The sequence below is a fragment of the Nelumbo nucifera genome, chromosome 1, assembly GCF_055504915.1.
Source record: "Nelumbo nucifera cultivar China Antique chromosome 1, China Antique-T2T, whole genome shotgun sequence".
Taxonomy (NCBI): Eukaryota; Viridiplantae; Streptophyta; class Magnoliopsida; order Proteales; family Nelumbonaceae; genus Nelumbo; species Nelumbo nucifera.
In genome coordinates this window covers 67,783,325-67,855,413 of record NC_142649.1, presented here as the reverse complement: position 1 = coordinate 67,855,413, position 72,089 = coordinate 67,783,325, and the positions used below count along the sequence as shown (strand labels likewise).

The 72,089-nt window shown below is 38.5% G+C and overlaps 2 protein-coding genes and 1 pseudogene across 5 annotated transcripts; 2 read left to right on the top strand and 1 right to left on the bottom strand.

The window, feature by feature from the left end:
* Positions 1 to 18,308: 18,308 nt before the first annotated feature.
* LOC104594122 (protein disulfide isomerase-like 2-3) lies at positions 18,309 to 25,110 on the top strand. The gene is made up of 9 exons (XM_010254280.3): positions 18,309 to 18,541; positions 19,424 to 19,582; positions 20,991 to 21,104; positions 22,114 to 22,271; positions 22,654 to 22,753; positions 23,895 to 24,071; positions 24,154 to 24,299; positions 24,526 to 24,672; positions 24,746 to 25,110. Exons 1-9 carry the CDS (start codon positions 18,413 to 18,415, stop codon positions 24,918 to 24,920), a joined length of 1,305 nt encoding a protein of 434 aa, XP_010252582.1. The 5' UTR covers positions 18,309 to 18,412; the 3' UTR covers positions 24,921 to 25,110.
* Positions 25,111 to 25,841: 731 nt separating this feature from the next.
* LOC104594123 (uncharacterized) lies at positions 25,842 to 29,242 on the top strand (annotated as a pseudogene). Its single transcript, XR_016084420.1, has 4 exons — positions 25,842 to 26,697; positions 27,983 to 28,430; positions 28,499 to 28,802; positions 28,911 to 29,242. The product of XR_016084420.1 is annotated as an uncharacterized LOC104594123 (transcript).
* A 4,770-nt stretch (positions 29,243 to 34,012) lies between these two features.
* ATZW10 (centromere/kinetochore protein, putative (ZW10)) lies at positions 34,013 to 64,169 on the bottom strand. 3 transcript variants are annotated; one of them, XM_010254281.3, is made up of 14 exons: positions 63,441 to 64,169; positions 63,196 to 63,333; positions 62,768 to 62,941; positions 58,117 to 58,278; positions 39,113 to 39,346; positions 38,890 to 39,039; positions 37,762 to 37,854; positions 37,530 to 37,625; positions 35,831 to 35,959; positions 35,661 to 35,738; positions 35,426 to 35,584; positions 35,181 to 35,334; positions 34,583 to 34,665; positions 34,013 to 34,415 (listed from the first exon to the last, which is right to left on the bottom strand). In XM_010254281.3, the coding sequence occupies exons 1-14, from the start codon at positions 63,990 to 63,992 to the stop codon at positions 34,332 to 34,334; spliced, it is 2,286 nt and encodes a 761-aa protein (XP_010252583.1). In that variant the 5' UTR covers positions 63,993 to 64,169; the 3' UTR covers positions 34,013 to 34,331. The 3 variants fall into 3 exon arrangements, with proteins under 3 accessions (XP_010252583.1, XP_019052742.1, XP_088758070.1); XM_019197197.2 differs by lacking the exon at positions 37,530 to 37,625; XM_088901944.1 differs by lacking the exons at positions 34,013 to 34,415; positions 34,583 to 34,665 and adding an exon at positions 34,756 to 34,832.
* Positions 64,170 to 72,089: the final 7,920 nt, after the last annotated feature.

Below are 72,089 nucleotides of genomic sequence, written 5' to 3'. Positions count from 1 at the left end.
ACGCCGAAGGCACACTTGCTGGAATTGAGCTTCATGTTTAATATTTGCAAGGTGTTGAAGGTCTCGGCCAGGTCCGTGGTATGCTGGTCAGCTTTTTGGCTCTTTACCACCATATCATCCATGTAGGCTTCGATGTTCCTTCCCATCTGGTGCTTGAAGAGCTTGTTGATGAGGTGCTGGTAGGTGGCCCTGGCGTCTTGAGGCCGAAGGGCATCCTTGTAACAGTAGTGTCGTGCTCAGTGATGAACGATGTCTTCTCCTCGTCCTCGGGGTGCATCTTGATCTGATTGTATCTGGAGAAGGCATCCATGAAACTAAGTAGCTTGTACCCTGCGGTGGCATCAACGATGTGGTATATCCTCGGCAAAGGAAAATTGTCCTTGATGCCATATCGGTTGAGATTTCTCAGATGAAGCCAGTGTCGAGTAGCTTATCAACTTCCTCTCCTATAGCCTTCCAACTAGAGGTGTAAATCGTGTCGAGCCGCCTGCAACACGGCACGAAGCATGGCCAGCCAGGCCCGTAGCGGGCCGTGCTCAGCCCGCCCGAGAATATAGTCGTTGCCCCCCCCCCCCCCCCCTCAAAGGGGCTCAACAGCTAGTTTCAACTTTTTGGGGGTTTTTTTACAAAAATACCCCCCAACAACTATTAATAGCTATATTGGTATTTGTGTATTTTGCTTATGAAGGGTTGAAAAATGGCATAAATGCCCCCACAACATCTATATAATAACTAGTTTAGGGGCCATTTTGGTAAGTAAATTTATAATGACCAAAATACCCCTCCCAACAACTAAATAACAGATAATTTTTTGGGTAGTTTCGACAATTGAATTATGTTCAATTCCTATAAATAGCCCTATCCTCCACTATTTTCATCACACCAATTCAACAATTCTCTTAATCTCTTCTCTCTCTATCTCTCATACTCATACATTATCAATTATCTACAATCTGAAAAATTCTGATTAGCTGATTGTCTGGTTCTACATTCTCCAATTCTCAAGTCTCAACTTTATCGAAGTTTCGACTTTCAACAAGAATAAGGCTTGCTCAACCAGCTCAAGTATCTCAATTTGGGAGGCTTAGATGTTAAAAGGCTTCAACCGTTGAAATCAAGTTAGAATTTTGAACCAGCAATCCGGGTAAGTCGAATTAAATTAATTTTTATCTTTTTAGAATTAAAAAAAAAAGGTCAGCTCTTTTAAAAACCAATTCCCCAACATGTTCACCATGGATGACATTCAACTGCATCACGATAGTGTTAGCACTAATGCAATTGATGTCGATGGAAGTGGAACTTTCACCCCCGGTAGTAGTGATACTAGGGGAAAAAGGAGGGCTTCTAAGCTGAGTAGCCCAGTTTGGAATGTTTTCAATGTAGAGGATATTGATGGGAAGGGGAAAAGGGTTATTTTCCAAAAATGTAGGAAAAACTTTAGTTATTGTAGCAAGGGTGGTACGGGTCATTTGAGCAAGCATCTGCTCACACATGAGCGAGAGGAAGATGAAGGGAGAGAAACAACCCAAACACAGATTGGGAGGGGGACTAGTTTTGGTACTTTTAGATATTCACAAGAAAAAATGAGACAAAAACTTGCTAAGTATATTGTACATGCAGAATAACCATTTGTATTAGCTGAAGATCCAAAGCTAGAAAAATGGTTGTGTAGTTCTATAAACCCACAATATAGAAAAGTTTCTTGGAATACTATAAGAACTGATGCTTTAAAAATTTTTATTCATATAAACAAAATTTATTTTCTTTGTTAGCAAATCTTAATTCTAAAGTTGCAATTACTTCAGATGTTTGGACATCCAAATATAATATTAGTTATATTTGTGTTACTGGTCCTTTCATTGATGAAAATTGGATTTTGAATAAAAGAATTTTAAGTTTTACTATGCTTTAATGGCCACATAGTGGCCCAGTTACGGGATCTGCTCCTCACAAATGGGCGCCTCACAGGCACATCCACCGTGCATTGGGAACATCTCCTGTGAATAATAACAAATAAGTATGGGAGATGTTCCCAATGTATGATAGGATGTGTGTGTGAGGCGCCAGGTGTGAGGAGCAGACCGGTCTCAGTGGCCCAGCTATTGCTGCAAATATTTTAAATACTTTGCATGCTTATGGAATAGAAAACAAATATTTTAAAATCTCAATTAAAACCATGCTTAAATGGTAAATTATTTCATATAAGATGTGCATGTCACATCTTAAATTTATGTATTCAAGATGCCTTGAATATTATTTCTACTTATATCTCAAAAATTAGAAATTGTATTATATATATAAAAAGTTCAGGGGCAAGAAAACAAGAATTTAAATATTTATGCCAAAATTATGGTTTAAAATATAAACACTTTATATTAGATGTAAAGCATAGGTGGAATTCTACCTATGCTATGTTAGAAAGTTATATATCTCATAAACAAATTCTTTCTGATTTTTATAATTTAAAAATGCCTAATGATATGATATTTGAGGAAGATTGGGAAATGGCCTATATAAGAGATTTTTTAAAACATTTTTATGATGCAACAAATGAATTATCTAGAATTTATTATCCAACTAGTTGTAATTTACCATATAAATTAATGGTAATTAGTGATTGTTTTGCTAAATATAGAAATAATCCACAATTTCAATGTATTGTTGAAATTATGGAAAATAAATTTAAAAAATATTGGGAGAACATTTCTCCCCTAGGATTAGGAAAGATGGTTTAGATATTTTACTTAAAATATATTGTGCAAATTTGAATATTGATATATGAAATAAAAAAGAAGAAATTGATAATTTATTATTTGAAATGTACAGTTTCTATGAATCTGAAGTTGTAGGAAATATACCAATTGTTGTTTCAAAGACCCCCCCCCACTTTATTTATTCCGAAAAGCTCAGGAATGAATATGTACGGAATAGAGAGATTCCAGCCGCCCAAGTAAAGAACTGTTACAAATAATGAAGAAACTAGTAGATTTAGATAGGAAGCAACATAAAATAAACCAAATTTTATACCTGAATATTCGGTTTGATAACCTGCTACTAATTCTTCCTCTGCTTCTGGTAAATCAAAAGGTAATCTCTCACATTCTGCTAGGGAAGAAATTAGAAAAACGACAAACCCGATAGGCTGCCGCCACAAATTCCAACAACTTGTTCATCATCTTCTTCTTCTACTTCTGACCTTGAGCCTAGTAGTAGAAGAGAAAAACTTTTTTATTTAATAAGTAGAAGGCAGAAATCTGCTAGTTCTACAACAAGTTCATTTACTGAACTTAATATTTATTTACAAGCAATTTTTTCTAATTTAGGTGAAGTATCAAATAATTTTGATATTTTAGCCTGTGGAGTGAACACTCAAAAAATGATCCGGTTCTCGCCACCATGGCACGTGATCTACTAACCCCTCCGATGTCAATAGTTCCATCGAGTCTTGTTTTAGTGCAAGTACTAGGGTGTTGAATGACAAAAGAAGCTGCATGATCGATGAGAGCATAGAGATGTGCACCTACTTCAACGAATGGCTAGATGCAGAAGATAGATTACAAGACAAGAGAGGGCATGATACAACACCGGACATTTCACCCGAAGCAGATGATGAAAGTCATGAATGATGATTCATGAATTTGACTACTTGTATAGAATTTTTTATTTTTTCAAATTATTGTAATTTTTAAATTTTATTTAATTTATTTGATATATTCTTTTAATTTTTTAACAATGTAATTTTGTATTTTCTATTTGTAACCATATTGTATTTTTATATTTTATTAATTTATTCCATTTTTATATTTCATTCATCCAAGTATGCAATGATCCAATCATTGTATTTGTAATTCACTAATTTGTACCATTTAAATTTAAATGAAATAAAAATCCTATTTTTCATCCAATTTGTTATTCCATCATTCTTATTTCAATTTGGTTAAGTATTTTTTTTTCATTTATGTGTTAAATAACTTAGATTTCTCATTTCTTAATTTTTTAAATAGTTCCCAATTCCCAAAGTTCATAGGAAAGTCAAATAATTTAGTTTTACAATTTCACTTAGAAAAGAAATCAAAATTTTCAAAAAAAAAACAAAAAAAATGAAAAAGAAAAACAATGCAGCCCAGTTCGTTCAAGGCCCAAGGCCTACCTTGTGGCCCAGCCTGGCACGGCCTGCAGCTTGGCCTAGCTCATGCCCGCTTGGGCCTAGGCCACGGCACGGCCTATGGTAGCCTGTGAGTCGCCCCCGGCATGGCCCACTTTACACCTCTACTTCCAACGCTCTGGTTCAAAGTTCCTCTTTCTTTACCGAACTGGCCTAGAGCTCGGGTCCACGCTCAACCAGTTCGGATAGGTTCCTTGGGGAAAGGTTGGACCCAACGCGGATTGTCTTTTCAGGTTTGGCCTCATCTAGGGGAACCAAGACGAGATCCTCGGCTTGCTGGCTCCTCCCTGAGGTCAAGACCCTCGAGTAGTAGTGATTCCTTGTTTTGGCGCTTTAATGCTACCACGTAACACTAGCGGGCGACTTGTTGATCCCCCCCGGATGACTCCGACGGCATGCTTGGTGGGGAATTTTTTGAGGGTGAGGTGGTAGGAGGAGATGGCTGCCTTGAGTGCGTGGAGGGTCGACCTCCCGATGATGGCGTTGTAGGGGGAGCTGATCCTCACGACCAGGAACTCGTTCATCCTCATCACCTACTAAGGCTCTATCCCTACCGTGACGGGTAGGGTGATTCTTCCTTCCGGCCTGACCATGTTGCCGGAGAAGCCAACGAGTGAGACGTCGGAGGGCTGAAGGTGCTCGGGCACCAACTTCATCTTCTCAAATGCATCATAGAAGAGGATGTCGACCGAGGAGCCGCTGCCTATTAGAATCCTCTTCACCATGAAATTCGTTACGATGACTGAGATCATGAGTGTGTTGTCATGGAGGACTGTGACCCCCTTCAAGTCCTCGCCTGTGAACGCGAGGGCTTCACCATACCCCCGGCGATGACGTCTATGATGCCAGAAAGTTGCTGGTGCTGCTGCTGGGAGGACGAGGCTCCGGCCTCACCCCCGATGTACTGCTTAAGGTGGCTGCAACGGATGAGAGACTATTTCGTTTTTCAACTCGTAGCAGTCCTCGGTGTTGTGGCCGGTGCCGCGATGGTACTTGTAGTACTTTTTTGGGTTTTCCCTCTTGGGGTTCCTCTTTATCTTCTTGGGCTACTTAATGTATTCCTCACTCCCTACTTGCATGAGGATCTGCGTCCGAGAAGCCCCAGGTTGGTACCTGAGGCAAAGACTCCGACAGTCAAGTTAGTATTAGGAGGGATGTAAGGTGGACGAGGCCTGAGGTGTGAACACTTAGACGAGGCCAAAAGGAGAATAAGAGTTCTCAAATGATTGTTCCTGAGTTCAAGTTCTAGTCCCTTACCTTGAGGGGGTCACCTCCTATTCATACTTGAGATTGCCTAGAGGTAGGTGAGCTTGGATGGTCCAGATGTGGTCCATAATTGTGGAGCGCGGCCATTCGAGGCTGCTAGGTGACTCCACACTATTGGTTCCAGAAAGCTCGCTGAGCTCTATTCCATGCACGCCCTGATTGGGTTCGCTGAAAACCACGTCACCGCCATAGTGTTACGGTTCAGCACAGGCTTAGCCTTGCCTACGCTTGGCAGGCTTACGTTAGGGACATGCCCGTCATTTTCGCCTGTAAGATTTTTGGGAGAACTGATGTCATCTTCAGGCAGACCACCAGAAGCTTAACGTACTCTTTGAGGAGGGGTGGTCGACCTCCTTGGGTGCCTAACCTTGGCACTCCTAGACCTTCATCCCCTTGCGGGGCGGCCCTGGTTAACGGCTAGCATGGCTACCAGGGTTCCTCATGGGCGCACACTTGCTCATGGGGACAGTGTTGGACCGGCACTGCGCTACCGATACTCAAGGGAGGCTTGGCATGCGGGCCTGGCTCAAGCATGTCCCTTCACTTCGCCAGCCCCTTGCCCAAGCTGAGTGAGCTACCCCGTTGCCCTTAGCGCACGGGTGTGTTCCGGCCCAAGCGGTTGCCTATCATCATGGCACACAGGTGCCTGTCATCATCGGCATACAGGAGACCCTTCACATCGGTGCCAAGTCACCTTATCGGCGCATGGTCGCCTTCCATGATGGTTGTCCCCCTTTAGCACGTAAGCGGCGCCTCCCATGGACCGGTCTGAGCCAGGAGAGTGCCCCGGCCATTGGACTTGAGGTCATGATCCAGTGCTACTGACGTTGGTGGAGCCATCCCATCGGGCAACTCCTAGCCTCTAAGCGCAGAAAGGCTTGTCCTGGCCTGCCTTGGCCAGGACGCCGCACGGGTTTCTTCCGCTGTAGAACTACCCCCGTGACAGTTGGTATCAGAGCAAGTTGGCTAATTGCAACAGCAGTTGGTTTTCAGCAGATTAGCCCAGAGCCAGTTGAAGCGGTCATTTCGACAAGCAGCATTTTGTGGGGTGCGGTCCCTAGTCACCTCCACCCAGGATCGAGCAGAATTCAAATCAGGCCTGGCAAGAGGCCATTTCATAGTTGGTGTCCCCATTCCAATGACACTAAAACAGCTTCCCTTGCGGTTGCAGACGCTTTGGTTGTTGTCCTCATGCGGTGGCAGACGCGTGAGCCTTGGTAGGAATGTGGGTACACTACCTGAGCAGATTGTTTATCAGGCCTATCAAGAGGCCATTCAATGTTCGCGTTCCCATTCCAATGACCCTAAAACAGCTTCCCTTGCGGGTGCAGACGCATTGGTTGTTGTCCTCATGCGGGGGCAGACGCGTGGGCCTTGTTAGGAATGCGGTTACGCTAGCCGTTGGAGCATGGCGGCCCTACACCGGCAAAGTTTCAGGTGGACATGCTCAGTTTTCAGGTGGCACACTTGCAGCAGCAGAAGCTCATCTTAAGGCGAGTGCATGTTCGGCAACTCATGGGTAAAAGTTGCCACACTCGCGTTTGAAGCGGTCAGGTCTCCTTGAGGCAGCAGTGGGGCCCCCTCGGAGTGAAGATGTAGCCCGAGTCGGCGTGGCGAAGCGTAGTTTCGAGGGCCCAGAGAGCATAAGCCATGGCTAGGTTTGAGTAACCCGCGCAGGGCGAGGTGAAGTCGGCAGGCCAGCATGGTGAAAGGGTACCCGTGTCATCGCCAACATGAGGAGTAGACCTATCAACGTGTTCGGTAGCATCACAGAAAAGCTACCATGAAGACGGTCGAGCCTTGAGGTAAGATGATACATGGGGCGGACCTCCGCGAAGCACCACACACATTTCTTCGAGGGCCCTTCTTTCACAGTCAACGGCATAGCCATTGCGCGGTTTGAGTAACCTCGACACAAGGGGTGAAGTCCAGGCAGGCCGGCATGGTGAAATGGTTCCGTCCCCATAAATGGACACCAATATAGGCAAGACCCGGGTTGGCCAGGCGAGCCCCGGAACTGGCAAGGAAGTGAATGGCGCGGGACACAGACGCCCATTCACGAGGAAGACCCATTGTCGAGGACGACAATGGATTGAGTGGGGGAGCCTGTTACGGTTCAGCACAGGCTTAGCCTTGCCTACGCTTGGCAGGCTTACGTTAGGGACATGCCCGTCATTTTCGCCTGTAAGATTTTTGGGAGAACTGATGTCATCTTCAGGCAGACCACCAGAAGCTTAACGTACTCTTTGAGGAGGGGTGGTCGACCTCCTTGGGTGCCTAACCTTGGCACTCCTAGACCTTCATCCCCTTGCGGGGCGGCCCTGGTTAACGGCTAGCATGGCTACCAGGGTTCCTCATGGGCGCACACTTGCTCATGGGGACAGTGTTGGACCGGCACTGCGCTACCGATACTCAAGGGAGGCTTGGCATGCGGGCCTGGCTCAAGCATGTCCCTTCACTTCGCCAGCCCCTTGCCCAAGCTGAGTGAGCTACCCCGTTGCCCTTAGCGCACGGGTGTGTTCCGGCCCAAGCGGTTGCCTATCATCATGGCACACAGGTGCCTGTCATCATCGGCATACAGGAGACCCTTCACATCGGTGCCAAGTCACCTTATCGGCGCATGGTCGCCTTCCATGATGGTTGTCCCCCTTTAGCACGTAAGCGGCGCCTCCCATGGACCGGTCTGAGCCAGGAGAGTGCCCCGGCCATTGGACTTGAGGTCATGATCCAGTGCTACTGACGTTGGTGGAGCCATCCCATCGGGCAACTCCTAGCCTCTAAGCGCAGAAAGGCTTGTCCTGGCCTGCCTTGGCCAGGACGCCGCACGGGTTTCTTCCGCTGTAGAACTACCCCCGTGACAATAGGGCAAGTCATTATCTATTCACATTTGTGCCCATGCCATTGGGCCTGGGTTCAGGTTCACATTTGTGCCCATGCCCATGTGCCAATGGGCATGAGAAATGAAGTCTAAGACGAAAAAGTTGATTATCTATTCACAATTGCAGTAATTTGTGTGTCGTATGTTATTATAGGTATCATTCAGTTCACATCTAGGGGTGGAAGCGAATTAAGCTTTTTACCAGCTATTCCAGTTTGGTTTGTAAAAAAGTTGATCCGGTTCAATTTAAACCGAGCTTCAAGTCAAATTTGAGCTCAGTGAAGTTTGGCTCATAAGGTTCGTGAACCATCTTATACACACATATATATATTTTGTATATAAAATAAAAACAATTTTTTATATGTATAATAATAGGTATTATATAATATTTTATTTTTTATACATATGATAGTAAATAATTTTTATTTTTTATAGGAAGCTTGGCTCATAGTTGAGTTCGAATTTGTGAGCTTTTGAGCCAAGTCAAATTAAAGTTCAAGTCTCTAACTTGAATCGAGCTCGAGCCTAACATTGGTTTGGAAAGCTGAACTTGAGTAGCCAAGTATTCGGCTCGGCTCGGCTTGAATCCAACCCTAGTTGCATCAATCTTTGATCTCTCAAAAGTAAAATACCTCTAATAAAAATATTGTGAAAATTTGTGATTTTTTATTGTTATAACATCTTAATGATAGTTGCTTTAAAATTTGACTATTGGGTTCTAATAAATGATGGACATCAATTTTACTCCTAAAGAGGAGAGTGTTTGATAATTATTTAATAAATTGATTAACAAATACTAGAAAATGGTTAAAAATATTAAATATATTAAAACTTATATTATATTATACTTATATATAAAAGTGTGGATGCATTGTGAAACTTTTTTTGGACTAAAATTATCCTCTATTTCTTTGTTTAAGAAAGGGTATAAAAGTTATTTTATTATACTTTTAATGTCAGCTTTAATGACTACTAAAACAATTAATTTGTATATTTAATCCATCTCTAATTGTAAGAGTTGAAAGTGTAATTTCAATTATTATTGTTTACCTCATTGAATCCCCTCTCATTAAATCTTAGACTTAAGGCATTAAATCTTAGGTAGTAAAATTTTTAAAATAGAAATAAATATGGAAAATTACAAAAAAAAATGAAGAAAAATGTAGACACATTTATGATATTTTTACTAATCAAACTAAAAAAATAAGTGTAATAAACAATAATTATTTTTATTGATAATGAAAATGAAATACATCATTTAGAACTAACCAAATATGAAATATAAAAATTAATAATAAATAGTTCAACTTTTGGGTTAAATATGTTAACCTTTAATGTTATAAATAAATAAAAATTAATAAAATGTAAAAATTAAAAAATTAAAAAATTAAAAAATTAAAAAAAGAACATAAATTTTGCAAAAGAAAAAAATCATTCAGGCACACATATAATATCATGTATTTATCATATTAAACAATAAGTAAGTGTGGCATATCAAAATTATTTTTACACAGAAAAATACAAAAAGAATATAGAAAATTGAATATATTTATAATCATATATTTACACTACTATTAAAAATATGAATAAGATTGTGAAACTTTCATTTGACTAAAATCAAGGTTTTGAAAACCAACCAAAAAACGAAACCACTTTGGCTTTCAGTTTCTAGGTCAATGATTCAATTGTCCAATTTGAGCAGGTCAAACCAGTAAGATGTAAAACATAATGTAAACTTTATTTTGACCATTAGATTAGGATTAGGTTAAAGTCCAACGCATATTAGCATTAGGAGTGTGAGACTTTGAGAAGGAGGTGGTTGGTTAAAGCTGATAAATGAGAAAAAAGAAGAAGAAGAAGAAGAAACCACTAGTAGTGGCTATCTCCATGTTCATTATCATCGCCGCTATAGTACATTTTGCCCTCTTTTTACATCTCTTTCAGACCCTAGATCGTTTGCTTCATTAGTGTATCTCAAATTTCTAATATAAGATTGATGTTTAATCTCTTATATCTTGCAACGATTTTTCATTGGAATTGAAGTTTTTTTGTTGTTACAACTTAAAAAGAATCACAAAAATGAGAAAAACTCAAAATCAAAATGGAAAAACTAAAAACCCTCACTAATTTTGACCATTAGGAATAACCGAACAAGATTATGAGATATGAAAGTTTCATTTTTTTTAATTTTTAATTCTATTTTAAAATAAATAAAAAAGTGGAATTAGTTTGAAAGTAACCCGAGAACCATTAATCGGGTTGAACATTTTAATGGTTAAACCATCCGGGTCACTAGTTCTCTAACCATTTCAACAGTTTTTTGTAAAAATAGTAGTTTAGGGCCAAAATAGAATTGGTGACCTAATCAATTCCCAGACCAAACAGTTTGACTATCTGGTCTAGTCCAGTTTTTAAAATAGTAATTGAAATACTTATTTTTGAATTTAATCCCTATTTAATTGTAAGGTTTAAATTGTAAATTGAACTACTATTTTTTACCTCATTTAATTTCCTTTATTTAAATCTTACATTTTTTTATAAATGAACAAAAGAAGGGATTATAGTTGAAAATGTCAACTTTTGGGCCCTAATATAAATAAAAATAATCCTTTTAATATAATTTCCAAAATAGGTTAACTTTTTAATATATATATATATATATATATATATATATATATATATATATATATATATATATATATATATCAAATAAGGGCAAAATCACTATTCATCTTCTTCCTCCTCCAAACCACTTCCGCCCTAGCCCCGTGAACCCCAATTATCACCATCCATCAATGTCGCGGCCGCAGCCACCACCCACCTCCGACAACACGAATCCACTGCCCACCTCCCCCCACCTCCGTCCGCTTTGATGACCAAGAAGATGAAGATCTCCATATCGACCTTCGCCCCAGCCCCGCGACCTTCTTCTTCGTCAGACTATTGAATGGGCGGAGGCGGCCCATTCAACAACAGCAGCCCCGCATTGTTTACATGAGCATTTTCTCATAAAACAATATTTTACATGAGTAGCACCGTTTGATATTAGGGCCCAAAACAATATTTTACATGAACAACAGCAGCCTCACAACCTTCTTCTCCAAATCGACAGGAAACAATATTTTACATGAACAGCAGCAGCCTCACAACCTTCTCCAAATCGACAGGAAACAATATTTTACATGAGCATTGCCGGAGGTGGGTGAGGCGGCGCTGATGGATGGTGATCATTGAGGTTCGTTGGGCTGGAGTAGAAGTGATTTTTCCCTTATTTGATATATTTTTTAAAAAGTTAACCTATTTTAGAAATTATATTAAAATTATTATTTTTATTGATATTATGACCCAAAAGTTGCCCTTGTCAGCTATAATCCAAAAAAAAAAGACTCGCCAAAAAGATAAAACATTATAAAAAGAAGAGTCTAGCCAAGCACATAGGCCTATCAATGACACTTGAAACTTCATTATTTGATCTAATTATCACATATATGGATAAGGTATTTATATAATCAAATTTGAATTTTGCAATATGTATCCAATTAATAATAAAAAACAAAAAATAAAAAAATACATAAAGTTTATAGAAACTTTTAGATATATTATTACTATAACTTTTATCATTTAGAACTGCAACATACAAAGCACATGCAAATTACTATTGTTAATAAACTAATAAATAATTAATATAATGGATGAAAATTTAATAAAATAATAATTAACTATTAATCAACGCCACCATCACCATGAACCATAATACCGTCATTCACATTAATACCATACCTTTTTTTTTTACCACCAAACCTTTATACATAGGCAGTGTTCGGGAGTATGGCCAAGTCATGATATAATGCGTTTCAAACCATGACACACCGAATTCAGGCGTTCGGTTGCCCAAAACCTAATATATCATGGTGTATTTGCACCATGCCCTAATTATCGACCACATCATTTTTATCGTGGTTGTAACCATACCACGGGGTACTATAACCCCAACATCGGTTACGGATCTTTTTGTAGGCTTGTGTTTACTTTTAATTTTGTTTGATCATTATTAGTTTTTTTTTTAAATTTGTTATTAGTATTATTAATTATTTTAATTATTAATTTATTAATTTTATTATTATTAATGTTCTTATTTTTACCAATATTAATTTTTTTTATATTTTTAATTATATTATATTAATTTTTATCACATATTAAGTTAATTCATATTATTGACTTGCATTTTGTTTAAAAACACCAAAAAATATTATTTTTGACCAATGGCATAGATCACCTCACATTGTACATATGATGAGATACACCGAGTCAAAATACAAGGTGTGGCTCAGAATTCTATGTAGGTGTGGTTTGGTTCAATCTACTAAATTTCGACTATGATACAGAACACTTATTCTGCTATGGTTGAAAATACACCACCCAATTTCTCAACCACACCACGGAACACCCTTGTACTCTAGAACTCATTACAATATAAATAAATGTCAGAGCGATAAAAAAGAAAATCAATGCTTATGGTTGAGCTGGAGTTCTTAGGCACAAGAATAAAACAAACAGGAAGCTTCCCGTCAATTAATGTCCAATTGTGTCAAAAAGGACAAAGATTTTTTTATGCTGCCTCCCAAAGGGAAGTTTCCTGGTTCCGTCCCTATTATTATCAGTGTTTTAAGGTTGAATAGGTTTTTCCTTGAGGGTGATTGGTCTGGGTCAATATATCAATGTATGATCTCATTATGATAAAGAAATGTCAAAAGAAATAAAGTAATACAAAAATCAAAATCCAATCAAACATGTGTTAGATAGGTTATTGGTTCAACCATCCGGTTTGAGGGGTCTTAGAGGTTGAGGTAATCTAGATTCTAGAATAGTGATTAGAACTGTAATTGGATTGGATCCAACTACATCCACATTCGATCAAACCTTTGGATAAATTCAATCGGAATCGATATATCAGAACTACATTGGATTTGAATTTAATTTACACCCAATTTTAAGTGCTTAAAATGACAAAAAATAAAAAATAATTATTTTAAGTGCTTAACTCATATGTATAATAAATTGTATTAAAATTTTCGGCTATAAACTTATTATTTATTTATATAAATACTACAGATTGGATGAGGTTAAATCCACATTCAAATGTGCGATAATTGAATCAGGTATCGGATTTTCTGCGCCCATTGAATGTTAATTGTGACCAGATCATTGAGTCACTGGACTAATTGGGTGGGTCAATGAAGGGATGAGAGTCCAATGGGAAGGTGCCATGTTTGTCACATCATAATAAGATAACAATAAAGTTTCATGAATCCAATAATAGATTCTTCCTTACTCTGTCCACTTTCTATTTCCTTAATCCATCAACCTCTCCACTTCTTTAACTATTCTGGGTCCTCTCCCTCTACCCCTGTATACTCCAATTGTAATGTCTAGAGATGTTCATGGGTTGGTTCAGTTTGGTTTTCATTTGTTTGGACAATTGAATCTATCTGGTTGGGTTAGAGAGAGTTGGTCATTTGAAACCAATTTACTATTAATGAATACCGGTCAATTCGGATTGTATTGGTTTGGTCGGTCAGTTCAAATAATTTAAACTTAAAAAATTAGATTTAAATTAAAAAATTACAGCAGCATTATTAAACAATTAAGTTAAGAAATTTACATTTACAATATAAAATATTTTAGATTAGGAAATATGGAAATTTTACCATTTTTTCATATTAAAAAAATAAATTTAAATATAAAATACTATTACATATTTATGGCCTGATCTAGCTAATTTAAAAACAGCCAAACAGAAACCGACCTGACCTAGTGGGATTGGGAAAATTGTAGACCAAAACCAACCAAAAATATTAAAAAATCAATCAACTCAGGTCAAATTAGATCGGATTGGTCTTTAAATGATTTCACTGGTTTGATAAGCAGCCCTAGTATCTTAGATTCTGCAAATAAAATCTTCAAACATCTCATCAATAAAGATGCCACTGCTTGCAACTCCCTAAGGCTTTGTTTGTTTGTAATACAAACGCCAAACCGGGGTATTTATGTACTGTGGTTCATGTTTGTGAATGTTTGTTTGACATGTAAAAAATTAATGATTATTAGATAAAAAATGTATCTTCTGATGTTTTGTACTATGAAAATAGAGTATTACTATACCTATTTTTTGGATACATTTTTGTATTCTTTTGATAATCAACTTTTTAACCAAAGTTAAAGCATTAGAGCATAAGGTAGTTGGAGCCCGCACTTAGCACTGATTTCAAACAAACAAGATGAGTACAAAAACGGATTAAAATCTGAACCGTATTTGCATTCATGAACCAAAAAAAGAATAAATATAGAGTATATATATTTGCATTTACATTCCAACCTAGTTTTTTTCTACATCAACTTTTCTACAGTATGCGAAATTTTGATTCAATCCCAACCCACATCTAATTTCCAATGGTGGGAAGCTCATTCATGCCCAAATAATCAAATCTGATCTAACAGCTGATATACCTTTGCAAAATGCCCTACTTGACAGATATTCCACTTGTGAAACGGCCATAAATTCAATAGATAGTATTGTAGGAATGGCTATTGGCTTGATGAATATTCAAGTTATAGTTATATGACATCCAAAATTCTATGATTTGATGCAAATTCATTGAATCTCATTATTTCTACACGAATGATAAAAAGAGGTAAAAGTAAATTAACAGAAAAATCAATAGACAAGAGAAATCAAAGTATCAAAGTCTCAACGGACGGTAGAGAATGTAGCTTAAATTTTGTAGGAAATAGTCTTAATATACAATTAATTCACAAAGAGCTCTCAAAGTGCAGTTGTAGGAGAGGGCGAGTTTTTGGAGAAGAATACATTCATATTTCTAATGCGGAGATCGCGGTAGAACTTGTGGCTATGACCATATTACCGTCCTCCCAATCTCGTTCTTAGAAATGGTTACTTGACCCGTACCCGTTCCGATTATATTATATAACATAATATATATATATATATATTATATTATATTACATAATATAAAATAGTTTTAATTAAGTTTTAAAATAATAAATTAATAATTATACAAGTAAGAATCATTGGGGCAGGGCGGGGCAAAATTGGGGATCCCCATTCTCCATAGGGATGGGGATAGGGTTAGGATTTTTAGCTTCGTCAAGGTTTGGGGTGAGGAGTTTGAATTTGGGGTTGGGTACGGGGAAAACAAAACCCTGGCCCCGCCCCACCCTATTGCCATTCCTATTTGTTCTTACCATTTCAAGTTCAAGATCAAGGTTTTAAAAATTGGATAAAAGAATCGTTTTGGGGGGCCGATTCTTGAGTCAAACAGTCTAACTATTTGGTTAGAACATGGGGGTTGATGGTTCAACTGCCTGGGTCAATGAATCACTGACCAAATCAGTGGTTTTTAACCCAATAGCGGTTTTAGGGTGAAATGAAACTGATTGCCTGACCAAATCAATTGGAAGCATTATTGCTAGGGCTGTTCATAAGAAGGCTCAAACCGACCAACCCGGACCAACCCAACCTGAGTCGGCTGGGTTTTCATCAGCACGGGTCGGTTTTGGGTTGTGCAAATTCCTAAACCGATGATTCGAGTTGGTTTCGGTTTTCATACAAGAAAACCAAAACCGACCCGAACTGAACCGACTTAGTTCCTAGTTCAAACATGAAGTTCCAAAGCCCATTAAGCTACCACCTAGTTTTTGAATGGTTACAAGAAACTTTGGATTAGTGAATAGTGATTAATGAACAACTTTTGTGATTAACTTTTCATTTAAATTTTATCATAGGAGATGGCTGAAATGATGTTCAATTTATGACTGGTTTTAAAATTAGCAAGATTTTATCACAGGGATGAACTTAGAACCAAAACCGACCCAAACCCTCCCAACTCGACTCAAACTGACCAGGTCGATTTTTCTTAACACTAGGTTGGTTTCGGTTTCTATGTCAGGTAACCCGACCAGGTCGGGTTGGTTGGAAAAACTGCAGTAAATCGACCCAACCCGACCCGTCAACAACCCTAATTATTGCTTATTGGTTACAATCATTAAGGCATTAAGGGTTGTTATAGGAATGATAGTTCCCTGTGCATTCATCATTTTTTTATGTGTATGGTATTTTTGTTGGCACTGTATTTACACACTACCTCATAATTCCTTGAATTTCCCACAAGAATAATTTTCATGCAATGGTCTACTTTCCACAAACAGGATTTAGAAGAAGCAATGGACGAATTTTAAAATATATATAAGTTTGCCTCTATCATCCCAAAGTATGTAGGATAAAATGGGACATGGAGGAGACGTTTTTTTTTATTTTTTTATTTTTTTGGATTTTGGGAGGGGAAAAGTTGGTCAATGGGGTTTTGATTCCCATTGACCAAAAAACCTACATCAATGGGGTTTTGATTCCCATTGACCAAAAAACCTATATTATTTTTTCAGATTTATGTGGGAATGAGGGAACATTTATTTTATTGGGTATCACTTACCATTTCGTAAGTGGGAAGTGAAAAATAATTTTCCCACCTAGGAAAAACTTACCAATACTTAAATGGGACAAAAATGTCTTTATCAATAATGGATTTTTATGTTTAAAATTGTCATTGCCTTATTTACATGAAAAATAAAAGAACATGGGTAAATACACTTACCCTAATAAGTCTTTCCTAAAAAATACTTATCTTAATAAGTGCATCTATCCGGATAAATAACTAACCGAAAAGCGAAAACTCCTCGTTAAACTTGTTGATTTCATTCGACGAGACAAACTTGCCCATTAGATAGGTTCTTTGATTATATCCAACAATCCCTTTCTATTCTTTTGTATTTTTTTCTTTTTAATTTCTATGTTATAATATAATTTTGTAGGTTTAGGATTTATTTTAATAGATATTAATTTTTAAAATTGTTACAGAATAATAACCTATTCAGGATTTTTAAAATTGTTGGCAGGTGATCTGCAGAGTCTGAGCTTGGACCTGGTTATGGCCTGGTTTGAACCTTTAGGCATGGAAATAGGGTTTGCTCCTCCTAGAGTGGGCCTCACAACATATCGTAGCCGAGCATCGTAAATGATAAGCAAATCCGGATTCCTGGGCCTGGGCCTGAGCCTGGGCATTGGGCCGATTAAAGCCTTAAGGCTGTGTTTGGTTTGATTAAGCCTTAAGGCATTGGGCCGATTAAAGGCTTCAAACCAAACACAGTTCGACTTCGACCATCTTCAGTCTTACGTACATTTTACACGGCAATGCCAAAAAGTTTAAAAATAACTTGTAACTGCTTTCTACAGTGCTCTTTTAATCCTCCTAACGTTTATACTCTATTAAATACAAAATTGCCCTTAATCCTTGAGCTATGCTTTTGTGATCTCATTTGCCTCTAGAGGAAAATAAGTCAAGAAAGGAAGGTATTTTATTGGGAAAATTCTCAATTATTACCATGTGCTTAAGAAAGGAGGCAAATTCTTGCTTCGTTAAAGTCACCAAAGTGCCCACTCAAATGTAATCCTAATTTTTTTTAATAGAAGTAAGGATTTGAGACTTAAATTTTTGTCAACGCTTAGATGATTGATAAAGAAAATTAAATGACACTCTAAGGGTATTTGTGTCCTTTTCAAATGTCATTTAAGATGATTAATAGTAGGTACTCAATAGTCATATTTTGAAAATTTAAATACTGAATTATTACATTTTAAAATTGGGGGACCAAAGTAGCATTGGGCACAAAGTAGGTACTAATCCAGAATTTTTCTTATTTTATTTTAGCATCCCAAAAAAATTCACAAAACTTAAAACAAGCTGCTTTAGGTAATTTATAAATTTTAAGGTAGTTGACTGCTTATGAAAACAAAGAAAACCTGTGGCAGCCGACTGTAATTTCCCCTTAAACTAATATTGCAATACGTGTAAGATCCTCATTGGTTAATGCACGTGTCCAGCTCCAGCAGTCCGAACAGAGGAAAAAAATATTACGAACCAGAGTTTGGCAAGAATTATTTTAGGGGTTTCTGGAGGTTTTGGCTCTGATTTTGGCCGCAACTTAGTGTCTGTGTGAGTCCGAGAGAGAGAGAGAGAGAGAGGGAAAGGATGTCTTCCTCATTGCCACTGTTGATCGCTCTTCTGTTATTATTCTTCCAGCTTGGAGCTCGTGTAGATGCGCTTTATGGACCTTCATCTCCTGTAGTTCAATTAAGTCCTTCCAACTTCAAGAACAAGGTAATCGATCTAACATTACCCATTACTTGTTCGTATTTTCAGATCCTATGTCAAAACAAACTTTAGGAAATATTTCAAAAGAAAAAAAGTGCAACAAATTTAAAGGTTTAAACACCCATAGCAGATACAAGAAAAAGTGACTTATTTTTATGTCAAACTTACCATACCCATCCAAGGAAAAACAGTTCATTGAATTTCCATATAATGAGTGATCTGGGTTTTCTTTCAAAATTCTGGTCTTGGGTAATGGATTTTTGTTTTCATTTTGGTAATTTCTCGTGTCTGCTTCACATTTTGTTTTTAGCGATACTGTGAACTTAGAAATAGAAGTTAACTTCTTATATTCAATGATGTATCGTAGCCAGTCTTTAATCTGCGTAAAAAGGAAAATCTTAGTATCATAACATGATATGTTGATACAACTGCAACATTGCTGCTATTTTTTAAAAATTTGCCAAGTTATCAATGGTGGAAATGCTTATTCTGTCCTACAGCATTGTAGTTTTGGTCGCTGGACTTGTAACTCGTAAGCAATAAAAGGGGGTACTATGAAGGTTCCATCTGATTCGGCCGCTAAAGTCAGTGGATTTAGTTCCCACCGACTTGGGATCGTATCCTGCCTTCACCCTCCTCTCTCACCCCAACATTTGCCCAGAAAAAATAAAATGAAATAATAGGGGTACTATTAATTTTGAAATAGTCTTCCAAAGATCATTTTAGAAGAAAACATAATAAATTTTTCATAATCTCAATACCATATGCTGGATTTCCTTCTGTAAGTTAGCTGCTTGGCTAAGGCATCTAGATTGAATGGTGAGAATGAAAAAACTCTTGTATCTATGCAATGGTTTTTTGTAATTGAGTGTTTATAAATGGTGGCAGGTTTTAAACTCAAATGGAGTTGTTCTGGTTGAGTTCTTTGCGCCATGGTGTGGCCACTGTCAAGCTCTGACACCCACATGGGAGAAGGCAGCCACCTTGTTGAAGGGCGTGGCCACTGTAGCAGCTCTTGATGCTGATGCACACAAGTCACTTGCTCAGGTTTGGCATATAGAATTTGATTGGTTATCTTTATTTCAGCTAAATGCGAAGTTTTGCTTTAAAGCATTATGGTAAAAAGATTATGCATCATACTTTTTAACAAAGAAACTGGTATTTGTGGATTAGTTTGAACTATGATGATGATGATGATGACAATCTAGTAATAGAGAAAATCACTATTATGTATATGTATTCTTGTTCTGTTTCTTCATTCCAAATTATAAGAAAAGGAAAAGAGAACTGGTCCCATTAAATTCTGTTTCTTCCCTTTGTGTTCATTAATGCTAGGTTTGGTTTGAAAGGAAAGGTAGGGAAACCTGGTACACTTTTCCCTACCTTTTCTTTCAAGCCAAACACAACCTAAACGAAGTCTGAGATTCAGAAATTGATGGGTTTTTAGGGGACATATTACAATGATTTGAGTGAATTTGAGATCATCTTGTTATTTAGTCTATTTGATAACCCTCTCTTGGGTAGATTCGATATAATAGCTAATCATCTGAAATCTTTTAGCTGGAATTCCAAAATTTGCAGGATTGATTTATAGATCCATAACCTGATCTGATTACTGCCTTAAAGAGGCTGGGTAGAAAGATAAGCGACTGCCTACTTGCCTTTGTTCATGGTACATGGATCTTGTAAATGCTGATAGATAGTTAAATAGATTTATTAATTAACAGATAAACAGAGAATTTTCACCACAAGTTTTATAAGATCTTTGTAGAAACATGTTTTCAGTTGGAGTCACAGGGTCTTTACTTGGCACTTTTAGTATTTTTGGCAATGGCTATGCAAAATCTTAATCACAGGTGCTGCCTTTATTGCAGTATAGGTGCTAAGGGTCTAGAACAGGGAAAGGGTTATCTGGGGGCTGGACTACATTTTGAAGACCAGTTTTATCATTGATAGTACAATACAATTTCATGTATCAATATTTCATGTAATCAGTTGTCCATGTGCCTCTACCACTCATGTTGCACATGATCAGACACTCATTTGGCTGCTCATCTCTAAATAAGTTAGGTTTACTATTTCCAGCTCCTTCCGTTTAGTGTATACCTTAGATGGTCAATGAAGTTGTTGTGATTAGTGCAAATGAACTTTCTTTATAACAGGAGGTTAGGTTCAAATTACCCATGCCATTTTTTTTCTCAAACTAGACAATCAGTGTCCATTGAATGTAAATTCTTTCTATGATTTCTAGAAAGAATTGAGCTAGGGCTATCACATTGCTTCTCATGAGAAGTTTTTATATTATGGAGTATGGAGGTGCTTATTCTGTTTTGCTTTATTCAATCTGGATTTTCCTTTTTTCTTTTTTTCTATACCTCTCTTTTTAATGTATCAATCTGGAGTTTCTCCATTATTGTTTCTGATGTGCTAATGCTCAATCGTGTGTTTTATTTAGGAGCATGGTATACAAGGGTTTCCGACAATAAAGGCTTTTGTACCTGGAAAGCCTCCAGTAGATTACCAAGGAGCAAGGGATGCCAAAGCCATTGCAGAATTTGCACTCAAACAGGTTGACTTATCAATTTGTGGAGTTTGAAATTCTTGTTGTGTGGGTTACTATTTTTCTTTCTGCTGAAGACTTGCTTCCTCTTAGCCCCCTTTTTTGTCATCTCTCTTCATGCAGCAAAATTCCCAAGTTTCAAAGAAGAAAGAGTAAATTTATTTGCACATAGATACTACTAGGAAAAGAATAAGAACAAGGGAAAGAATTTAAATTTTAATGTTATCCTTGTAATAGGGTATATAGCTGACGAGCCAAATTCATTCATATTTACTGTCTTAAACTCATCTAACTTAAAAAAGCGTTGTCCTTGTTACCTGGGGTACCAATCTGCTGCTTCACTTTATTAGGGACTTTATAGTCTGTCAACTTGTACTTGTTAATCCTCAATTCTTTTCATCATTAGTTCGATCTACTTATCTACATCATTTGAGTCTTTCTCTTGTTCTTTTATTACCTTCAACCCGCACCGGTTAACTTCTTGTGGTTTAACTATTCATATTATAATTCTTTTTCCTAGAAAGCAATTGTATGATTTCTAGGGGCTCCTTGTTTTGGTGACCTTAATTTCCACTTATAGTTTGTTATCAGCTCCTCTGCTAATTATTTTATCTTCCTTATGACACACAAACCTGCATTTTTCCTCCTCTTCCAGCACACGACTGTTGAGTCCCCATAAAAGATCGGTATATTTTAGAAGTTCAACTAAATTTGTAAAGATACAAGTATTAATAAGTGAGACTTAGATTCAAAAGATAGATGACAGAGCATGAAATAAGCATATTAATTGGGATATCTGTACCCATATCTATGCTTGGAATCTTAGGAAATGAAGAGTCATCCTGCTTCCCATATTTGTGCCTGTGTGAACTGGGATGAGATGGTACATGCAATTTTTTACAGTGTCTGCGTCTTGCCTTTACCTATTTATTGGGATTCTCTTTTCTTAATTTCCTGTCAATCTGAACAAATGTCAAGGAAAAGTATAATGGCTAACATGCTTTTTAGTCTTCTACAGATTAAGGCTCTTGTGAAGGAACGCTTGAATGAGAAGCCAGCAGGTGGATCAAGTGAGAAATCTGAACCAAGCGCATCAATAGAACTGAACTCTCAAATTTTTGATGATATGGTACTTAAAAGTAAAGATCTTTGGATCGTGGAGTTCTTTGCACCCTGGTAAATATCTCTCACTGTTAATAATTTTGATTGGTCATCTGGTAACCAGGTCATATTTATATATGTTTGATTAGTCATTCCAATGCTTCCAAATGTGAAGCACTGCCTACTCATTCTATCAACTGGTAGTGCGTCAATATAATAAATTCTTGAAGGTGGTAATTCATGTGGTTAAGTTGTTCTACATTAAATAGAAACTAAGTAAAATCAAATGCTTGTTTGCATGAAACTATGGAAACATCAAACTCCATTAATTTAATCATAAAAATTCCATTAATTGAAAACTAAGCTTAATTTAATTGCAATTCCTGAGGTTTTTAAGATTCTAAGGTGTTATGAGCGAACTGTGGTTTCACTTTAATTTTCTTTTTCTCCCTTCCAGGTGTGGACACTGTAAAAAGTTGGCACCTGAGTGGAAGAAAGCTGCAAATAACTTGAAGGGGAAGGTGAAACTGGGCCATGTTAATTGTGATGAAGAAAAGGTAATTTTGAACTCCAATGTACATGTAGGATTTACATTTTTCATGCAAATCTTTCTTTGTAGGCCATCAATCACTTAAAAGTAATTATGATGTTTTATGGTCGGTGTTCACTTTAGAGCTCGAAAGTGGAAGATTATGGTCTATTTGTGGGTTTTTTGCTTTGTTCCTTCCCAAGCTCGCAGTCCATCAAAATGTATGGATTATTGATTTTGTAACTCTCTCTCTCTCTCTCTCTCTCTCTCTCTCTCTCTCTCTCCCTCTCTCTCTCTCTATCTCCTGTCACCATATGAACTTGTGGTTTAGATTCAAGAGGTCCATTGGGATTTGGGTTTGTAAACCAGCAATCCCTGTATTGATTAAAAAAAGCAGCAACCCTCCATAAACTGGAAGGACCTTGGGCAATGGGATTGCCTGAAGAATTAAAACCTATCTTAAAGATATGCATGGTAGACCTTAAATTTTTGTTATTTTGGCCATGTATGACTTTTTAACATGCTTACAAGCTACCTAAGCGAGTCATTTGGTAAAAGCTTGGTTTTCATCTGTACCACAGCTTTCTCCAATTCTTCCAGTCCTATGTTCCATAATTCATGAATAATGTAATAATATGTTAATTTGACTGTTGTCTGTCTAAGCTATGAATTTCTCAATAACCTCGTCACCAATAAAACATACATCACATCATCACATGCACAATTGAATTTACTTGTTCTATGACATCCCTTTGCAAAACAACATTTTCCACTTACAATCATAGGTCTTGTTTACACTGTAATTAAGATACTAAAGTACTAGCATACCTTTGCACTGCATAATTATGTGAACTTCTAAAAATGAACAGCCTGATGACCAAATCTCTACATGGTCTTGGTTCATAAATAGGTATAAATGTTTGAATTATTTTCACTTTTTCTTCTTTTAGAAATGAGGGAATTCTCCTTTCAGCAGTGGATAAAAAAGCCACCTCACACACATCATCATTAAAACTTGAGATTCTCTCAAGTATAGGCAATATTTTTTATCCACAACTGGAAGGGGCATTCTCTTATTAGGGGTAGAAGTTTTTCTGATTTAGTTTCCTGGGTGCTTGATTTAGTGGACTTGTTTGCTTGGATGAATTCTAATGGAGTGAGTTCGTCAGTCTCTGATGAGCAGGTTCAAGGTGCAAGGATTCCCCACCATCCTGGTATTTGGTGCTGACAAGGACATTCCAGTCTCATATGAGGGTGCAAGATCTGCCTCAGCTATTGAATCGTTTGCATTGGAACAGCTGGAAACGAATGTAGCACCCCCTGAAGTGAATGAGCTGACTAGTGCTGTAAGTACTTGTCTTCCACACCAACAGTTTACCAAGTGTAAAATTTACTAAGTGCAAAATCTATTGTTTTCCTGATTTGTAGGATGTAATGGAAGAGAAATGTAGTTCATCTGCCATCTGCTTTGTTGCTTTCCTCCCTGACATTTTGGACTCTAAGGCCGATGGGAGGAACAAGTACCTTGAGCTCCTGCTATCTGTTGCAGAGAAGTTCAAAAGGAATCCTTACAGGCAAGTATTTACCTTGGAGGATTGTCTAGAAGAATTGAGATTCATTTTGCCAATGGGTTCCTTGGAATCTAACATAGATATTAGGGTTTCAATGTCTCTCACATGCTTTAGTCGGGCCAGGATCAAATACTTAAATCATCTAAAAATATTTATGGCTTAGTGGGTCTCAGCGTGGTTTAGAAAGGTTCTGACCTTGAACAGAATTGATATTGGATGTATGCTACAGCTTCGTTTGGGCAGCTGCTGGTAAGCAACCAGAACTTGAAAAGCAGGTTGGTGTTGGTGGGTATGGTTATCCAGCTTTGGTAGCATTGAATGTCAAGAAGCGAGTTTATACCCCCCTCCGGAGTGCATTCGAACTTCAGCAAATCACGTAAGTGCCTTTCATTTTTCATTTGCAGCAGTTGAAGAAGAATAAGAAGTAACACAATCATGTTGGTTTGCAGAGAGTTTGTGAGGGAAGCTGGGTATGGTGGAAAGGGCAATCTGCCTCTAGAGAATTCCCCCGTGATTGTTAAAACAGAACCGTGGGATGGCAAAGATGGAGAAATCCTTGAAGAGGACGAGTTCTCCCTTGAAGAGCTCATGGGAGATGACACTGCACGCAAGGATGAGTTGTAAAACTTTCTGTAGAGGAGAAGCCTGAGAAAGAAAAAGGAAAAGAAACAAAATGGCGGGAGTACTGACAGGAACTGTTTTTTGTGTCATCTAATTAATCTGTACTGTCAGGAGTTGCATCAACATTTTCCTTTATGAAATTGAATTCTTCTGTAGTGAGCATTGGTGGTATTACTGTTTTCCCATAGTCCAATTATCATGTTCTTTCTATATGGCAAAGATCAAGCCCCTCATCCGAACCTCCTCATACTTGGGTATTGAGGTTGGGTCACTAAACAGTATACAGTGAAGCTGTTGGATTGCACGGATGGTATGAACTATGAAGCGCTTCAATAATCTCATATGTGACAAGACTTGAGACGAGTAGAATTGTAGGAAAAAAGAGAAAAAAAAAAATATTTTAAGAATAAGAAATATAATTAAAACTAACCAAATATTAGCAAATCAGGACCCCTTAAAGGAGATTAAATTTCATTTTTTTATTATTTTAATCCATACCTCCTTATTTATAGGAGCAGTCTCATCTTAATCATGGAAGTTGGTATCATATTAATCACCTGTCGCCACGCTGATTGTGGGTGGATGTTGCTAAGAGGTTGATTGTGTTTAGATAAAACAAAGAAATCAAAAACGTAATCATGCTTATACTAATGAACCCAACCCCTAAATCGAGGACCTAAGTTGTCTTCTTTGAAGAGCAGGTAAGCTTAGCTAAGCTCCTTAGAGTCTTGTGGACATTTTGTTCGTAACCAATAAATTAATAAAAAAGAAAGAAAGAAAGAAATGAATGAGTTCATTACAAGCTGACATGTAAGAGAGAGAGAACATCTTTCTAAGTCAGGCCCATTTATTTATTTATTTCTTCCTTACTAGAGTCTGTTTTCAATTTACTTCTCCTGATGTAAATATGCACGTCAAGGTGGAAACAGCTAAGCTGTTCATAAAAAATAAATCACATAAAAGTGGGAACTCAGAAGATACTCGTTGCACCCATTCAGCCAAAGCCGTGCCGAGGAGGCGAGGACTTATCACCCACACCCACCCAGCCGTGACCGAGACGGTGATGGTCGGTCTGGGAGTCAGAGGTCAGAACCTAACAACCATCACTCTCTGCCTCTCTGGAGTGCAACTGTACTTCGGGAACATCTCCCGTGAATAATGATAATTCAAAAGTACGGGAGATATTCCTAATACATGATATGATAGGATGTGCGTATGAGCCGCCCTCTGTGAAGAGCAGATCCGAGAATCATGAGCCAACTGGATGGAATAACGCAACCCTCCATTTAAAAGAAGGAATCACTCTGTTTATGCATTTAAACTAGACTAGAATTCAAGTCTAATCTGTATTGTCCCCTCCTCCAGTGGAGAGGGAAAGAGAGATCCATCAAAATGGGAGATGAAAGAGATGCCCTGTTGAATAGGATCTTCAAAAAGAAAGCCTTTTCTCGTGGCATTTCTAACCCAGCAGATGAGCTGCATGGCTTTAGGTCGATGGATGTTCGTGGATCAGTCTAACAGGTGGACCGCCTGTCTCTCTTGGTCTCTCTTCCTCCTGCTGGCCATGGCTGTTCCCCTTGTATCCCACTTTCTCCTGGCCTGTTCCAGCTGCGACGACAAACATCGACGCCCTTATGATGGGATTGCCCAATTATCTCTTACTTCAGTCGCCGCTGTCTCATTCATCTGTCTCTCTGCCTTTGCTCGCAAGTTCCTCTTCCTCGATAAGCTTTGCGATGAGAGCGAGAAGGTTCGTCAGGGATATACAGAGCAGCTCAACGTAAGCTCCCCTTTTCTTTCTTGTTTTCTTATACACAATCTTCGTTACTAATTACATTCGTTTGGGATTGGCATCCCAACAAGGAAATAAAAAACACAGGTTACTAAAAATATTTGGCTTAATATGTGATATGGGCTTATCCGTTTATCAACCATCTCTTAAGAAAATGCTTAGCCAAAATGATATTGGATCAACTTATCTTCTGTAAAATTAAGATAATCTCCGTTCCCGTTTTTAATGAATTGTTTTTGTCTTTTTTATTCCCGGAGAAGAAAAGACAGATATCCTGCTTTTTCGGATTTGATTTTATAAGAGATTGTTTTTTTAGTCTTCAGATGATTGGGTGAGTGGCTGTTTTCCAATTTGGCTAGGGTTGCTTTTCGCTTTCTCCCTGTTTTTTTTTTTTTTAATTTTTCCTTTTAATTAAAAACAACGAAGTGGTTGAATTTATATGGATCAAATTCCTTGTTGCTTGCTCATCAAAAAAAACTTCCTTTTTTTGTTAAATTTGTACCACAACTGAGATAGATATCAAAACCTTAATGTTCAGAATAATAAAATTGACAGAAAAAAAGAGGAAAAAAAAACATTCTTAGAGAAACAAATCGAAACTGGAATTTGTTCGATTTTCTGCTTCGAAGAAAAGTAGAAAACACTTTCCGCTGAAAGCTTAATCACAACTAAGAGTAAATTAGGAGTTAATGAATAACAGAAGAGATAAAATAAAATAACCAGAGTTTTCTGCGGGCTATGGGCTCATTAGAAATAAAAATAGTCAAATAAAATAAAGAGTTACAGAGAGTTTTCTGCGTGGGCTATGGACTCATTGGAAATACAAATAGTCAAAAACAACTACTGAATTACAGAAGAAATAAAAACAGAGTTTTCTGGGCAACTTTTCTGCTGCCTTGATGTCCTGCTTCCTTGACATCATGCATCAAGATCACGAAGCGCAGAAGAAGCATGAAACAAAGGGCTTGCAGTTGCAGAAGTAGGGTGGATAGATTTTTATGGGTGTAGCTATGGAGGTACTTTACTTATCATCATTTTCGAAATGTTACATTTAAAACAAACTGAGAAAGTATACGAGACGTTCACCAACTGATCCAACAACCGATACAAGTGTAGGACAACTGAACGCAAATTGGTTCTTTGTAAAAGTTTGGTGACTCTCCTCCTCCATCAACGTTGAACGATGGAGTCATATGTGATGAGTGAGTATTAGTATGATCAGTTTGTTTGTAATCATTCAATAACTAACTCAGTTCAAAGAAACACAACGCAGAGATCAATGAATATCCTAGCGCTGTTCGTGCTGCCATGTTTCGCGGCGGAGAGTGCGTACAAGATATGGTGGTACAGTTCCGGGGCCACTCGAATCCCATTCTTGGGTGACGTTTACGTGAGCTGCCTTGGCATGTACATTGGAACTGTGCTCGTGGCTCTACCGGACCTCCATCTTCTTCCTCGTCTGCGTTCTCTTCCGCCTCATCTGCTACCTCCAGATTCTCAGGATTCAAGACTTTGCCCAAGTGTTCCTAGAGGAGTCCGATGTGGGTTCTGTGCTGAAAGAGCATCTTAGGATCAAGAGGCACCTCCGCATCATAAGCCACCGCTACCGTGCCTTCATCCTCTCGACCCTCGTCCTCGTCACCGCCAGTCAACTCGCTTCACTCCTCATCACCACCCGCTCACACGCCGATGTCAGCATCTTCAACGCCGGAGAACTTGCGGTTAGCTTACTGTGACCTCTCTCTCTCTCTCTGGGTCGTATACTAATCAACCATAATCTGTACGGCAGCTATGCTCCACGACGCTGGTGACAGGGCTCTTCATATGCCTGCGCAGCGCGACGAAGATCACGCACAAGGCACAGTCTGTGACGTGTCTAGCGGCCAAGTGGCACGTCTTTGCGACGATCGACTCCTTTGATGGGGCAGACGGTGAGATTCAGACCACATGTAATTCAAACAGAATCAGCGGAAATGGCGAATCGGAGGATGAAGCGGAGGAGGCTGCAGATGGAGATGATGAACTGGACGACACCAAAATCATAGCGCCAGCCTATGCTCACACCATCTCTTTCCAAGAGAGACAAGCTCTTGGTGAGTTGAGAGTTGAGACTGTCTACAATTGCTTAATTTCATTTCCACGGCAGTCCGCAAACCAATCGACGACAATAAAATAATGATGTTATTGTTTGAATGGTGCAGTGACGTATTTCGAGAACAACCGGGCGGGAACTACCTTGTTCGGGTTCACTCTGGATAGGACTTGGCTCCACACAATTTTCGGAATCGAGTTGTCTCTCGTGCTCTGGTTGCTTAGCAAGACCATTGGCATTTCTTAAAGCAAACCCATAATTTCTTTCGTTCAGGAAAAAAAAAAAGTAAAGAAGAAACAGAGTTCTGTAATTGGGTGTGGTTGTTTTCTCTTTTTTTAACGTTTTGTTATTATTGTAGATATGTACACAGGGAGAGCTGAGGTTTGCTGATCAGTGTGGTTTTGAAAAGAAATGAAAACAGGAAAACACGACAGATCCAAACTTTGTCTACAAGAATGGAAACGAAGAAAACCGACATAAGGTGCGCAGAAATTGAGCACCAAAGGTTGCGTTGCTTAGGGTTGAATCGAACCAATCATGCCTATATTCAAACGGGTAAATCTCTTAAACTATCCCTACTATTCACGCAATTAAGAAACTGCGTCCCTACTGTTTAGATATTATATTGTGGTACCGTTAAGTTTTCTGACAACTACAACAACCTGGAAGCACTGGCAGACGTGTACCAAGACTTGCCCTTCCTACACAGTCTCCCAGGGCTCCGCCCGTGCCAACCTCCGTGGTTCCTCGCCGTTCATTCGTGCAACCGGGGGCTCTCCTGCTACGTTCACAACCCAGCTCTTGATCGGTGGCACTCTCTCCCTCTCGATTTCCTCAAATTTTAAAATAAAACCCCAATTGATGAACAATTCCGATGATTATGCCTGATTCCTTTTTCCAGCAAACTGTGTGTTTTGGGGCTAAGAACCGGTTCGACGACATGGTTTTCCGTTTATCAGACTGGTGCCCTTCTGCGGGGAATAAATCGCCACTAGAACTCCATCTTCTCTCTCTCTCTCAAGCCTTCCTGCCAGTCTTCCCACTTTGATTTCATTCCATTCTTTTCTGCAGCTTTCTTTCATCTCTTGAACGTCTCTAACGGTTGATTTATTTACTAATCCAGATTTGAGATTTTTTTGGCCTAAATTTTCAAATCAATGTATTTTCGTCACTGTTTTCAAAATCGGATCGGATCGGACGGTCAGACCGGAAAAATTGGAAACGGGTCACTTGACCAGTTCTGTTTTCCTCTAAAACCGTTTTTTCCCCTAAAATCATTGATTGTAGTCAGCAAATCATTGAACCAGCCAGTTAAATGTTCAAACGGTTTTGACCATTTTTTAATTTTTTTATTTTTTATCAGAACGGACCGATCGTTCAGATCAAACAGTTGGACCGTTCGAACCGCTAACTAGACCCCTGACCGGTTAAGTCACCGGTTCGTTTTTAAAAACCATGATTTTCGTTCATGTAATTTGAGGTCTGATTTGTCGGTTTTTTCCTCTTATTTTCCGGCATAGAAATTCAGCATTTTTCTAATAAATCAATCAATGATTTCTTTTGTTCCTTTCTGTCAATTTGGGAGGCTTCCACTTTCCGCTGTGCATTGAACTAAAAGTTTTATTTTTCCCTTTTGTGGTAGTTCGTCTATTCATCTGTTTGGGTGATTGATTTGTGGGCATTCACTCTGAAATGGTTACAGTAAACCTTGGGTGGTAGATGACGTGTTCTCTGTATACATGAATCTTGATAATATGGATACGTAGAAGTGTGCAATCGAGCATTGAACAATCGCACGAGGACAAAGAGGCACAGATTTCTTTTTCAATCAAAGTTTTGGAAAAACTTGGAAACCAGGGGTTTTTCATCGGTTGGGTTTTATTTTAAAAATTTGATAAATAGTGAAGGGCAAATTCGATATTTTGTTTCCTTTCGTTAGTAATTGACAATGGTGATAATTGTCATAAAACTTAAGAGTACCGCAAGACAATATTTAAAGTGTAAGGGTACAGTTTGTTAATCTTGATTCCTATTAAATCTGTTATGTTTAGATTCCTATTAAATCTTTATTCATTTAATCTTGATTGAACAGAGATGAAATTCAGATACTGAGTTCCATTAATAAATTAAGAGCCTGTTTGATTCATGGGAATAGGTCTGGAATCCGAATTGGAATGGGCCATTCGGATTTCAATTCCAACTACTTGGTTGGGTGAAATTGGAATTCCATTTTTATTCCTGGTAGTATGGCATTTTCCCATTCGAGTAATGGCCATTCTCTCCCCCTCCAGTGGCAATGAAATCCAATTCCAGCCGATTTCAATTTGAACAAAACAAATTATGATAATACAATATTCTGATTCTGATTCCGATTCCGACTACAAATCAAATGGACACTAAAAATCCAACTAAAATGCATTTTGAAATTTGAAATTTTACAGTTCATTGCAGCAAAATTTCAACCAATTGTGTCAAAAGATATTACATGGTCTACTTTGATATATCACTTTATATTTTTATCAGGTTTGTTCATATTTGAGTTATGTTGTAGCCAATGGTGGAACCAGGAATTTTTTCCTTTGGGGGCTAAGAGAAGAGGGAGACTTGAGAATAGAAAATAGGCGAAATTTCCTATAGTGCACCTAAGAGAAGTATTTATCCATATCAAATCCAACCTAAGAAGCTCGGTTAAAGTTTCTCTAAAGGTTCCTTCAAAATAAAAAGTTTCTCTTTAGTTCTGGATTAGAAAAAATTATGAACCTTATTTTAACTTTCGGGTTGGGCTAAGATTCAGGTATTATCCAATTCAACCCTACAAAATAATTTGGATTGACCCAAAAAAAAGATGAAATACTTGAAGCATACCTTGAATTTTCAGAAATTGACTTAAACTTATTCTGAAGTTTTAAAATGGATTTATACATAATTTGTAGGTTGACCTTGTTGGACTTAAACATACCGAAATATCACATGTGAATTCATTTATAATTTTTAAAATCTTATTTCACCCTTCTATCCCCCTCACTTTTTTTCTGACAGAAAAAAAAAAGTTCTTGCTCCATCTTTGTACACACACAAGTCCTGAATGCTAACCATTATGCAGTAAGCTGCACGCTACCGCTACCATTTCAAGCCTTGCATAATTACATACATGTTGATAGAAACATAAAGAAATGCTAGTTTTTTGTATTGAGAGAGAGAGAGATTTCGATGTCTATCCAAGTCAGTCAAGATACTCCCCAATGTTGGATATAAGTGATTTGTGATGTTTCAATTTGAGAATGCATGATCCGTCATCTTTGATGTATTTCAGGCCTGTAATCTGCAATATATCACTACTAGAGATTGCAAGAGGCTTGGTATCAACAATTTCTTTTGAACTTCTGTACTGAGCACCATTGGCTTATGATCGAACAGCTTTTACAGCCTTGCATTGGGATTTATCTCCATACTTATGTGCTTTATTTTATGGGAAAATATTCTTGATGCAAGGTTGCAAGAGGTTGTTGGCATGGTGTGAGCACGGGCTTGCCCTGACCAAAGCCGAGTTTTGGGATCTGTTGGTCCCTTTTGAGTGCTAACCAATCCTTCTCTCTACATCCCCGCCCATTTGTTATGACCCACATGTTCCTCCACTCGTCCTTAGGATCTACATTTAAACCTAAAGCCATGACACTAGGGCTGTTCACGGGTCGGGTTGGGTCGGTTTATTGAGGTTTTTCCAATCGACCCGACCTGGTCGGGTTACCTGAGATGGAAACCGAAACCGATCCAGTGTTAAGCAAAACCGACCTGGTCGGTTTGAGTCGGGTTGGGTCGGTTTCGGCTCTATGGAAATATATATCTAACATATTTCATAATATATAATTTTTAGATATAGATATTGGAATATATATTTTCAGATATTTCAGTTTTTAGTTAAGTAGGAACTAAGTTGGTTCGGTTCGGGTCGAATTCGGTTTTCACACAAGAAAACCGAAACCGACCCGAACCATCAGTTTATGAATTTGTACAATTCGAAACCGACCGATGCTAATGAAAACCCAGCCGACTCGGGTTGGGTTGATCCGGGTTGGTTAGTTTGATCGGGTTGGGCCTTCTTATGAACAGCCCTACATGACACCACTGAGCTCTAGGTCTTTCAATATTGTGTGCCTTTTGTCTATTCCATGTTTTTCTTGATCCCTAAAGAGAGGCTTCTTTTGAGGTCCACTTCTGCTTTGAAGCACCATTGAACAGTCTATAAAAGTCTGTCTTCTGTTTTGGTTCTTGTTGAAATTTTGAAAGAAAATGAAAGATAAAACAGTCGTATGTTTAAGTCCATTTTAAAAGAGAAGGGTATATTTAAATCAATTGCTAAAAACTTGAGGTATGTTTAAATCCTTACCCAAAAAATAATAATGATAGTCTTAGAATTAGGGTTTCAACAAATTGAATTGGCTCAGGGTTGAAATGAAGTATTAATGTGACTCTGCCCCCACCAAGTAACATTTTCTTTGAAAAGTTTGGGGGTTCAAGGACCCCACTCAATAACTTGGCCCGCACTTGATTGCAACATTTTCCATAGAATGCGCCACAGGTTTTGCCATAATTTAAATCAAATATTATAGATTATTAATATAATGAAATATGATTTGAAAATAAATTTAAATATTTGCATGATTCTAGGCTTCTAGCAATCAAACCAAGTTTAGCAAATTATTGATGGATTGTGGGTTTGTTAGATCTTCCATAAGGTTGCCCACATGTTGGTTCAATATGCAAAGTTTAATGATAGTCCTTGTAGATGGTGGGCATCTCCTCTACCGTAGTGGTTTTCTTTTTGTTGGCTTATCAAAAGTGAATGAAAAATAATAATAATAATAATAATAATAATAATAATAATAATAATAACATTTTTCTTATTTTAGGGGGATCTGGTTCCCCAACACGCTTAAAAAAAGGTTGATTCCGAGATTTTATTTTATTTTTTTCATTAAGTGATGGACCCTACTTTGAACACTGATGCGTATTGGTTGTTATTCTTTCCATACTCCTTAAATACTCTATGATATGGGAGAACAGTGGCAAAGCATAACCATTTCTCTTGTGCAACATATGCAGCTACATTAATCAGTTATGAACTTATCTTAAAACATCGGAAACCTCGGATCACTGGTGAGAGTTGCTAAACCCCACCCTCGCCCCAAAGTACAAAATAAAAAGAAGAAATGAATAACGAAAATTATCTTTAAGCTTTGCAAAGCCTTGATTATCGATCAGTCAGTGGCCTAGAAACAACCTCTATAGTTCTAAGAAGTTGCAAAAAAATACTTCACATCTCATCTTTCTCTATTTTCCAAAATTTTACAAGTAAATGCCCTATTTACAAGGTACAGAGTATATAAATAAAGATACAGCCGAATTACAAATGGTGAAGACTTTTCTCATCTTTTTCTCTTTTAATAATTTTTCCTCTATTCGTTAGGTTATCGTGAAGCCAGGAGTATGATATCAATACTAGAATTGCTGAGCAAAACGACATTTACTCCTAAAATTTGCTGCACTCTATCCTGAATAAGCATTCCTTTCTCAGAGGTGAATCTGTGAATATCGCTTTGATGAAATTCTGAACCTGCTCAAAGAAGCATCTTAAGGGTGAGACTGGATCCATTAAGATAAGAACACACATACACATGAAATTGCCAGAGATGTCTACCACAATGATTTATCTTATCGAGAACATAATCTACCATCCCAAAAAATCAGATAGAAATGCTCCATAAACAAGTCACAACGTACCTCAGCTGATGTAAAGCCACAACTAACTAGTTCTCCACTTTCCCAAGCTGTTGTTATAGATTTTAAAGGCATGTCTAATAGATCTATCAAAGTAAAACAAGTTTGTCAATTTCCACAAGAGAGAGAGAGAGAGAGAGATGCTAAGGAGGCTCTTCTATTTTTTTCTTGTACCCTTAAAAATCATCTTATTATACCACACACCTGGAACATTGTACGAGGGACCCACATTTGTTGACAGAAGTGGGTTCACCTGAAATGTCAAAATTTTCCAAATGTGTGTAAGATGAATTTGTCAAGGGTAGAAGCAAGGTTCAAAATTTCGATAGTATTGGACTACATTGGCCAATACACCTCTACAGGGTGTGACCTGGTTCAGGGGGTAGACAGGACCTTAAACCGACCCCTCTGAACCAGATTGAAAAACAAAAGCTAAAAAAGAAAAACAATAAAAGTGAGCAAAGATACAGGCCAATATGCCCCAACTGGCACATCGTCCTGAATCGATATTTTGAACCTTGGGTAGAAGCAGAAATGTTAACTCCTTAGCATTCCTTTAAAAAAAAAAAAGAAAGAAAAAGTAAAGCAGGACAAAACATGCCTGCCAATTTGCGGAGTTTACGCAAGGATGGAAGAAGCTCCTCTAGTTGAACAGAAGTGAATCCCTCTTGTGACTTCTTTTTCTCATTGATGGCAATTAGGGACTCAAATAATGAAGATAAGCTCTCAACCGTTAAATGGATCAGCCTCTGAAGCTGAAAACAGGATAAAGGCTTAAGAACACTTGAATACATGATTTGTTTCAAAAGACGTAATAAATGAAAAAGTACAATTTACAGGCAGTACCTCTAGTGTCTCCTCTGCTGCCATATCATCTAAAAGCAGTACATCTTTTATCATTCTGGAGAAAACATATTCTAGAACAATGCACATACTCTTTTTGTAAGTTGATGGCAGCAAGAGTGGCTCCCATATAATATGCACCTTCTCAAGAATGAAGACAACCTGATAAAGGAATAGTTAGTTATCAAAAACAAATTGTTGAAAAAAATGTTTTACAATAACCTTATAGCATAGTTACCTGATCTATGCTAAACTTTGCAGATTCATATTGCTGCATTTGATGAGTATTCTGGAATCCATCAGCACCATCAATAGCCTGAGACCAGACAAGCCCAATAAGAAACAACAAACAAAGTGCATCCCCACAAGGCACTAAACTAAATGAACAACATCTTCATATGGGTATACCTGTGTCAAGTTAGAATTAACTAGTTGAATTTGTTTCTGCAGTATATCTTCTGCCATCTGATGGAAACTTGGTGCCATATCAACAAACACTGCATGCTCCTTGACAGAACTTGGAAAATCTGACCGATACTGAATTAACAAAATCAAATGCAAGAGTATGAACAAATAGATGCTGAAATAGCGGAAGGTTAAATCAGATAGTTTCATGAAAAGATCAATTAGAATGCCTATTGCATTAGGATATAAGCTAAAAATTAACCATGCATTTACATAAAAATAATTGCCTGGGTGGGTACCTAGTCACCAGATGACAAGGCACTCCTGTAGACTAAACTCACCTCAGCACTTAGACAACTATGATCTAAGGCCAATTGACTATGGCACTAGTGGCAAAGATAAGTTTGTGATAGGATAATTAGTTATGGTTTCTCAAACCTACCAAGTTCATATGATCGTAATCTCCAGTTAAGGTTATTCTGTTAGAACTATATATTCACACACAAACATGCAATATAATACAATACATCTGTCCCTCCCCAGACCCTGCATTGGTGGGAGCCTCATGCACCGGGCTGCCCTTTATATGGAGTGGTTTATCACCGAGAAATAGGGTTGTCCAATACCAGAGTGGCTTTAGATATGGAATAATGCAATGAAATAGGGACTCCCAAAATTAGTTCCATAATCCATATACCAAGTTTCAGGTTTCTAATTTGTAGTTAGTAGTTACCAATCTTTTGACCTAACCTTTTTAGTTTGTAATAGTGCCTTTACTCGTTTGGATTAATGAGTAACTGTAAGTGTAGACCATAGACACATGAATGTCACAACAGATAAAGGAAAGACAATATCATTTTTTTCTGTTGTTGGTGCTTGCCCTTCCACTGGTAAATGCATCCTTCGAGGCCTGGGGGTCATATTCTTTCTTGTCAAGGCCGATGCATGTTGGCCACAAAGGAATTTAGAGAAACCCATGATGAATTGAAAAGGAATTTACTGGAAATTCTCCAATCCTCTTTGGGAAAGTTTCTGGCTATAGCTATTCTTCCTCTTCTGGCCCATGATAAGTCAAATTACAATTTAGTCAAAGTGCAGCACAGAACCCCAAGGCAACTGGATTTAAGAAGATCTCAAATCAGAACATCATTTGGGCATTTTTGTGGGTTCATCAGACAAATGCTAACTCCACGGAAGCCCAGGGTGGGAGCCATCCTAGTGGGCGCCCACATTGCCAAATAGTTTCTACTACAATCTTTGGCAATCAAGTTGACTCAGAAAACATAATAAGTTGGAGGCAAAAGTTGGATGGTAGCCTTTGGCAGTTGGCATACTATCTAAATGAGACTAGGGAAACTATGGCAGTTAGGCCAGTATAGAATTTATGAATTTCCAAGAAAACTAAATGCAGTAGCAGATGACTAGCCAAATCAATGGTAAAGGAGTTTTTATAGAACAGCAATTTCTTGCCAATGTATATGTTTTCCTGTTCATTTGTGGAGGGTTGCTTGTCTAAATCATCATGCTCCATTGTACATCCTCTCATGTACAAATCTCTTTTTGATATATAACACAAATCACTTTCCTTTTCTCTCAAAAAAAAAAAAATGAAAGGAACTATTCTTTTACATGCTCCAAAAAACGAAACATATATTAAACAGAAGACAATAAGATTGCATAAAGTACAAAATTTCACACATACCTCAAAAGCAAGGCCAAGAATCTCATTAGACAGATAAAGGCAGTCATTGTGCACAAGTATGGCAACTTGGTTGATGCTATCAAGATGCTTCTCTAACTTTGTATGCCAAAAGGAACAAATTTATAAACATAAGTACGATATCTCCAACATAGTCAAGTTGCATTCTCTTTTATTTCTTACACACAAAAGCACTTAGAATTTCGTTTCACCCTACTACCTTCCATGTACTAACCTTGACAGGTATAACAGCTTGGTAAAGAAGCAGAGCATCTCTTGCAGCATGATAGAACTCCATAGCCACTCTTTTTGATGACAAGCAAACATCCTGCACTGATTGCCATGCATCAGAATTATGGTATATTGGTATCCAAAAAAAATCATACTGATTTGCGTAAAAGGGCCATTACCTAATGATGGTCCTGTGCTTTTTCTCTCTAATTTTAATATAATCTGCGAGTTGTTGATAAAAAAAAAACGATGGTCCTGACTATCCAGGGTCTTGGGAAGGGTAGACTGGATATGGACGTTAACCAGGGCTGCTCTCTCTCCCTCCCTCTCTCTCTCTCAGACTCAAATCTGTATTCTCATGCTTATCATCCCAAGGTTTTACCATTGCACCAAGCAATGGCCCCTAAAATCATACTGGTTTGAGTGACCAAAAAAAAGGAAAAAAGAAAGAAAGAAAAACACAGAGAGAGAGAGAGAGAGACTCTTAAAAGAGATGAATGTTCAACTTGAGGATATAATGTCAACCTAATACATCTATCTATTATTTATTACAATAATATCAATGTAGTAGCTTCGATGGACCACCTTCCAACTAATCACTGTCCTAAAGATAAAAATATGTCAACATATTTCACAAATTTGCTCTTTTATTTGGTTTTTTTATCAAGTACTGTTTTTATTGAAGAGTGTATTGTACCTAAACTATCTTCAGCTAAGGAGTCAAAGGGAAAATTACCATAATGCAATTAAAAGCTTACAAAGGAACAAAAAATGATGAAACATTTGGAATTAGTTTACAATGAGCTCACTAATATTGCTGAGAACTGCCAAAAATACTGAGGTCCACTCATTAACAAGCTTGTGTACAGAAAACAACAAACATCATTAACAAAGGTGCTTGGGTGAAAAAAGTGATTCAAAACTGTGCATCAAAGAGCTTGGTTTCAAAGAAGTATGCAATAGACTCCACATGCTGAGAAGCCAGGTAAAAGAAAATTGGTATTGCTGGTTTGTGCCATGAGTGGAAAACAAGCTTGGTTTCAAATAAAGGTATTGAGTCCTGTAAACTATAGAAAATTATAAATGGGATGAACTGCCCTTCTTTTATTTCATTTTCTTATTCTTCCTATACCTTGAGTGTTTGATGCACTAATTCCATAAGTTGGGATGCTGCCTTAGACACCACACAGCTCTCCGGATAAAAAAGCAAGTCAACAGCATGCTGAGCAACATTTCCATCCATTCCACCATCCTTCAAAGTAGGACCCTTTCTTGTATATTCCTGTGACAAGTACATTTTTTTAATAGGTGCACAAATGCTATATAATTACACAGTGCTGGTGTAATATACATACTGGAGCAAGGATAAAATCACATTGTAGTAGTAAATTTCTAGCCTTTGCTAGGATTTCAGTCTTCTTCCTATTTGCAAAGTGAACCTCCACATTTTGTGCAAAATTGCTCAATTTTTCATCCTTGCTATCAGATGCTGAAATAAACAACATTTCCTTTAGACCAGTCTCGAAGTCAGATGTGAGTTTTATGATCCTTTGAAACTCTGCAAGCTTTGAAGCATCATTAGGAACAGCCTGAAATAAACATTTTGTTAGCTAAATTATTCGCAAATAACAAAGATAAAACAAGGAAAACAGCAGAATATAACATTATCATTTCTGAGATAATATATATATCAAAGCATCCACTAACAGTCTGACACATGAACTCCATGGCCAAAAAGCAGTAGCACAAGCAATAGCAAAGATAATATAAACTAGCTAATACTTAATGCTTTAGCCACACCATACCTACAATGCAACCCCATATTGGACATATAACCAAAAGAGCTTCTGATTAATGATTACTCCAAGTATGATAGCCTGCCCTTAAGTCCAACTTAGAGAAAATAGTGGCCAGCCACTGATGTTCTTCTAAGGAATGGGGTAACAAGGAAATGTTTGGCGAAGCTAATGCTAAAGTGGATGGGAGGCTTCGTGGAGAAAGTGGAGGGAGGTTTCGTGGAGAAAGTAAAATGGAGGTCTGCTCTGAGGATAGAGGCCAAAGAGTTTCTCTTCAAAGAGATACGGATCAAAGGAAGAATGGGTTTGAAAGTAAGAGAACAGAAGAGAGCCACGATCCTTGTGGAAGGCTCAGAAATGATTGAGTGGGTGAAAGAGTTTGTCTCTGATGCAGCTGCTAAAGGGAAGCAGAAATATCGGAAAGAAAAATTCTCAGGATCGGGTAGGAGGTATGTGCTGGAGAACAAGAGGAATGCAAAAGGTGCATTTATTTCTTTAACTGAATATTTCTCTTAAGGAAGGAAACAAATGATTTGTCTTCCTCAAGGGAAGAATGATCAAGGGTGGAGAAGGATTGCTGGGACACTAACAAATTTTCTAAATACAAGGAGAATGGAGAATAAAGAGAATATGAAAGTTGATGAAAGGGGACAACGACCAGAAACCAGAAGCTAGTCTTTGTGTAAAAAAGAGGATACAAACAAAAAGTTTGTGGCCATGACAAATAGTAGGAGGAACCCTTCATTGGTAGCAGAGGGGACAAAAGGAAAATGGGATAGAATGCTAGTGGTTGAAGCTGGAGGGGTGGTGACAGACTGGTGGAAAGTTGCAGAAATGTTGAAGAGCAAGATGGAGCTAAGAAGCACCTTTATTGTGACCCCGTTCGACCCTGCTAAGGCAGTGTAGGACCCTCTTGAAAACCAGGTAAATGTTAGAGCCCCAAGTATCCAAGATGATCTGGGAACCTTCTCGGTTTTTAAATGGTCGTTTTCATCAAATTCAAAAGTGTTCTCAGTGGAAGATAATGTAATTGTTCGAGTGCTTGGGTTGCCATTCCGTCTCTGGAATCAAAAAACAGCAAACTCAATTGCTTTGTTGTGTGGAGCTCGCCTTGATGGTGTTTTTTGGGGAGACCTGCAAAGTACAGCCATTCTACTAGGTGGTGTAAAACCAGAAGATATACCGAGGAAGGTGAATGTAGCTGTGGAGGGTTTGTTCTTCCCAGTGTGGTTACTGTCCTCCATTGAAGCTACCCTGTGGAGAGAAGCAAGATAGGAGGAAGACGAAGTGGTGGAGGAGCTGCAGCTACATGGCAGTCTGAAAGTGGCTGTAAAAAAGAAACAAGGAGTTTTCACAAGAATGGAAGCACAGCCTTTAGGCAGGCCAAAAGACTCAGATCAGGAAACCATTAGAAGTGTTAGACGTGTTACACAAGGCAACGGTGGGAAAACCAAAGTTTCTTTTGCTCAGGCAGTTGCTTGTGGACCTAAGCAATTTATTCCAGTGGAGAGGAATGGTCCGAGTGCAATACGGGAGGAGGGAGGTGGTTCATCAGGTCGGGCAGAGGTATTGGTAGCCTCAGGAATATGCACGGGGGTCCAATCAGCAGGCCCATCTCTAAATTATAATTCTGGGCCCAGTAGGCCCGAAAAGTTAAGTGGGCTATGCTTAAAAGACCCAAGAGTGAGGGGGGCGCGTGACAACTTAAAGGAGAACGTGACAAGGTTGGCTCCTCAGGTAGACAGTAAAATCCGTATACCATCGTCTTCCTCAAGCCCTTTCTCTCATTTGAACAGTTCAGCGAAGGTCTCCAACTCGTTACAGTGGAGACCCTCGAAGAAGATGCTGCATAAGGAACAGGAATGCCGTAACCCCAGGAGTGTGAAGAGCAGTGAGGTTTTCGACTCTGATTTGGAAGAAACCATTAGCTAGGGAAGTATCGACCTCCAAAAACCAAGAGATATACTGGAAGAGGGTAGCCTAAACACTGAACTGTTATTCCTAGAGGAGGAGACGGATTCGCAAGATTCTGGTAATATCAAAACGCAAAGAAGAGTGAGCCTTAGCAGCGGCGAACAAATCTTTCCCAAACTGGGTATGCTATACAAAAGACAGGTAGAGTTGGGAACACTTAAAGAGGTAAGGCAGATTGCATCCCAGCCAATAAATGAATCCATTCCATATGTGCAGCCTAGTCAGGACATCAAGCCAGAGAGACAGGAATCAGACTTGAAGCCTTACCTAAGGATTCACGCAGAGGGAAAGAGAAGTGAAGTTTCTATGATTGTAGAGGGTGAGAAAGTATTGGTTGTACCCAGTCTGCTTCCACGACTGAGTCTGGAAAAGGGGAAGGGCCTAGTCCTGACTCCAAGAATTGATACCTAGCAGCCAGTCCACATGCAACCATCTATGCTAATTCCAGGTAAGCCAGTCCATTTGGTTTTAGATACTAACTTGGGTTCTCTGCCTGTAACAGATGTCCTGGAATCCCAACCAGACCAACCAACTGGTAGCAGGGAAGTGGCGATTGATAATGATGGAGTCCGATCAGAGAAGGGAGTTGGATTGTTAGAAAGGAAACAAGAGGAGTTAGAATGGATTTGGGAGCAGATTAGTGCCCTGCTGGAGGAAATGATAGAGGTGGCTCCGAAAAACCCTAGATCAGAGGCAAGAATCAATAGATTGGGGTAGGAATTAGGAAATAAAGGGCAGAATAGGAAGTCAGTGGGAAATAAGGGTAGGAAAAAGAAGAAAAAGTCTGAAGTAGAGAGACTAATAATGGACATTGAAGGGGATATCGAGTTTAGTGGCAGAGGGGAAAGAAAGAAGGGTTCTAAATGAAGGAACACTATATTAGAGGGCTAAATTCTTGAAAGGTAATGAAGATAATAAGCTGGAACGTAAGGGGTTTGGGTAGTGCCAGAAAAAGGAGATCGATTAAGGAGCTACTTAGGAGAGAAAGCCCTGATGTTGTGATGTTGCAGGAGACAAAATTAGCTAAACTGGATAGGTGGGTCAGGGAGATGTGGAAAATAAGAGGGGTAAGATGGTGCTCAGCTCCGTCGTGGGGAACCTCGGGGGGAATAGTAACTTTGTGGAGGGAGGACTTTGTAGAACCAGTAGAGGAGCTAATAGGAAACTTCACTGTATCCCTAAAATTCAGAATGGTGGAAGATGGATTTATTTGGGTGCTAACAAATGTGTATGGTTCAAATAATCACAGACAGAAGAATGAGTTATGGGAGGAACTTCATGGAATTCAAGGTTTGTGGGAAGGTCCTTGGTGTTTGGGGGGATTTTAATGCAATAAGATTCGCAAATGAGTCAAATAATCCTAGGCAAGCCATTACAACTAGTATGAGGAAGTTCAACGACTTCATAAATTCCTGAGTTACGGGAGCTCCCTTTATTACAGGCTACCTACACTTGGTCCAACTTCCAAGAAAACCCAATCTGCTCAAAGCTTGATAGATTCCTATCTAATGAGGGTTGGGAGAGCCACTGGAGAGGTTTGGTGGCTAAGGCCCTGCCTAGGATAACCTTTGATCACTACCCTATAGTAGGACAAGAACCTCTTGGTAATAGACCTAGACCATTCAGGTTTGAAAATATGTGGCTGACACACCCGGACTTCTTGCCTAAGGTTAAGGAATGGTAGAGTGAAGAGATGAGAGAAGTGAAATGGGATGGGGTTAGATTCCACAAAAATTAAAAAGGTTGAGAGGCAAAATAAAAGAATGGAATAAGGACCAATTTGGAAGAGTGGAGGAGGTAAAAGCTAGATTATTGGTTCAGATTGAGGAGTTAGATGCAAAAGAATCCCAAGGGATGATGGATGAGCAAGACAAAGAAATGGGGAGGAAACTGAAAAAGGAGTTAGAGGAGACTTTGTTGAGGGAGATCTCTTGGAGACAAAAATCCAGACATAAGTGGATCAAGGAAGGGGATGGGAATACCAAATTCTTTCATGCTTTGGCTAATGGGAGGAGGAAAAATTTGATACTAAAGCTTGAGGTTGATGGTGTGGAGATAACCTCTCAAGAGGAGATTGTTAGTAGAATTGTGGATCACTTCAAATCCATCTTTCAAAGACCCTTAGAGAATCAGTTAATAGTAGGGGAGGAGAATTAGCCAACTTTGAACCAAACAGATAAGGGATGGATGGAAAGAATGATTGAGGAAGAGGAAATTAAACAAGTTTTTTCTATGGATAGGGCCAAGGCACTGGGTCTTGATGGATTTACAATGGCATTTTATCAGGACTGTTGGGACATAGTCAAAGAAGACTTAATTGGAGTATTTAGAGAATTAGAGGATAAACATTTTGTGAGTCCTGGAATCAATGCCACCTTTATAGCCTTAATTCCCAAAAAGAATGATGCCAGACATTCCAAAGATTTTCGGCCAATTAGCCTGGTGACAAACATCTATAAGATTCTAGCAAAAGTGCTCTCTAGGAGGATCAAAGTAGTTCTCCCCTCTCTCATTAGCCAAGCACAAGGAGCCTTTCTATAGGATAGACAAATCACAGATCAGATACTTATTGCAAACGAGAGTGTGGAAGAGATAAGGAGATCAGGCAGGAAAGGATTTGTTTGCAAACTGGACTTGGAGAAAGCCTATGACTTGGTGGATTGGAGTTTCCTGCTGGAGATGTCAAGAAGACGTGGATTTGGGGATAAATGGTGTAATTGGATAAAAGGATGCTTAAACTCTTGTCATTATTCAGTATTAGTGAATGGGGTGGTTAAGGACTTTTTTCCAGCCAATAGAGGCTTAAGACAAGGGGATCCACTCTCCCCTTTCCTTTTAAAACTTGTTGTTGATGTCTTTAGTAGGATGATCTACAAAGCAGATGAAGAGGGCCAAATAAAGGGATGGAGAATAGAGAGAAGAGGCATTCCAGTAACTCACCTTCAATTTGCTGATGATATTGTTATTTTCTGTGAAGGGAATGAGTTGAGCAAAGTGGAGAACCTTAAGATGTTAATAAGTACTTTTGAGAGGGTCTCCAACTTGAAGGTAAATTTTGATAAAAGTTGTGTGGCTGGAGTAAACTTGGAGAATAGGGAGATTGAATCCATTGCAAAATGCTTAGGTCACAATATTTCTTCTTGGCCTTTGACATACTTAAGGCTACCCTTAGGAGCCAACCCTAAAGAAAGTAGTTTTTGGGCCCCTATTGTGGAGAAATTTGATAAGTGCTTGGCAGCTTGGAAAAAGAATTACATTTCAATAGGGGGTAGGCCGACTTTAATTAAGGCTACACTTGCCAACCTTCCAACCTACTTCCTTTCAGTGTTCAGGATTCCTCCAAGGGAGGCTAAGAAATTGGAGAAGAGAATGAGGGACTTTCTATGGAAACCAGGAGAGGTGAAAAAGGATCACTTGATCAGATGGGAGATAGTTAACAAACCAAAGGAAGAAGGGGGTTTAGGGATAGGGAACATAGTGCTGAAGAATGTAACCCTTCTAGGGAAGTGGCTATGGAGATGGCCCCGAGAGAGAGAGAGAGAGAGAGATTACGGCATGAGGTGGTGGCAAGCATTCATGGTTGTGTAGGAAATGGTTGGGATTCCGGGATATCTCGCCAAGCTACCCTTACTACACCTTGGAAGGCTATACATGGTATTCTCCCTCGCTTCCTCAGATTCATCAGGTATGATGCTTGTTCTGGTAATGCTATTCTGTTCTGGGAGGATATTTGGGTGGGTACTCAACCCCTCAAACATTGTTTCCCCTCGCTCTATTCCCTTTCCCTTCACAAACATGATCCAATTGCAACTTTTCTCCCGAGCCCGTTAAACCCCTTATCTTTAAACTGGGAATTTGGGTTTCGTAGAGGGTTAAGGGATGGTGAGTCGAGTTGTGTTATTGAACTAATTCATTTACTAGAATTCGTTTGCTTGGACCCCACTTCTTCTGATCAAAGGGTTTGGACTCTTCTTCCAAAAGGTACTTTTACTTGCTCTTCTTTTCTAAAATCCCTCAGTTCTAACCCCATTTCTCAAGGATTCCCTGTCAAAGAAGTCTGGGCGCGACCTATTCCCCCAAAAATTGTTGTATTCTGCTGGGAAGTCTTCTATGGGAAAATCAATACTTTGGAAAACTTAGAGAAAAAGAGACCCTCTCTTTGTCTTTCCCCAAATCGGCGTTCCTTGTGTAAGGCCGAGAATGAGGACTGTTTCCATTTGTTGATCTCTTGTTCCTTTGCTATAGCTATATGGAAGTGGAGCCTTTGTTTATTTGGAGGTAGGTGGTCTATGCCTTCTGATTTAAGCTTGTTATTCAACCCATCTGTCTTTGTTTGGCACACTAGAAGAGGTAAGGTCATGTGGAAATGTGTCAGGGCAGCCACTCTGTGGACTCTTTGGGAGGAAAGGAATGCAAGAATTTTCTTAGAGAAGGAAAGAGGGTTAGATGAAATGAAGGATTGTATCCTAACAAGAGCAATCCATTGTCTGAAAACTGTGGATATCTTTGATGACTTGTGGAGGAATTGGCTAGTAATAGCTAACACTTCAACAAAGAAGGATAGGATTCTGTTAGAATGGGTTCCGCCTTTGGAAGGTGTCATCAAGCTGAACTTTGATGGAAGCAGCCAAGGCAACCCCGAGCCTTCAGGTATAGGGGGTATCCTGAGAAATAAGGATAGCAACATAATGTCACAATTCTCAGGACCGGTGGGAGTGGGGGATTCCACAAGGGCAGAAATCCTTGCTGCAGTACAAGGAATTCAGATTGCCAACCAGCTTGGGGTGGAGCATCTCCTAGTTGAAGGGGACTCTCAGGTGGTAACAAGGTGGCTCCTAAACTTGGATGCCACCATTTGGGGCTACAAAGATCCCATCAAAAAAGTAAAGTGGTTAACCAGCAATATGAGAATTGAGGTAAAATGGGTTAGTAGGTCTGCTAATTCTTTGGCTGATGCTTTAGCCAAACAGGGGGTTTCTAGGGAAGATCTTTTTTGTGCTTCTTTGTAAGTTGTTATTAATTTGGAAATCTGTACTTAACTAGCCCGAAGAGGTTGCAACTCGTGCCTTTCCTTGGGAACTTTGTACTATTGTCTATTGCTGATTAATAAAATTATTTCAATTATCAAAAAAAAAAAATAATTACTCTAAGTATGGACTTAAAATTCCTTATCTTAGAAGAGACCAAAACCCAATCTAACATACAATTCTCACTTTCATCTGAAGTTACTGTACTACTTTGATATGAAAACTGATCCAGTGGAAATCACAACCTTGTTAAGAAGAGTAAAAATCTTCTATATTTTGTTCAAAATCTTGGTCCTTTATAGCCTAGACTATACTTCTAGCATAATTTTTTTAGCCATAAAACTTATCTAAAATTTTTATTGCTAAAAAATTTTCTAGAAGAGGCGTAAACCTTTTATTTTGCTAACAGGTGGATGTATTCTTCTACATTTCTCTTTTATTTAACTAATAAAATGGTTCATATTGATAAAAAATTAAAAACTTATCTAAAATTATCCCCTCCATAAAAAGAGAAAATAAAAAACTTTGAGCATGGATTCATTATTCACAAACATTGAAAGCATACATTTATATGCTATAGCATTTAATAATATTTGGTTTTCCCCTCAAATTGATGCCTTGTTCCTGCTATTTCTTTCTTCCTAAGCAAACAAAGGAAAATTCTGCTCTATGCATGTTCTCACAGTTTTGATAACAAGGGCAACCTTTGCATACATGGATATTTACTTCTCTTTTGCACATGTAGATTGCTAATCATCATGGGAATCTGGAAAAAAATCTGTTTTCCTTTTATTTTGCCTTGTATAGAACCTATAATTACAATCCATATGCCAAAAATAAATATAAAGTTTATTGTTAACAAACAGAACTCATTGAAAAGAAAACGCAAAAATATAGATACTATTATCAGTAAAACAAGGCAGAATATGGAGGAAGATGAGAGAAGAGAGGGAAGGGAGAGAAGAGAGAGAGAGAGAGAGAGAGAGAGAGAGAGAAATTGGAGACCAAAAACAGTGCTGGTGGCACCAGTTCTAATTAATATATATAGGGTGACATATTAAAAAGAGCAAAAAGACAACAGTGCCCTTGTGGCACATATTATATAAATTATCAACAATTCTAATACTCCACCTCAAGTTGGGACATAAATGTCAACCATGACCAACTTGTCACACAAATCATTGTGCTATAAGTGATGAAGCCCCTTAGTGAAGATATCTACCAGTTGTTCTTCTGGGCTGACAGTGGGGAGTGCACACTTCTCCACACAAGTTTCTCCCTAATAAAATGCTTGTCCACTTCAATGTGTTTTGCCCTATCATGGAGGACTGGGTTGGCTACAATATTGATGGCAGCTTTGTTGTCACAATAGAGTGACATGAAATTGTTAATTACAAAGCCCAATTCACCTAGCAAATTCTTTATCAACATAATTTCAACAACTCCATGGGACATGGATCTGTACTCTACTTCAGCATTGGACCTAGCCACCACACTCTGTTTTTCACTTATCTAGGTGACTAAGTTTCCTTCCACAAAAGTACAATATCCACTAGTAGATTTTCTGTCATCTACTGCCCTTGCCTCCAGCCCCTGGGAACTTCTTGAGGAGTTGAGGTATCTAAGAATCCTCTTGGCAACTTCAAAATGTGTAGTCTTGGGGTTATGCATAAACTAATTGAGGACACCTACAGCATAAGTAATGCCATGTCTAGTCGTGGACAAACATAAAAGTCTCCCTATCCCTCATCCAAGAATACAAGGCTTATTTGTTGCTTCTTTCTTTAGGTGGCCGAAGAAAAGGGGTAAAATCATGTGGGGAGGAATTTAAGAACCTTCTCTGAAAAAGAAAGAAGAAGAGTTGATTGAGGTTGTAACAGTTAGGGTTATGCAATGGCTGAAATCTTTAGACCTGTATGATGATGTCTCCACGGGTATGTTGCTTAACAATTGGAAGGAAGTGGCATCCTCTGCGCCAGATCAGACATCAGTGTGTCCACTTTGGTCACCACCAGCCCCTGGGTTTATGAAGCTAAATTTTGATGGGAGTAGTGAAGGCAATCCAGGTCCTTCAGGTGTATGAGGTGTATTTAGAGATGAAAATGGGAAGGTGGTTGCATTGCACTCAGGTCCCATTTGAATGGGTGACTCTCTTAGATAAAGTTGAATTGTTTGCCTTATTGGCAGGCTTAAGCAAGGCAAAGGAGCTGAATATTCAAAACCTGATTATTGAAGGAGATTCACAGCTAGTGTTAAATTGGTAAAGGATAGTGGTTTTTGGATCTATGCTAATGAGAGGAGGGAGGTTAAGTGATTAATGAGGGGTGTGGAAACTCAGTTTCATTGGGTGAAGAGACATGCAAATGCCTTTGCTAATAACTTGGCAAAGTAGGGGGTGGGAAGGGGTCAATTGTTTAGGCTTAATTTGCACTTTCTTATTTTCAAGTTCATTGGGGGAGAGTTAAGTCATTTTATCTCTCCTTGGAGTGCTATATGTAATCTCGTTTTTTATTATTAATATAAGTTTTTGTTATTGATCAAAACAATAAAAGTCTCCCTACAAGCTCTGGAACTGCTTCACATCTTTTATAGCCTTCCCCTAACTGTCACCCAACCAATGATTAGGGTTAATGAGTGAATCAATTGGCTTCATTCCCAACTTGCTTGAGTCCTCTAATAGATCTAGGACATATTTCCTTTGAAAAATAAAGATACCCTTTTGTGAGCAAGCAACTTCAATCCCAAGGAAATAGCATAAAAGACCCAGATCTTTCACCTCAAATTGAGTGGCTAAGAATTCCTTCAAGTTTTGTATTTCAGTTTTCCACACTTGTGACCACTATGGTGTCAACATACACTATTAGGGCTGCACAGCCAAGTGAAACCTACTAAACCAGGCTTGAGGTGAATACTTCAACCCATACAATTATTTCTTTGTTATGATCCCTCTATTCGCCACATTCGTATATCACATAATGTTGTTTTCCTTGAGCGCATTTCCTTTTTCTGCACTGTCTATTTTTGTTTTGCCAAACTTTGATTCATAGGATGCTCCACCTCCTTCTGTTGAGAAGGTCATCGTCTTCTCTCGCAAGCGGTTATGTGCTCCAGCCCCTACACCTGTGACTCTCCTTCCTCCTAGTTCAGATTTTCATCTTACCGCTGCTCCTGTAAGTGATACATCTACTTTAGACACTACTCATACTTTTGTTCCTCGTCGTTCTACTCGTATTTCTAGACCTCCTGACCGCTATGGTTTTCCTTTAAACCATAGCTCTTTGTCTGCTGTCCTATCCTCCATAGATGTTCCTTGCTCCTATCAGGAAGCTAATAGTAGCCCTCATTGGAAAGAAGCCATGGATGCTAAGATTCATGCTTTACATGAGAATGACACTTGGGGACTTGTGCCTATTCCTCCATATGCATCCACTGTTGGGAGTCGTTGGGTTTACAACATCAAGCTAAAATCTAATGGATCTCTTGATCGATACAAGTCACATTTAGTTGCCCATGGATATAGTCAATAGTATGGTATCGACTATGAAGAAACCTTTGCTCCTGTTGCAAAGATCACCACAGTCCATGTTCTTTTAGTAGTGCATGCCACTCAATCTTGGATTATATGCCAGATTGATGTGAAGAATGCTTTTCTTCATGGCTAGTTGAAGGAGACGGTCTACATGAAGCCTCCTTCTAGATACTGCAATGATTCTTCTTTAGTATGTCGCCTCAAAAAATCTCTATATGGTCTAAAACAAGCTCCCCGAACATGGTTTAACGCTTTCGCGATGTTGTAGTTGCTGCTAGATATAGCCAGAGTTCTTCTGATCACTCTCTCTTTGTTAGGCGACGACCTCAGGGTATTACCATTCTCCTATTGTATGTTGATGAATGTTGTTGAATGGGAATGATGTTGAGGGCATTCGTGAATTGAAACTATTACTTCATAATTCCTTTCACATGAAGGACTTGAGCCCTCTCACCTATTTCCTGGGACTAGAAGTACATCGTAGTGATCGAGGGTATTTTGTTTGTCAGCAGAAGTATGCCTTTGACCTTGTTAAACTTGCTGGTCTTAATGATGAAAAGCATGTTGATACACCTATGGAGCTAAATCTTAAGCTATCTAAATCTAGAGGTCCACTACTTCCTAATGCTGCCTTGTATCGCTAGCTTGTGGGGTCCCTCATTTATCTCACTATGACTTGGCATGATATTTCTCATGCTGTTGAGGTTGTTAGTCAATTTGTTTCTGCTCCTCGTCAGCCTCATATGACTGTTGTTCATCACACCATTCGACATGTTAGAAGCACAACTTCTCAAGGATTGTTCTTCTCCTCCTCTTCTATTCAGTTGAGAACTTATGCTGATGCAGATTGGGCTGGTTGTCCAGACACTCGTAGGTCCACTTTTGGGTGGTGTGTTTTTAATTATGGGTGATTCACTCATTTCTTGGAAGTATAAGAAACAACAAACAATCACTAAGTCTTCCACTGAAGCAGAGTATAGGGCCATGTCTTCAGTTTGCAATGAGATTGTTTGGTTAAGATCTCTCCTTATGGATCTTGGCATTCAGCTTCTTACTCATATTCCTCTCTATGCAAACAATACGAGTGCTATCAAGATTGCATCTAACCCTGTCTTCCATGAGAGGACCAAGCACATCGAGGTGGACTGCCACTTTATCTGAGATCTTTTCACTATTGGGTCTATATCGCTTCCTCATGTAGCCTCGGACATGTAGATCACTGATATCTTCACCAAAGCTATGACTAGAGTTTGACATCTCTTTCTTATAGACAAACTAAGCATCAGTTTGAAGGGGAGTGTGGAGACTCAGTAACTTGATGTATCTTATTAGTATAGTCCCTATTGTATATTACTTATACATCTTATTCTTCTTTTCTCTTTCAGCCCTATATGGGCATTCTTGTAATTGTACATATCTTTTAATATATAGGAGACTCTTTGAAGTAGGGGTCGATCATTCTTGACACCTCTAAGATTATCCTTGTTCTTTTTCTCTATTCAGCTAAGAGTATTGACATATACGAGTGGTTAGTTATGCCATTTGGACTAACCAATGCCCCTAGTACTTTCATGAGGATGATGACCCAGGTACTTCAATCTTTTAATGGTCGTTTCCTAGTTGTTTATTTTGATGATATTCTTATATATAGCCATAGTCTAGAAGAGCATATTGATCATCTACATCAAGTGATGAGAGTTTTACGCGAAGAGAAACTCTACACCAACTTAAAAAATGCTCTTTCATGTCACCCAAGGTTATATTTTTGGGGTTTGTTATTTCTGCTGAAGACACAAGTGTTGATCCCGAAAAAGTAAACTCTATCTTAGATTGGCCCCTACCTACCAATCTTCAAGAGGTTAAAAGTTTCCACAACCTAGCAACTTTTTATAGAAGATTTATTAAGAGGTTCAGCACTATCATGGCTCCAATTACAGATGCAATGAAAAGAGGTGAATTTTTAATTGGACCAAGGCAGCAACAAAGGCATTTGAGACTATCAAGAAGAAAATGACAGAGGCACCTATTTTACAACTTCCAGACTTCTCTAAAGTCTTTGAAGTGGCATGTGATGCATCCGGTGTAGGAATTGGAGGGGTTCTCATGCAAGAAGGCCATCCCATTGCATTTCATAGTGAGAAACTAAATGAAGCCAAGCAGAAATAATCAACTTACGACAAGGAATTATATGCAGTAGTGCAAGTTCTACGACGTTGGCGATACTACTTAATATCCAAGAAGTTTGTGCTCTATTCAGATCATGAAGCTTTAAAGTACTTGAATTCCCAAAAGAAACTAAACTATAGGCATGGGAAGTGGGTTTCATTCCTACAAGAATACACCTTTGTTCTTAAGCACCAAGATGGAAATGAGAATAAAGTGGTAAATGCGCTAAGTCGGATGGCTTACATACTTCATTCCATGAATGTCCAAGTCATTTGTTTTGATAAACTAAAACAAGACTATGCTGGTTGTAAGGATTTCAGCATCATCTATATTGACTGACTGACAAGCTGGGAAGCAAGATGACTATCCTTCCTTTTCACTGCATAATGGTTATCTGTTTTATGATACCCACTTATGTCTATGAGTTATTTTTGAAAGACACTTTGGAAATTACTCAATACTTAGTTGAAATTCTCTACATTGTTTCACCCCCAAATAGATGGCCAGACTGAGGTAGTAAATAGAAGCTTGGGAGATCTTTTACGGTGTCTAGTTGGTGATCATACTTCTAGATGGGATCTAGTGCTTCCAATAGCTGAGTTTGCTTATAACAGCTTAGTAAATAGATCCACAAGAAGAAATCCATTTTAAGTGGTGACTGGTATTCAGCCTAAGCGACCAATTGACTTAGTTACCTTACCACCAAATACACGTACTAGCATTGAAGCAAAAGCATTTGCTAGGCACATAAGAGAGATACATGATGATGTTAAGAGAAAAATTGCATTGAGCAATGATTTATACAAGGCTAGAGCTGATATTCATCGACAGTTGGCAAATCATCAAGAGGGAGACATGGTTATGGTACATATACAACCAGAACATCTTCCTAAAGGTGTGTACAAGAAGCTCCACTCAGAGTGTTGGTCCTTACAAAATCATCAAGAAGATAAGTATGGACGTTTTACACAAAAGCAATGAAATATATTGAGTTTTCTTCAGCTTATGCCAACTATGGTGAGTGATTCCCATGCCCTAGAGTGATTCAAGGCACCCTGTGAGTGATTCCAAGTACTTTCTCTCTTCTCTCTCTCCCTATTTTCTCTCTTATTCCTTCAAGAAGCCATTACAGCCATCAGCAACCATAAAACTCTCATGCAAGAAGACCATTCAACATTCTCTAAGGACTAGGAATAAGCTGGTCCTACATCAGTGTAACTATAGGAAACCAAATGCAGATTCACTTTCTCATACTTTGCCAGACCAACTGGCCAATACAAGGTTCCAAATCTCCATACAATGAGGAGCCATACAAACTGAGCCCAAACCCAAGATAACAAAAGCTACAAGTGCAACAAAGAAAACTCCCGAAGGATTTTAGGCCAATTAGCTTGGTTAATAGCTTGTATAAGATCATTACAAAAGTGTTGTCTTTGAGGCTAAAGAAGGTTTTGCCAGATATCATTGCACACTACCAAGGAGCTTTTGTGAATGGAAGAGAAATTACTGATCAGATTTTAATTGCTAATGAGAGTGTGGAGAACTTTAAGAGGGATAAGAAGAAGGGAGTGGTCTGTAAGTTGGACTTGGAAAAGGCTTATGACTTGGTGGACTGGGAATTTTTGAGGAAAGTTTTGACTAAATTTGGGTTCGGGGCTAGATGGTGTAAGTGGATCATGGGTTGTGTTCGGAATTGTCATTACTCAGTGCTAGTGAATGGGACAGTGGTAGATTTATTTCCAGACAATAGGGGTATAAGACCCCCTTTCTCCTTTCTTGTTCATTCTAATTGCAGAGGTTTTGGGGAAACTGATTCACAGAGCAGATTCTAGGGGGCTCATTAGAGGCTGGAGAGTTGGGAGGGTGGAAACCCCCCTTACTCACTTGTAGTTTGCTGACGGCACGATTCTGTTTTGTGAAGGCGGTAATGTGAGCTTTATCAGGAATTTGAAGTCGATGATACAACTGTTTGAGCAAATATCCAACTTGAAGGTTAACCTTGGGAAAAGTTGTGTTGTGGGGGTGAATTTGGAGGAGGGAGAGATCAGGGAGAGTGCTGAAGTGCTGGGATGTGAAGTCTCAGGGTGGCCTTTGAACTACTTAGGGTGGCCTTTAGGTGATAATCCTATGAGAGAGAGCTTTTAGAACCTGGTGGTGGAAATGTTTGAAAAAATACTGGTGTCATGGAAAAAGAACTACCTCTCTCTTGGTGGGAGAATTACTCTTATTAAGGCCACGCTTGCTAATTTACTTATCTTTTTCCTGTCGGTGTTTAAAATCCTAGTGAAGGTTGCTAATAGATTGGAGAAGTTAATGAGAGATTTCCTGTGGGAACCGGGAGAGGAAAAGAAGGATTATAGAGTTAGCTGGGAGATAGTTTGTAGGAATAAGACATGTGGTTGTTTGGGGCTTGGGAATATTAGGAGAAGGGACTCTATTGGGAAAGTGGTTGTGGAGATTCCCCTTGGAGAAGGAGAAGCTATGGGCTAGAATAGTGGCAAGTATTCATGGGCTGGAGCATAATGGATGAGACGCTGGAATCAGAGCTAGGACCACGAGCAATTCTCCTTGGAAAGCCATTCATGACCTGCTACCAGTTTTCTCCCCTAATATCAGGTATGATTTGAATTCCGGTAACTCCATAAAATTCTAGGAACAAACCTGGGTGGGGAGTGCCCCTCTAAAGGATCAGTTTCCTTCTTTGTATGCTCTTTCTGATCTGAAAAATGAGTCAATCTCGTCTTTTACCACCCCGTCCTCTTCCATTTCTGGGATTAGGTGGAACTTGGGTCTAAGAAGGGATTTGAGGGACTCAAACTTTGACAATATTTTGAGCCTTATTGCAATTCTTGATAACGTTGTCTTAGACCCCACTAGGGCGGATTCTAGAATTTGGACACCTCCCAACGGCATTTTTTCTTGTGCTTCTTTCTTCAAAGTCTTAAGTCAGTCCACCAGTCCTACCTTCCCTCCTTTTCCTGTTGATGAGGTTTTGGTGCATAGCAATACCTCCCAGGGTTGGTAGTTTTTGTTGGGAAGCCTATCTAGAAAGAATCAACACTGGTGATCTACTCCAAAAGAAGAGACCAAATACTTGTTTGTCACCTCAGTGGTGTGTTCTTTGTAAAGCGGATGGGGAGACTGGTTTTCACCTACTGGTGTCTTGTCATTTTGCGAGGTCAATTTGGGAATGGGCTTTGTCCCTATTTGGATGTAATTGAAATACCCCTTCAGACTTGCAAGGCCTTTTTTCCCCTTCTCTTTTCAGGTGGCAGATAAAAAGGGGAAAGACAATGTGGAGAGGACTAAGGGTTGCAGTATGTTGGACACTTTGGGAAGAAAGAAACTCCAGGATTTTCTCAGAAGCTCAGAGAGGAGCAACAGATCTGAGGGCTATCATTCATATTAGGGCGGTACAGTGGCTGAAATCTTTGGAGCTTTTCATAGATTACACTGTGGATGACATGTTGAGGAAGTGGAGTGAAATTGCAAGTTGCACACAGACTAAGTCAGTAATGAGTGTGGCTTGGACCCCTCCACCTAGTGGATTCGTGAAATTAAACTTTGATGGGTGTAGCAGGGGAAATCCGGGACAATCGGGGATTGGGGGTGTTTTTAGGGATGAAAATGGGGTCATTTCTTCCATGTTCTCAGGCCCAATTGGAGTGGGTGACTCCCTTAGAGCTGAGATCTTTGCAGTTATGGAAGGAATCCAGAAAGCTAATGAGTTGAACATCAGGAAACTCTTAATTGAAGGGGATTCAGAGGTGGTGATAGGGTGGCTGATTAAAGATCACAATGGCTTATGGAAGTACAATAATGAGAGGAGGAAATTCAAGTGGCTGGTGCGGGAGATGGAAGTTAAGATACGTTGGGTTAAAAGATCGGATAATTCCCTAGCTGACGGTTTAGCTAAACAAGGGGAAGAAAGGGATTCACTTTTTTGGGCTAAGCTGTAACTATAGTGTGTTTTCTTTCTTTTTTTCCTTTTCTTGAGGTTCTTTGTTGCTCTTGGAAGATAAGCGTGTTTGTCTTCCTTTGTAAATCTTCTATTGATGAGTTAATGAAAGTGTTATTGATCAAAAAAAAAAAACAAAGAAAACTCCCGCTTATCCCCAAAACAGTTCTGCCTTGAGATAGAAAGATAGGCATATTAGTTCTTAAAGAATTAGCAGCCAACTGCCATGTTCAGGCCTCTACTAAGTAGTTCATCTCTGTTTAGGAACTTTCCCAGCACATCCATCCAGATCATGAATGTTGGAATAAGCTGGTCTGTCCCAAACCACTCTATGAACAGTACCCTGCATCAGGGAACTAGTTGCTTGGCCAAAGACCAAACAGAAAAATGCCCATCCTTCTCCTTCCAACTTCTGCAATCATTTGAGCAAAGGTCTTGGATCTGCTCCTACAGCTTAAGAAGCTTGGCTGCTTCCACAGATTAACCCTCCCATACTTATTCTAGTTAATCCTATTTCCTCTCTATTTTCAGACCAAAACTTTAAGGGACTTAAGTTTGTTTATATATCATTCCTTTGGTCATCAGAACCAGAATGAAATATAGAAGATTTTCAGAAATTCTGACAAAATATTAATTTTTTATCGTAAAATAGTTCGCATCGTTTCATGTTTATCTTTATATTATATATGATCAATAATTTCCTGCAGTCTGCCAAAATGCAAATAGGTATTTTAGATTTTTATTTTTTTGATCAATAACTCTGAAAAGATTTCATTAATTAGAAAACTTTAGGATACAACAAGAAGTTGTGAAAGAAACCAGCTTTAGTAAGCTGACCCAGAACAGATTACAAGTGTGCCCAAACTGTTGGCAGATCTCCTAACCCATCCCACCTGGATTGACATGTTCCTTGACATTTAATATCTCACAAAACCCTATATATAACTTTGCATATCCTATAAATAAGGCGGTCCAACAAAGAAGACATCCTTTCCTCATTCAATGAGAGTAGACATTACTGTTATTGATAAAAAAAATGAGAATAGACATTACTACAGACTTTTCAGCGGATTCAGATCAGAGTGGTACATTGGCTGAAGTCTTTGACTCTTTTTAAAGACTTTTCAGCGGATGATTTGTTCAGAAATTGGAAGGAAATTGCAAGATCAGCTCCGGTTAAGGACACATCCCTACCCTCTTGGACTCCTCCTCCTAGTGGTTTTATCAAACTTAATTTTGACAGAAGTAGCATGGGTAATCCGGGTCCATCAGGTATTGGGGGTGTCTTAGGAGATGAGGAGTGAGTGATAATTGCTCTCTTTTCGGGGCCAATTGGAATGGGTGATTCTCTTAGAGCTGAGATTTCAGCTGTTATAGAAGGAACTCAAAGGGCAATTGAACTGAACATCACCAAATTGGTCATAGAAGGCGATTCTAAACTGGTAGTGGATTGGCTGAGAAATGATACTGCTATTTTTTGGAACTACAGCAATGAGAAGAGAAAATTTAATTGGTTAACCAAGAATATTGAGGTGAAGATGATTTGGGCAAAAAGAAGTGCTAACTCCTTTGCTGATGGGTTAGCAAAACAAGAGGCATCTAGGGACTCTTTGTTCTGGGCTATCTTATAATTTTTCTCTTGTCTTGTTGTTTTGATTAGGTGAGATAAGAGAGCTTATCTCCCTTTTCTTGTACCTGTGTTTTTTTTTTCTCTCTAATTTTAATGAAATCTGTGAGTTATTGATAAAAAATAAAAGAATAGACATTACTACAGATGTCACAATGAAACAAGGCATGCATGTGTTTCTCTTTTCAGTAAAAAAAAAATTACAGGCAGCAATTTTCACCATAATAGGGCATCAAAAGATTGCACCAATGCTGATCCAATCCAAAGAGTTCAAAACCATGCCTTGGATAGGAATCTAGAAATAACCAGCTCTGAGATCCTTGTCCACGTCAGTCTTCCAAAACATCGCATCCATTGGCCATTTTCAAAGCATATGAATTTGGAAATGAACTTTATAACCTGAAGAATCTCTGAATAAATTGCTGCACCATCCATGCATTCAACCTGGATGTAATATCAAATAAATTTGAGAATAGACTTTATAACCTGAATAACCCCCAAACAAATAGTTGCAAAATCCATGCATTTTAACAGGATTATAGCCAAATAACACATGGATTCTACAAGAGCTAATCCAAGCAATCATAAAAGCATGTAACACCATTGCAATTCGATGACCATAACAGTACCTTCACTGTTTTAAATTTTAAAACTATTTGCATACATTAAAAGTTAAAGCAATAAATTTTCAAATAAATAATGTTGTAACTACATTGCAAAATTATGAGAAGAATTCTATAAACGGTGAAATAAAGAGGAAACCCCTTCCGTATAAGAAGTCTGATAGCAGGGTACAGTAACAAAATCATGCATAGAACAGCTTGAAGCTGACCAGAAACAAGATGAAAAAGATTATGTTCAATGCTCAAGATTTTCCCTTAAGTGTATATGTCCTCCTAGTTCCTATTCTGGAAAGTGTATCAACTAGGTAATTAGCAGATCCGGAATCTACCTGCACAAACAGTTGATAAACTATCTAAAGCCCTAGTCTCATAGTCTGTAAATACAGATCTTCGAGGTTGCATCATGATTGGGTGCCTAGCCAAAAAAAATGAGCCTACACTTTGAGGACATGAATAACTCTAGAAATCTTGAGAAGAACATTCAGACTGGTGAACAGACTTCTACTTATCCTATGTGTTAAAAATAAGCTTTCTATGGGCCTTTCAAAAATTTAAAAAAAAAAAAAGCATTTCAATTAAAAGTTTCAACTGAACAGAAATTTATCCATGTAAGAGAGATAGGTGGGCACGTCTAGGGAGCTTCCTTAATTCACAACTCACGTCTAGGGTGGTGGCTTTATAGTCAGGACCCTAGGCACATGGTGATGCACTGACAGCAGAACTGGTCAGCTTACTGCAAGGGTTAAGGTTTACTAAACAAGTGGGTGTCCACAATCTAGAGGTGGAAGGAGACTTAAGTAGTCATCTCTTAAGCAAGATGCAGTACCCAGATTTCTTGGGTCTTCCAGCACAAATTTAGGGAGATTGAAAGTCTGATAAGGGAGCTACATGTCTCTTTCAAATGGGTGAGGAGAACAGCAAATGGAATGGCAGACTCTTTAGCCAAACAAGGGGCCGTAAGACGGCAAATATTTTGGGAAAATCTGTAATCTTTTGTTGTTTGGGGTGAAATTTACACCCACCCTCTTGTAATTTCTAAGTTTGCATCAATAAAATTATTTCCTACTGATAAAAAAACTACTACTAATATATAATTTACATAATTTTGCAATTTCATCAGATTCATCCAAATGCATTTCTCTTATATTGTGCACTCATAGAACAATTGAATTACTTTCAAAGCAAATAATGATCTGTACAGATATTTGACAACTTAGTTTCCTTAAGTCACCCCGTTAGATACCACATATCAGTGCTAGAGGTTGACACAAACATTGCTGTGTTTTTCAACATAGAAGACAATTAGAGATTAATACCCAAAAAAAAAATATCAGTCTTTAGGGTATTAGAGGCATAAATTAAATTGAAACATGGTAATTATCATCTATGATCCAACATGGGTTCATATCCAATCAAATAATTGCATTCAGATGAGTAAATTTGCCCTTTACTTTAAACACTGTTGGTGATTATTGTAAGATGTTAGAGTAGGCACAATCCACAAAATGGTAAAGGAGCACAATTCATGTAAAGCATAATAAGAAGATAGTTTAATTACATCAAGTGCAAAGACTTTTACATGCTCTGACAAGTCTCTGACTTGCAAAGAGGCCTTCAAATGTGTGGCCTTTTTTGGTATGTTGGTTTGATAATTCATAACAAGGGAGAGATTGACTTAATTAGAAATTGGAGTGCTATAGCTGTATCCTCACCCTCCTCCCCTGTGGTACAAGAAAGTTGGGTACCACCACCTAATTCCAGGGTGAAGTTAAACTTTGATGGAAGCTCCTTGGATAATCCAGGTCAGTCGGGAGTTGGGGGTGTGTTCAGAAATGAGGAAGGAAAAGTCTTGGCCCTTTACTCGGGCCCAATTGAGATGGGATATTCCTTAAGGGCAGAAGTAATGGCCTTACTTCAAGGTTTGAGACTGGCGAAACAATGGGGAATGCAGCAATTAGAAGTGGAAAGACTCCAAGCTGGTAATAGGGTGGATGCAATCTGGAAACATGGGAATTTGATCTCTTAGACAGCCTCTAAGAGAGATTATTAGCTTAGCAAGGGAGATTGGGGTGCATTTTAAATGGTAAAGGTCAGCAAATGGAATAGCTGACACTTTAGCTAAGCAAGGATCTACTAGAGAGATTTTGTTTTGGGTTTGTTTGTAAGATTTTGTTTTGATATTCCATCCATTTTGTGGGTGGTAAATCTGTTAACTTTTTCAAATCATCAATGAAAGTTACCGTTTCCTATCCAAAAAAAAAAAACAAGGGAGAGATTGAGGAGGATGTTCCCCATAGAATTTGAGCAAGATGAGCAAAATGGAGGGATGCACCCACAATTTTATGTGATGGGCGAATACCACTTAGATTAAAAAGAAAACTCTATAAAATAATTGTAAGGCCAGCTATGCTGTATGGAGCAAAGTGTTGGGCATGTTGGGCAATCAAGAAACAACATGTCCAGAAAAATGAGTGTGGCAGAAACGCGTATGTTGAGATGGATGAATGGAAAACCTAGAAAGGACAGAGCCTAAAATCAAGTCATTAGCTGAATCCTCTAATCACATTTTTATTCACTGCAACTTCTCTCAGTAGCTTTGGGAAATGGCTCTCTGCAGATTTGGTGTTTCTTCTTGCCCACCTGCCTCAGTCCTACAGCTGCTTCAGGGGTGGACCCTTGAGGGTCAGAATGTTAGAGGCAAGCTGCTTTGAAAGATTTTTCCAGCTGCTATCCTTTGGGCCCTTTGGAAGGAAAGGAATAGCCAGATTTTTGACAATCTTTCCAATGACATAGTTTCGGTTAAGAACAAAGTTATAGGTTTTCTACATTCCTGGTTAAGTGTACAAAGAGCTTTCATTGGAGTTCAGCTTTTTCCTTTTTTGCAAGCTGGACCTTTCTTTAGCTGATTTCTCAGATCTTTTTGTAAATTCACAATGTACAGGTTCTCATTATACCTGGGCTGATGAATTGGTTTCCTTTTGCAATACAATACTTTACCTTATTAAAAAAAATGAAGTCATTAGAAGGAACCTAGGAGTAACTCCAATGGGTGATAAAATGAAATAAAGTAGAAAGGGGCTGTTTAATAACAGCTGAAAGTGCTAAACTGAAAGACTCATTACTTTGTCTTTTGGTTGTTAAAATAATTAAATAATAGAATCTTCAAGGATATAGTGATTTACCCAACTTCAGTTTCAAAAATTAAGAAGCCTACAACCTCCTTAAAATCTTATTCACTAAAAGACAATGTGATACGCATTTCAGTTAAGCATTTTCAGCTGTAATCAAACAGACCCTAAGATGGTTTCGTCATGTGCATTGCATACCTTTGGCAGAACCCATAAGAAGGAGTGGTCTATTGAAAGTTGAAGGGACTAGAAGGGGTAGGGGCAGACCGATATTGTTAATAATTTAACAATGAATATCACATTAAACAGAATGGAATAACAAAACAGGATTCATGCAGCTGACCCTATATAGTTGGGGTAAGATTTGGATGACTTCATTCCCAAATTAATGAAGCAGAAACACGATAAGAGACTGAGTTAAAACTAAAGAAATGAGAGAAATAGAAACATGAAAGGTAGAGATGTCAGATGTTTCTATATTAAAACAAGCATGAAAGCTCAGAAAAGCATGGTTATAGCTTTTTTTATTTGGTTGGTAGCAAACAGAAATTTTATCAAGTGTGACAAAAGAATGATATACAGTATTTGGTTTCATGCCTAGCATCCACAACCCATCTCACTTATTCCATTCACATGATGTATATTCAAGCCTCTCCCTTGGGAGGCAATCCAATACAAAATAGTTGTGCTTACCCCTTGCCTTGCCAGAGCATCACCCATACTATTAGCTGAACTATATGTCCAGTTGTCCCTAGAAAAAAATTCTGCTTCCCTCATAATATATCTCAATATCTGTACTTACAAAGATCCTGTGGTCTTGTATTTGAACAATCCCACTACCACCATCTGTGAGCTTTAATGGTTTATCCAATCAAGGGCCTTCTAGAACTTCTAGCAATTCAAGCCCTATAGAGTAAGCATAGTTGTAGATTTGTTGAACTCATTGTAATTAATTACCATTATCTGATAGTTGTAGCTTCAGTATGCCCCACTGTTATCAGAATGTAGTGATACCATTGGTTTGCATGTCTTTATATGTGGTTGGTTAGTGCAACTTTTCCATTACAAATCCTGCCATCAATATTTTCTACTAGCAACATACCATCAATATTTCATAGAAGAGACAAATTTGACAAAGAATTAAAGCTTGGTTAATCTGCTGGAGTCAAACACCAAATTTACCCGAGAATTGGAAGATGGAACAAGTTTGAGAATCGCCTCAGTCATCTGCCCAGAGTCCTGATCTGATTCTTCCACAGAAACAGCAGGACATCCATTGCTTACTATTGGAGCTATGGTATATTTAACCATCAAGTCTGCTACCCTTGCAAACCCATAATCAAGCATGTCAACCACCTGTCGATGGGAGACAATGAATATCAAACAATGCAGATCATACAAATCTTAGCTCAACAAAACAATCAGCGAAGGCCATAACTAAATAGTATTTTTAGTACCCTATGAACCAATACCGGGATTACTATAGTTACAGTAAAATAAGGTATTCCCAGTTTATATCATTTTAAGCTAATAGAATTTGCAGAATGTGATAGATCTTATACACCATAAAGTTTGGAGAAGAAGAAACACATGCGTAGAATAAAACTCACATCCATTGAAGTCAAAACCGTACGGAGATCAACAGCATTAGTCCCAACTGTAGTTAACTGAAGTTTCACTCTCACTATGCCACTTTCTGGCTCAAAACTTATTATATCCTCCAAAAGCCCCAGAAGCACTTCTCGCACCTACAAATTCAAATTGAAATTGAACAAATAGAATAAATGAACAGGAACAAATTGCATATTCATTTAAGAACCTAAAATTGAGTAAATAAACTTAACATCAAGCATACCTCATCAAAGCAGTCCATCCACTCTTTCCTCAACAAACCAAAAACCACTGGCTCCCTCTTCTCAACCACCTCATCGTGAATCGGCAATGCTTTCTTCAAATCCCTAACCGCACCCGCTGCATCCATCAACCGCCCGTCCTTCAAATCCTCCCTCACGGATGTTAATCTCCTTACTAAATTTACCACAGTCTGGATTATAGCCAAGAACTCTTTCTTCTCCTTCAGCTCTTTCCTTTTACTATTAATCTCATCTACTATGTCTCTGATCTCCATATCAATCGGATGATCAGAGATGAGCCGGATAACATTGGAGACATCTTCGGAGATATCTCCAGTCCTCGCAACAGCTTCAGAGCAAGAGGTAAAGATCACAGAGAGGTCTTTGTGGTGGGAAATAATGTAATCACGAACCTTCTCTTTTATTTGGAGGGATCGAACTTGCAGTCGATCGATGAGAAGGCGGAGATCTGGAGCTGATAGGGGAGATGATTCGTCGAACTCCTGCACCGAGAGAAGCTCTCGTACATCGATGGATCCGAATAGCACGTCCATTGACGCCTTTGAAGTTCACTTTCTGCCTGTAATTCAATGGATAGAACAGGAAAAATTAAAGCTTTGGACATACTGAGTTGACGGAGGCATATCAGCAGCATTGGAGAAGAGAGGAAGTGAAGAGAAGACCTGCTGTTTTTTAGGTGTTTAACTGGATGGAAGGGATACCTAACGTGCACGGGATGCGCTCGATCCATTCTCTTTAAGAGAAGTGGTGGAGGCCCAAAACCAAAGGTTTTTGCACTGCTCAATTAGTAAGGCCTCAAAAAATAGACCCAGAAAACGTAAGGCCCGTTTGCCGTTATCTTGTTTGTAGTTTGGTTCTGTATTGCTTGTTTGCTGTCTTTTTCTATTCAAATACGAGCATATCCATTCCAACGATGGCCTACGGGTGTTCATGTTAAATGTCAAACTGATTAAATCGACCCGACCCAATTCGAGTGAGTCGGTTTTTTAAAACCATTGGTCGGTTTTGATTTGTATGAGAAAATAAACCAATAATTTGATTTGGTTTCGATTTTCATATATGAAATTAAATCAAACCGAACCAATCCTACATATTTAAGTAATTATTCATTATTTATTATCTTATATGTTAAACGTTGATATGTTTTATTTGTGTTTTGTTTGAAATTTGAAAAAAAAAATGATTATTTATGATAAAAACTAAAAACATAAAACCAATACAAACATAATACAATGATACAATATTTAATTCAGTTTTGTATAAATTTAAATATATATTGACAAAAAAATAAGTTTTGCATAAAAAATTAATCGATTTTAATATATATTTTGGTTTTGCATAAAAACTAAAAAGAAATAAACTTAAATATAAATATATATTTTAATTTAAAATACATATAAAAACCGACTAAACCGATAAACCAACCCTTCATGTTTGGGTCGATTTTGGTTTAGTCAATAAGTGAACCGACTAGGTTGGGTCAGTTGAAGAAAATGACTCAAACCAACCCAACCCAACCTGTGAACACCCCTAGGATGGTTGAATCTAGTTCGGATCAGATAGGCACATTGTAAGCATGGTAAATAAGCATTTAGAAATTTTTTTAACATCTGCCCCTTAAAATATCCTCAGCCTATCCTTGAAAAAGATTAATACCCACTTTTAACAATTATCAAAATATTTATGCCTACTAGATCTTGTTCCAGCCGAATCAAAGGTTAAATGCAAAGAGGTGAGGAATAGAAATCGGATTCAGTGCTCATAAGCTTTTCCAGTTTCATAGTGAAACCCTTTTATTATTTGATTTTTGACATCACTGAAAGGGACAAGCATTTCCATATCCAAGTCATATTTTAAAAACATTGTGTAATATAAAGCCTAAAACCATCCACTTAAATAATACATGAAAATTATAGAAAAATCCATGAATGGAAACATCAAATGGCCTCCTAAAACCAGTCTAAGTCAATTAATACCAAACATACAAACGAGTATACCAAGATTTCATATAATAATCAAGCCTTCCAAGGAATGCACCAAATAATTAATCTTGACCATCCAATTTCAATTGATCAAGACCATTGAGTAATATATAAATCAAATAAAAAATCTTGGCCATTAAGGTAGTTTCCTAAACTAACTAATTAATCTCATCCATCTAAATGATATATCAAGATTTTTATTGCAATATGGTGTATCTTGTTGCATGCATTTGGATGATGTATGAGATTAATTAGATGACCTTAGGGGGTCATTCTGATTGTCAAAATCTTATATTTTATTTGATATATCACTTTACATAACCCTTTTTATTTTCATATTTTTTCATGCATTACTTGAATGGCCAATATTTAATGTTTTCAAACCGTCGTTGATTCGAACGGTCAGACTGTTTGGACTGGAAACTGTTTAGGTGACTGATTCCGTTTTACTCCAAACTTAGCATTTGGTCAAAAACTGTTAAATTAGTCAATGAACCATTAACTTAGACGGTTTGACCGTTAAACCATTTGACCTAGAGAGTGGTTTGCTGTAAAGTTTTAAAACTAGGAAATCTCAAATCCAAGACCGAGAAATCTCATATTTGTCTTTCTCACGCGAGAAAGTGAGAGAGATCTGAGATGTGTGAGATAGATCTGCATGAGACAGTGTGAGAGAGTGAGATTTGAGACTGAGAAATCTCAGATCTGCCACCATCACCACCGCTGTAGTTCACCATCGTCGTCACTGTTGCTGTTGTAAGTTGCTGTCATCGCTGTCACTACAAGCCTGCAACTTGCAAATCCTTCTCCTCCTCCTCCTCCTCCTCTTCTTCTTCTTCTAAACTCTTTCAGTTCAGCTGATAGTTTTCTCAAATCTCTCTCATTCAAAGTTTCAACCCTTATTTTCTCTTATATAATATGCATCTTACCCTAATATTCCAATCTAATGGGTAAGATGTTCAAACCATTCGAACCGTTTGACCCGAACAGTCGAACCGCTGACCCAGAAACCGGTGACCATACCGGTTCTGTTTCCGGATCAGTTTTTAAAGCCTTGCCAATATTAACTGAAATCCAGACACGTAAATGGCCAAGATTGGTATCATTCATCTTTTGGTTGATTTGATAAATCACCTGCATTTCTTAGATTTGGTACATAATTGGACCTGTTGATAATAGGACACCACATTGATAGGCCATATTTAGTTAGTTCCATTTATCACTAGTTAATGACCATACCTTACCAATAGGGGCAACCACACCTATTATTTGGTTTGAGATCCATAATGTGGTAAATTTACGTTGGATTTCTTATTTAATTTAGGAGGTTAAGTCAAGTTTAACTTATAATTAATTAATGACCCACCTTGTCTAAAGAATGAGCAATCTCTTAAGACAGGGGCCACGCTTCGGGTTATGTTTATAAGCATTTGGGTCATTTATCAGAACATCCCTTATAGTTTTATAGGTTTATTTAAACCTACCCTATAATTTACATTTTACTAAAATACTCCTTATAGTTTGCAACCTATTTATTTAATCGACCTTTTATTAAGAATTATTTATGTTTTCCGTATGAAAATAGTAACATGACCATCTAAACTAAGTGGAAAATGTTCAAGGGCATGGACCCTTGGTTGTTTATTCCGAAAGTACCCCTAAACTGAGTGGAAAATGTTCAAGGATATGAATCCATGGTTGTTTATTCCAAAAGTACCCCTAACACTTTTTTATGTAGAAAACAAAATTGACCAAATAGAGAAAAATAGGGTGGTTGTCTATGTTTTATTAGGGGCAAAAGTGGCATTTTTGTTTATAGTTTCTTTTGATTAAATTCATTTGAGTGGGTGATAGTGTTAAAATTGTCATTTTCCACTTTAATCTAATGAAAGGTTGATTAAATTGATTGCAAATTGTAGGGGATGTTTTAGTAAAACACAAACTATAGAGTAGGTTTTAGTAAATTCATGAAATTATATGGGTGTTTTAGTAAATGCCCCTAAATATTTTATACTAGATTAGGCCCATCAAATTTTGACAAAAGCTAAGCCCAAACCCAAACAGTTGGACCATTCGGCCCGGAAACCATCCAAGCAATCAGTTCCTTTCACCCTTAACTCGTTATTTAGCCAAAAACCATTGATTTGGTCAATGACCCACTGACCCGATCCAGACAATGGTTTTGATGTTTTTTTGTTTTAATTATTTTTTAAGTTCTTTTTAATTAAAATGGATTTCCATTTAAACCAGATGGTCGAATTGCAGACTCCAAAACTGGTGGCTAAAGCGGTCCGAGTCAGTTTTTAAAACATTTGGCTTTATGCATGAATCCCTTCTAAATACATTTTCAAAAAAAAAAGCCCTTCTGAATATGTTGTAAGCTTGGTATGATCATGCCAAGTTTTTACTACAGGTGTGGTGGTAATTATTAGTGTAGATGTTGTTTTTAGTGGATCCCCGTCCCCCATATCTCAATGATGACATCATGGGTTCTGGTACATCAGGAGATGTTCTTAATACAGGACAGGGGTGTACTTACGAGATCTGTTTTTAATGAATTTTTGCTTTACAATAAAACCCAATATCCTCAACTGGGTAACAATTGTTCATTTACTTTCCAAACTACTCAACATTTTCTCGAAGATATGGCTAGAACCAGATCTTTCACTCTCTTTCTTTCCCCTTTATTGCTCATTTATTCTAGACCGAATCAGTCCCCCACAAAGTTCCACACCACATCCCCGCCCTGTGATAGGAACATTTCTCGGTGATGACATCATTATTCCTAATATTACCATCGGGAGATGTTTCCAATACATAGTGGGGATGTGGTGTATGGAACATTGTGGTTGGCTGATTTGAACTCCATCTATTCAGGGTGAGAGACCAAATTTGCTCCTCACACCTAGTGCCTCATAGTCACCTCGGTGACGGGATCTGCTCCTCACAAATGGGTGCCTTACATGCACATCCATTGTGCATTGGGAACATCTCCCTTGAATAATAACAAATAAGTATGGGAGATGTTCCCAATGCATGATAGGATGTGTGTGAGGTGCCAGGTGTTAAGGAGCAGATCCGGTCTCCTATTCAAGTGGGTTGAGAGAGATAGGGGTGGCAATTTTCTCTGTCCCTAACAGGTACCCAGGCTCCCCGACCCCATCGGGTCAGGGATGGGAGGTACCTTGGCGGGATCGGGGTCGGGGATGGGGCTACCCATGAATCCCCAATCGGGGATGGGGACAGGGACGGGGAATGCAATCCCCGCCCCGACCCGTCCCCGATTAATATTATAATAATATTATATTAGTATATATAATATAATATTATATATTATATAAGTATAATAATTATTAATTTATTTATAAAATAGTAAAAACTAAAAGTCTAAAACATAATTCGAAGAAATCAAGAAAACTTGAAAAGTTGGAAAACCCTTAACCCTCGACTAAACCAGTTACTAGTCTTCATTCTTTTGTCTTCGACAGAGAAGACTCAAGAGAGGCGACTGAACTAGTAAACCCTAGCTTCGGCTTCATCGCCGATTCGCCAACTGCCATCGCTGACTGTTGCCACTGCCCACTTGCCCATCGAACATTGAACAGAGGAGAGGCCAAAGAATTGAGGAAGAGACTTCGTCTTCGTCGCCGATTTGCAGACCACCGACTGTCGTCGCCGTCGCTGCCACCCCTCAGACTCTCTATCATCAATCATCATCAACATAAACTCTCCCAAGTCTCAATGGTCCTCTCTCTCTCTCTCTTAGTTTTGGGGATTCGGCTCTCCGACGGGGAATTCATCCCCATCGGATTCAAGGATGGAGGGGGGATTCCTTTCCCCATCGAGGATCGGAGACGGGGATGGGGTGATTTGGGGGTCAGAGTTAGGGATGGGGAATGTACTCCCCGCCCCGAACCCGCTCCGTTGCCATTCCTAAAGAGAGAATTAAATGCACTCGAGAACGATGGCTTCAAGTGAGACAACTTCATAATCACAAGCTCATGAATCTTGATCCATTACCGTACGTTATAAGTAATTAAATGGGGCGTTTTTGTCTATCGGGGTTGAATCCAACAACGTGCTTGTTTTGAGGGAATCAAGTTTAACGATCGAGTCAATATTGGAGTGATCGTTAACCGATGGTGATCGTTAACAGCGTGAATTAAATGCACTCGAGAGTGCATGTTAACCGATGGTGATTCAGAACATCCAATTTGAAGTTTGAACAACTCAGCTCGTAAGAAATTAAGAATAGATAAAAGCTAACGAAAACCTCATTTATTCTTGCAGAGCTCAGCCATAGATACATGGATATACGTAACAACTAACAAGACCAACCCAAATGAAGGCTTTGCTTCGCCTACTATCTTCTATGATTCAACACACCAGAATCACCACTCTAATTTATTGCATTTACTACATATCTCTTAATTCTTCAATAATCTCCGTTCTCCACCTCGATCCCATCGATCAGACACTGCAAGCGCACAGACACAGGCAGAAGGTTAGATATATATAAGAGAAGAAAAGATATATAGACTGTGCTACAGTGCTAGCTAGCCAGCAGGTGTGTGTGTCAGTGTGTATGAGAAAGAGATCGAAAGAGAGAGAGAGAGAGAGAGAGAGACTTTTTACAGTTGACGTCGGGGCTAATGGCTATGTTGAGGTTAAGCTTGCAGAGTGCGGGGAGTTGTTTGGCTCGGTCGGTCTTCACCCCGAAAGAGGGTCCAGTGCTCTTAAAGCACTCGCAGAGTTGTTGGCGTGATGCGGGGGTTGCAGCCAGCTTGTTAAGCGATCGAGCGCTTGCGCAACACTGACTGCTGGGCTGTGGTGCTCCGGCGCCCACCAGGTACGACCCGCAAGGGATTAAGGCAGACACCGCATCTCCGCATGACAATCCCGTTGCCGGGCTCACGATCAACGCTGCAACGACTAGGCAGCTGAGGCTCAACACCCACACGGAGCAACCCATCCTCTTTGCCATCTCCTCCCTCCTTCCTTAGTCCTTACTCTACTAATAACTCAGGATGTAAGCAAAAGGGTGTATCGCTCAACTTATATAGACGATTTTAGTTCAAAAAATTAGGTGTCAATTCTTAAATGATTCCAACTTCCTACTATACTAATGTGACATATATATAGTTATGTCGTCTAATATTATATTTTATCCTAATTTATTTATTAATAATATTTTGATAATGTGGGAAATTAAGGAAATGGAGGTGTATGGGTTTGCCGAGATAACGGCTAGGCTACGCAACTAGCAGCAGTCCCCACCTACATGAATTAATCTGGTCTTAATATTAATCTTTTACATATGTAATCTTACGCTTTTCAAATCCTAATTTGGACCGGCCTGTTCCTTAACTGCTTTAAGTTAATTCCTCCAAAAATAGAAATAAAAATAGAGTGGGAAAAGGAATGTTATGGGATAAGGCGATATATTGGAAACAAATTAATTCAAGTTGTGTATAAGTTCTGCAACTTGAATCAATGATTTTTGAAAAAACATCAAAAAGGTTGTTTGGTATTATTTATGTCATGTAAGCTGATTTTTGAGATATTGGTTTTGAGTCTGTTTGATATTGATTTTTAAAGACCGATTATTTTTGTATTAGAGTTATTATTCAATGCCATGTCATCCTAAAAAAATCGGAATCACTTAAAAATTAGAAAATCACCAAAAAAAAAGTGATCCCTGAAAATGGCTGATTTCCCATAAATCGGCATAATTGACCAACCAAACAAGAAAAAAAAATCATTAATTCTTCAATTTTGATGTGGATTTTACATGATGCCAATTTTTGGGAAATCATCATCAATGCCAAACATCACCAAACCCAAAGTGTCCCGTTGGTTTTTTTTTTGTAATGCCTGAAAATTTGGAAAATGGGGACTTTATTATTAGGGCATGAGACATTTTTGCCATGCATTGTGCCCCAAATGTTTTCCTACATTTTCTTTCAAACCAAACACAGCCTAAAAGAAAACATGGTTTAATTGTTCTAAACTTCAGCCCACACAGCCATGTTATAGCTACCATTTCACACAACAAGGAGAACCCTGTAAACAGCACAAGTTATCAAACATATATCTATTCTTTTCCATATTATTTACACTGGGGAATAAAAATATCTGACCTTCGCTTATAAAAAGAAGAAGATATTAACCTTCATAAATGAAATAAAACAATAAAAGCTGAAATGATATGATGATTCATCGAAATGATGTGTATTTAAATCCGTATATGTATATGGATGGACAATATAATGTAAGGTTCATTGATTGGGTTGTGTTGTACTTATCATTTTATCCAATAATAATAAGATCATAAATGATTTATGTTTTTGTTTAAGCCCAAAATCAAAATTCATTCATCAGCAAAGGATTACATCTCACGAGACCAATGACGTACCCGAGAAAGGGAGGTACTACTATATATTGGACTAAGTCATTTTCTTACTATGCTAACAGCATATTGAGCTGGCTCATGACCTACTTGAGCTACCATACTGATGAAATCGTTCATGGTTTGGGCTTTGGACTTGAATCTGGTATTCGCGAAATGAATACCCAATCTAGGCCCACTAACCGACATGGCAGGCAGACTCTTTTTCACAATCACTCCAAGACTCTTCTGAAACTGAC

Excerpts from the sequence above, each read along its gene's own strand:
- LOC104594122 (XM_010254280.3), top strand. The coding sequence starts at position 18,413 with ATGTCTTCCTCATTGCCACTGTTGATCGCTCTTCTGTTATTATTCTTC. Across the intron at positions 18,542-19,423 it reads CTTCCAACTTCAAGAACAAG|GTTTTAAACTCAAATGGAGT; the intron begins GTAATCGATCTA and ends AAATGGTGGCAG. Across the intron at positions 24,673-24,745 it reads TTCGAACTTCAGCAAATCAC|AGAGTTTGTGAGGGAAGCTG; the intron begins GTAAGTGCCTTT and ends GTTGGTTTGCAG.
- ATZW10 (XM_010254281.3), bottom strand. The coding sequence starts at position 63,992 with ATGGACGTGCTATTCGGATCCATCGATGTACGAGAGCTTCTCTCGGTG. Across the intron at positions 35,960-37,529 it reads TTCTTGGCCTTGCTTTTGAG|TATCGGTCAGATTTTCCAAG; the intron begins GTATGTGTGAAA and ends TTGTTAATTCAG. Across the intron at positions 34,666-35,180 it reads TAAACTCCGCAAATTGGCAG|ATCTATTAGACATGCCTTTA; the intron begins GCATGTTTTGTC and ends TTACTTTGATAG.